This window comes from Xenopus laevis, chromosome 9_10L (assembly GCF_017654675.1).
Source record: "Xenopus laevis strain J_2021 chromosome 9_10L, Xenopus_laevis_v10.1, whole genome shotgun sequence".
Classification (NCBI taxonomy): Eukaryota; Metazoa; Chordata; class Amphibia; order Anura; family Pipidae; genus Xenopus; species Xenopus laevis.
In genome coordinates, this window is record NC_054387.1 from 81,389,501 (window position 1) to 81,461,589 (window position 72,089).

Below are 72,089 nucleotides of genomic sequence, written 5' to 3' on the forward strand. Positions count from 1 at the left end.
TTGATAGGGGCAGCACTGGGGCACTAACTACAGAATGCTTTTCCGTCATAATTAAGTTCATATTGGAGAGCTAGAAGGGCACAAATGGGAGACTTTTTTTGAAGCTTTATAGCCCTCTTAATCTTCTTAATGCAACCATAATTATCAAAAGCTAATTATGCGGGAGGCCGACCTGCCACCTATTAAAAATATTTTTCACATTATAAAACAAAAAATATAACAAAGGAGGTTGTTGAGCAGCTTAAATCCTATATTAGACATACCCCGTCCCAACTTTTTAAAAGCATGTTGCAGTTATCAAATTTAAAATGAGCATATATATTTTCAGAAAACAATGAAATGTCTCAGTTTCAACATTTGATATGTCTTTGTATTATTTACAATAGTTCGCACCTGGTAAGGTTTCCACTTTTCTGAATAATTTTTTCTGACCTGAATTAGGAGGCCCTGCCGAATGATGGAAATGGGTGGGCTGGTGATGTTACAGGCCAGGAAATGGACAGAAATATGACATCAGGGGCAGAAAAATGGGCATATTGTGGATATGTAAGCTGTGGGAGAGAAGGTTTTTAAAAGGGAAGTTTTACCAGCAAATAACTTTAAAGAGGGGAGGAGATGATGGGTAACAACAAATTTACCGGAAGCTTCATTGCCATTAATTTGTAATACTGGCCCTGGCTCTAGCTGATGTCAAATGCCAGTCAAATAACAGCCAGGTGCCAACCTTTTACTGATAAAATATAAGGCTACAGCACACGATGTTTCTCAGCAGGCAGAAATCAGCCAGTAGAAAAGTGTCTAAAACCACCTGTACCTTATGTGTTTGGACAAAAATGCATGGTGAGCCATGGCCTTTAGATTCTATGCATTAAAGACACTAACTTATGAGGCACTAACTGCATTACCATACTAAATCTCTATGGGAAAAGGTAAAAACAGGAGAAGAGTGTTGCCTGATGGGATGACTTTTGCAGGACTTGGTAATTAAGAACTTTTTTTTTTTTTTTAGATCTAGGTCTATATAAAACAAAGGAGTCAGTAGACTTTGTGGAGAATAAGAAAATATGATCAGTCTCAAGCTTTTTATATGCAAGGAATTCCTCCATGGCTTCTAATATACTTAAACATGAAGGCGTAAGGAGAAGAAATAGTTTATTTGTGTATATGGTGTTATTTTGGTTCCAGTCACTAGATGCCATTGTTACAGAGACTATTCTCCTGAGGAGGTTCTAGAACAGGTTCTCCTCTGTGGCACTTGGGATGTTCCTTGAGAGAAAGAAAGAGAGGCTATATATGGGAGAGAACAGTGTGCTGCTTCCCCTTTGGCTGATAAGAAGACAGAAGTGAGTGACGCCAGTTACTGTGGGTGGTGAGAGTCAGGCTAGTGCGGAGTAGTTTAGGATTCAACAAGGAGTAAGGAAGGGACCAGTACTCTGGCAGTATATTGCCCAGACAGGTGCCCAGTGGAAGAGGGACTAGGATAAGTAGAGTCTAGTATTCAACACAAGCTGACCCCGGTGCCTTAAGTCTGTATAGTACAGAGCCCTTGAGCCGTGAACTTGTAACAGGAGGGCAGGCATGGAGGGGGGGGGGACTCAGTGGCCTAGGTATCCCAGTTCTGTTCTAATAAAAGCATTTGTGAAACTTGTACAAGCACCAAGCCACATTGTTCCTTCATTAATCTGCAAATCTGTACAAACCTCCAATTTATTTTCCACTAAGGGTATAATTATTAAAAGTCCTCTCTGTATGAAACAGCTGTGTGACCAGTTAATACTAAAGGTATTTTGGCACAGCATTACAAAGAGATACATTTTCCACTATATCATGCGCAGAATGAAAAATGTACAATGATCCATACTACAAGCAGATCCTCATAAACAGAGAGTTTATTCTTTAGAATGCACAGTTTATAACTTAAAGGAGAACTAAACCCCCCTTTAGGCAAAACTCCCCACTGGCCCCACTCCCTGCCTCCCCCCTGCACAGTGCTACAGCAGATTATTTGTCCCCTCTAGGAATACTGACCCACACATGCAGAAGAGCACAGCGGCGCTCACGGGCACCATCTTCCGGCACTTCGGTAATCTTTCTTACCTTCTGCAATTTCTGTCTCTTTCAGCACATGCGCAGTTGTAACAAATCGGAAGATTGCTCCAACTGCTCATGCGTCGATACGCTGCTCACTTCACGAAGGATACCGAAGCGACGAAGATGTGCCTGGGAGCTCTGTTGCACTCTTCTGCAGGTGCAGAAGTATTCCTAGAGGGTATAAATAAACTGCTGTTGCACTGTGTAGGGGGGAGGCAGGGAGGAAGGCCAGTGGGGACTTTTGCCTAAAGGGGATTTTAGTTCTTCTTTAAAGGAAGAGTTACATGCCTTGCTAAGAGCATTGCTTTAACTGTATGCTTTTGTGTCCACAGCAGCACTGATAGTCCATTTGTTGCTTTGCCACCATGTCCATTTTGCTGCCTGCCACTATAGCAGTTGGCACATTAACAAGGGTTCACTATAAATGGGCACTATAGGGTAATATATCTCCTACTAAAGGGACTCTTGCAGGTCACATCACTATTCTTTGACCTTTATAAAAGCACCATGACTTCAGTGTTGTGATTTTTTATTGTCACAGAACTCCTCGGTGTCTTGGAATAGCCTCTTACATTTTTGTAGGGGATACATTATCCTATATAATCTACAGTTTCTAGTCTACAGTTATTATCCTATATAATCTACAGTTTCTAGTCATTTACTGTACAGTATATATGTCTTTATATATTATACTGTAGATAATTTTGCACCTTGCTTAAATGTGTTTCTCCTTATAGGTTTCATTCCATGTGCTGCAGTACGCTTGCAAGATAAAGATGGCAGCAACTTCTACAAAAAAAATACTTGAAGGCTCTCGATTTAGCCTACTTGCAAGAAAGTATGGACCACCACTGTTTGGGTTTCCACTATTTTTTTCATTTCTGCTGTCTTAGCTTTCTTCCTTATTAAAACTATTGGCACCGAACATACATTTTACCAGCCAAATGGCAACTCTACACAGCAGTGAAGCAAGAATACTGTATGTAGCCAGAGACTGTGTTAATAAACATGCTAGGTATTCATTTCCTAATTTAACACCTTTTATACCTTGCTGTTTTGTGGATTATATGGAACACAGAAACTCTAAACTATAATCTATTGTATGTTTAAATTAAAATATATTTTATTGGAAATGGCAAAGTTTTGAATACAATCATTAAGGGATACTCGATTTATGACCATTTCATAAAAATATACAATATATGTAAAGTGATTGGATTTAAGACTATCTACCAAATATATTAATGGATTTTAAAAGTATGGTACATTTGGATAATTATATATTTCAAATTAAACATAGCCAAGCCCCTTAAAAAACTATTAAAGCATAAGGCAGATTTATTACAGATCACACTGGGAATATAGAACAGTTCCCAGCAGTTCAATCAATTTAGCTATTTATCAACAATTTCCTGAGAGAGAAATAATAATTTTCAATGTCAAACATGATTTCAATAGTTTTGAGCAGTGGAATGCCATTCTGCTCCACAGGGGCGTAACTATGGAGGAGGCAGTCCCTGCGGGGGTGCAGGAACAGGGGGGCCTGACCCTTCCAAACAGTTTTCTGTGGGGCCCAGTGCTCTGCAGTTACTCCCCTGCTGCGCTATAGGTTGGGAGTCTTCAGTGCTGTTGAATCACCTGTCTGAATCTTTGTTACCAGGTGCAATTCGCATGTAGGGTGAAACAGTTTATTCCAGTGTATAAAACAAATTGCTGAATCTCAAAATGTATGTAACGTTTTACTGAGTATGGCCATGCAAAAATAGACACACTAGTTGCCATTCATTAAATATACTTGTGCCTAAACACACTCATTGAGTTTTTAGTTTTTGTAAGGCAGCCCTTCTGTCTGGAATTCCAGCAGTTTTCTGTATGTGAGGGTGCAATTTACACCAGGCAGTGATTTAAAGAGTGACCTAAAGATGAACAGGGGAAGCCCTTATCAGCAATAAGATTGTGATGGTCCAGTTTACCCTAGCAACTAGGCAGTGAGTGAATGAGTGAGTGACAGGAGAAGCCCTGAGCAAAAAGATAAGCACTAAAAATGTACAATAAGACTGTAGCCTCAAGGATGAATACTTTTTTGCTGCTGAAGTCAAGGACTCCCATTTCAAATATGATAAGAGGCAGAGGGATATATATATTTATATACATGTATATATACTGTATATCGGCCACAGTTCTTTTGCATGCTGCTCTCTCCCCTGGTTACAAAAGGCAAGACTAATTAAGTCCTGGTTGATGAGTCATGGTGTATAACATTGTCAAGGAGTTTTAAGACATCTTGTTTACTTGGGTATCTATTAATAGGTCTTTGATTATATTTAGAGAAACGCTATGCTACAGGTTCAGATAATAAGCATTGAGATTTGAATAAAAGCTACATGGCAAGGTCTGGTAATTCATCTCAGAGTATTAGCTCTTCGCACCAGAAAGCTGGTAATTACAATGAATGAAAAAGCTCTCAGATCCCCGCAGTATCCAATGAAGCCTAGATATCAACTTATTAATTTGTCACTTAATGAGTGGGTCTCGTGAAATAACAGAAACCTTGGTAACAAAGATCACTTACAAACACAGTTCAACACGCAGAGTGCCATTTTTAGAAAATGCAATTTCACCCACAATGCAGCATTTTCCCCCAGTTATTCAGTGTAATTGCAGGTATACCCTAAGTTGCATTTGCCACAATATGAGCAAGATGACTCTATGCGGGAGCCTACAAATAACTGATTTATTGTTAACAATCTAGTTTGTTGCTGAACATCTTGTTGTATTTGTTATTGCTACACAGGGTTGGACTGGGCTGCCAGGGAACTGGAAACAGGGTCGGAGAGGGCTGGTGGGCCCAACCCTCATGGGTCCTACTAACCCAGGCCTGCCTCCCGCCAGGACCAGCAGGCACAAGTTTTTAGGAGGACTAGGAGGAAGTTCAAGGTACGAAGGGGCTGGTGGGCGATGAATTGGGGATAGCGCCAAATGTTTTCAGTACAATAGGTAGTTGCGTGGAGATGCACAGTGGAGTTTTCCATGGGGGTAGGAGGAGTGTTCACACATACTTCAGTGGTATCGCTACGGAGCGCCGATCAAAGCAGTTACGGAGTCAGGCGTTTGAATATCAAATTGTTGGCTTTATTAAGCACATTAAAAGTACAGTGGAGGGGGATTACAACTAAGTTAGTTAGTTGTAATCCCCCTCCACTGTACTTTTAATGCGCTTAATAAAGCCAACAATTTGATATTCAAACGCCTGACTCCGTGACTGCTTTGATCGGCGCTCCGTAGCGATACCACTGAAGTATGTGTGAAGCCGGCTAGAAGGAGCCAGATGTATCGCGAGAGCTGCGACTCAACAGGAGCCGGCGTACTACGGGTGAGCTCCGCCATTAGCCGCATCGTCCTTGTGTTTGTTGTGGGGTAGGAGGAGTGTGCCTTGACTGGGAGAAAAATGGGTCGGCCCTGCCGGCCTGTGGGGTGGGGAAGTAACTGCTGGTAATTGCTGACAGCAGTGGTGGGGGGATCTTGGCATGTGTTTTCTGGTGGGCCTGGCTATGCCAGTCTGACACTATTGTCACAGTTTTTGAGGTTGTCACACCGCCAGTTTAAAAAGAGGGACCTTCATTTGGTGCTTTAAACTGGGTAGGGACGGTAGCATTGGCCTTTTCCACAGTAGAAAACTCTTGGTTGTGGTTACTCCCTTCTTATATGCTTAGCCGACATAATGTGACCAGCTGGTTTTCAGTCTTATTAAGACTGTGGCACGCCTAGGACAGTGAAATAGAATTCACCTCTAAATCTCATGTGGGCCCCCAGCTATTGCCTTAGAGGGTCAGCCCTACAGTTTGAGAAACTAGCTTATTGGTGCAATGGTTATCAGTGCTGCCTTGAAGCTCTGAAGCACTGGGTTCGATTCTAGCCAGGGTGCTATCTGCATGGAGTTTGTAGGTTTTTCCTGCACTTACTCTCCAAAAACAGACAGGCAGGTTGCTGATAGAATTGGACTGTGTGCTCCACTGGGGCAGGGAATGATGTATACTCTTTTTGAAAGTGCTGCAGAATATGCTAGTGCTATTTTAATAAAGGATAATAATCGTAATAGCTGGTATACAAATGTCTATGTCCAAAATACATAACTTTATATATACTTACATAAAGCCTTGTATGTACTTTTATACCCAGTATTTCCTTCTGGAAAGATGATGCATGCTAAATGAACTCTTGTTCTACAGAACTGGGTCTCATGAGCACATACTTTTCAAAGTATAGAGGGCTTAATTCATTTTCCCATGAATTCAAAATGTGCAAGTTGTGTATTTTATGCCTAATTACAAAATACACCACCATGTATATTAACAACTTCTACCTGCTAACGTGTTACTGTATATAATGAGCAGGGTATTTTGTAGCAACATTTATAGCAATACAGGCAGGAACAACCTTTACAGCCTTTGCAAGAGACAGGGTTTCAGCTGAAGTCTAACAAACAGTATTCACAGCAGCTGAAACGTTTGTTGATAGTACATTGCTTAAAGGGGCAATATGTCTCCAGCAATGCATTTGTAATTTTAATCAGCCTATTTTCTTGACAAAAAATATATATAAAATATTTGAAATAAACAATGCTGTCAGTTGGAAATGGAACAGAAGTGATATCCTGAACAAATGCCTTGCCATAATATGAATATCTAGGCTATGAATAAGTTGCTTCTGACAACAATTGTCAGATTCATTTAATTGTTTCTTCAACATGTTTGACTACATGGGTGAAACCAACAGTTCAGTGAGGAGATACGGAGTGAACATATAGAACAATATGCTGAAGAACATTTTGTTGGCTATTAATATGGCTAAGAAATAGCTATTCATAGTAATGTAGTAGAATTTGTGACATTATAGCTGGGTTTGAAGAATAGAGTTGACTGGGTATGTTATACCTTAGATATCATGTACTGTATATATTAGATATATGAAATACTCAAGGGAACCTTTTTACTGATTGTTAAAATTTCTGCTTGGATTCAATTCTAAAAATCTGAAGAAGCTAAAATCCATAGTAAAAAATCGTATTTTTCTGCTGTATTGTCCATTTCCATCTCAATAATCAAAGAATCCCATTTCTTAGTTGCTCTAATCTCCTTCTCTTTTATTTCAAGGGTAGACATGTTATTTGACTTATTCAAGCAAAGCGACTGATCATCTTTGGGCACTGTCCTTTAACCAGATGTCTACCCATGTACCAGTTCTGCTCATGATGACTATATTTCTTTGGCTTATGATATTGTTTAATCCCCTGTGGGAAAATAACCAGCAAATGCATTGCCCTTGTCCAATTGTCTACTTCATTCATCACAAAAGTCACATTTCTTTCACATAACCTATGCTTCATATGTAATACGTTCTTATATATATTTTTCCATTATACTATGCTTCAAAGAACGATTTTTCTTCCTCTGTTATTATTTTATCCTATTATATTTTTCTTAATAATGTCTGCTCCCTTATGCTGTTCTAGTTTGTTTTCACTTCTCATTCTCCCATTGTCTTTCTTTACCTCATTGCCTATTCCAACTCTTTATGCTCACTCTCCATTACCCTACCTCTTGACTCATTTCTATATTTCTACTTTCCTTTCCATATGTCATTCTGCTTCCAAACCCTCCCTTTATTTCTTCTCTTATTATGTCTGTCATTTTCACCCCCTTCCCACTAAATTTCATTTTGTCATTTCCCTCTGAGAATCAAAAAATAATTATATAGTTCCAGCACCCTAATAAAATATTCAGATTTATCCTGTAAGTCACAGGGGACTGTTTGATGTACAGCTAGTATAGGGCCTAAGTGTGCAAAGAAGTGGGACCCCCTATGTCCTAATAATATAAGGCTTGATTGTGCTTAGTAGTGCACCCATAGTATGTCAGGCTTTAGTGCACCCTCAGTATGGCTTTCTGTGCCCATTGCACCCCTGGTATGCCAGGCAGTTCCCAATATACCCAGGGAATGTCACACATGTAAGAAATTGCATGTATGTTATTTCTCACAGTCACTAGGGCACTTACTGTATGTTATGCAACTCCCAGCCAATTACAGTGCATAGAACACCCACTATATATCACACAGCGGTGTCTCAGTGCACCCAGTGTAGGTTATACTGTGCCTGGTATTACAGGTATGGGATCCATTATCCAGAAAGCTTCGAATTATGGAAAAGCCATCTTCGATAGACTCCATTATAATTAGATAATCCTACTTTTTAAAAATGATTTTCTTTTTCTCTGTAATAATTAAACCGTATCTTGTACTTGAACTAAGGTATAGTTAATCCTTACTGGAAGAAAAGCCAACCTATTGGGTTTATTTAATGTTTACATGATTTTCTAGTAGAATTAAGGTATGAGAATCCAAATTATGGAAAGATCTGTTATCCGGAAAACCCCAGGTCCCGAGCATTCTGGATAATAGGTCCCATACCTGTACCAGTTTAACCATGTTAACTTCTACAGTATGTCTCATAATGCTGAGTGCTGTCTAAAAGTGTCAAGTGCACCCAAGATATGTGACACAGTACCTAGCATAGCCACAATCTTCCAGCAATACCCATCGACACAATGCACCCAAGCTTTGTCACACAGCATCTAGTAAACCCACAGTATGTGAACAGTATGACATACAGACTCCAGTGCAGCCACTGTATGTTATGGTGTGCAACCCAGCACAGCAACACAATCTCCAGAGCCTAATGAAATTATTTAGATGATATATGAGAGATACACCCATCCGCTGACACACACAGCCATGGCACCCAAAATGACACATAACTCCAGTGATTCATACAGTGCCTCACAACCTGATATGCACCAATACAATGCCACATAGCCCTCAGTACAGATTACCACAATTGTCCAGTTATCTCACAGTGAATCACAGAGCTTATTTTGCAACCATTGCATCTCACACCTTTTTAACATTTGTCTATCTGCATCCAATCTTTCTGAGTTAGTCTCTTGGCTAGTTTCCTGCCCATCTTCTATAGTTTTGCCTTCTATGAACTCTTTTTGCCCCCAATAGTGTGTGTCACCTTCATTTTTACATCATTTTTTTCTTCCACATTCTACCATTTCTTTTTAAAGGCACATAATCTTTCATCTGTGGCTTTTGTTTCTCATGTTCTTCCTTCAATCACTTTTTTTTCTTTACAGTTACATCCCCCTCTTCCTCCTAATACAAACACTGAATAGCTACCAATGTCTTAGCTTGTTATGACTTGTTGATAATGCTATGGCCAGTTTCCTCTTCATATGTTAGATATTACTCTAGAATTCTCACTGACCATGTTCTGCACATGCCCCTGGGTGAAGGGGACATTTGCATTAGACAAACACTGAACTTAAATGTGGTTGAAAAAGTTGCTACAAATAAAAACACTGCATATGGCACCCATTTTAATCTCTATAAAATTACAGACTGAAATAACAGAATTCCTAAAGAATGAATCCATTTAAAGTAAGTGTAGGGCTCACTGGATCAGCATTCATGGATCGGTGGCACAGTGCTCTTCAAGAAAGTACCCCAGGTTGGTTGTGATGTTTATGGAAGACATACACTTGACCCAATATATTGGCACTCCTCATTTTTATTTAGCAGATTTTATTTATGCCAGGCTACTAAAGGAATTTATTACTTTGACTGCCAAACCACAGGGCTGTGAATTTTAGCAGATGCTACTGCAACTTACTTGTTATTCACCATATATATATATATTGGATAGATAACCAAATAACACAATTCAGATAGTGGGGATAATAAATGGAACTTGGGTACACTGATATTTGTGTCCTGCCCTTACATAATTGACATGAATTTTCCTTTGAAAGTGCTGTCTCTGTTGTTGGTTCAACATTAATTAATACAGTTATAAATCTGGGCAAACCCCAAATACATAGTACAGGTACTTATACACTGAGTATATAATCATAAACAGGAGAAATGTGGAGTAATTAAAAGCCAAAGTTGCAACTAGTGTTGCCTAATGCTTTAACCCTTTCAATGCCAGCTGATTCTCATACTTTATTTGCCTTCAGTGCCAGCTGTTATTTGAACAATTTCTGGATCTGGAGCATCAACACTAAGATGCCAATTTGCTGACCTGAATTTATGCTGCATGGAAGCATCTGTATCACCTAAAGGAGAGGTACTTTGGGAAAGGTAGTGTTACCTGCTATTTGTGGTAACTGGTACTGGTCTGTTTTATTTAGTAGCCTAGGTTTTGCTATCAGTCATATACACCCACATATGTTACATAGTATTATCTTCATAAAATCTACTCTTATTGCTACCTGTTCTGCCTCACTTTCTAAGCAAACTAATGGGAGAATTAAAACTCTTATTTTTGTTATCTAGGCATTGCTGTGTGTGTGGCACGAGAAAGGTTAGTACCTTCTGATTTCAGAAGGCTTCACTTTGCTTTCTAAGCAATGAAAGTGTGATCTCTTTAACTTATCAAGTAGTCTTGAGAAAGCAATAACTTACAACCTCAGGAATGTCAGTTGACTCAATCAGAATGGCACCTTGAAGATCGTTGGGAAGTTTATTGCAAAACTGTGAGGATCTTGACAACATCCAGATAGATAAAAAAAGATTATAAAATGATCCACTCTAGCAATATACTGCACATGCAGTTAAAAATGGAGCCCAACATATACTACTGGACAAGTGGGGTAAACCAACAGACAGAGCTCAGAGGGGACAACAGAAGGGGAAATGGGACAAAACAAGGGTGCATGTGTAACATGACACTACCACTATATGTTACTATTTTTATTTACATTTGGTGTATCCCTTGGAGGCCATTAGGTGGAGGCTCTCCGCAACAATATACCAGGTTTCCTATGCTCTACCACCAGTGCCAAGGATGGTTCCCAGTTTGACTGATTGCCAGCAGGCAAATGATCACTGTATGCTGCAGTATAATCCTGCCATAGAAGAAATCACCAGCCATTTCTAATGCAACATTTTTTATATAAAGCCAAATGTATCACTTATATCTTCCCCTAATTTGTAGAATAGGGTCTGTGCTATCTGATGATAGTGCTGCCGCATGCCACTCAGGCTGCCGCATGCCACTCAGACTCAAGCTAGCTGGATAGTGACAGTTTATTTTAACTGACTTTGTGCCAGTTAGGAGCAGGGTGTCCAGGAGTTTTCCCTTGGAGATTTTGTGACTAAATTGTGGATTAGAGAGTCAGAGCGACATTTTTTTGCAGGAATAAAGTTTTTTATTACAGAAGAAGAGAAGAAGAAGAAGAAAATCTGCAGAAAAGGAATTCAAATGGATAAAAAAAAGAAGACGAGAAGCAGAAGCCCAGAGGAGACCCCAACTGGTAAGCACAGAAAACATAAGCCATATTGCTAATTATTTAATCATTCATTCTGGCATTGGGTAGTCCCAAAAAGTTATCAAAAATAATTGCTGATAGGTTACTGTTGGTAAATGTACTGTTGCTATATAGCATATGTTATGAAGTTGTGCTATAGTACTTATGTTACTGAATCAGCTCCATAGTGTCCCAAATGTACACATGTACAAAGTGCCTTAGTGTGTGTGTGCATATATATATATATATATATATATATATATATATATATATATAGTCAAATACAAGAGTCCTCTGCACTCAACCCATTATCAATATATTTAAGACAGAGACATTTTGTGCATACTGCTACTAAAAAATGCCTTACCCTTTAAACAAAACAGGGATTGTTTGTCCATATATTGCAATATATTTAAGATGGCCAACTACGTCAAAGTCATCCCATATCTGGCCAGTCCTATGCTCAATTTTATCTGATTCATTAAGAATTCTATTGCTTCATTATACATTTTACAAAGGGACTAGGTATTACCTGCAACTTAACTTGCTGCTTTCAAAGTAAACCTCCATACTTGGCTGCCCTTTTATTAGACACCAGTGGGATCACCTGACTATAGCTGGGAAGGGTGGGAGCTACAACATGGAGCTGGTCACTGCTCCTGTATAACTATAACACACAAGGGAAAGTTGTGCTCACCACTAATTTTTTAAACCATTAGGTGGGGTGCAATGAGGGTGTGACCACAAAATACATATAGACAAATACAAGAGGTCCTCTGTACTCAACTCCTCTGGCCAGCTTAAATATATTGCAATATATGGACAAACAATTCCTGTTTTGTTTAAAGGGCAAGGCATTTTTCAGTAGCAGTATGCACAAAATGTCGCTGTCTTAAATATATTGATAATGGGTTCAGTGCAGAGGACTCTTTTATTTGTCTACATGTATTTTGTGGTCACACCCTCATTGCACCCCGGCCTATAAGGGCCTATTTAGAAACTTTCTAATTACTATTTTTTGACAAATTGGAACCACAAAAATCATTAATATAAAACTTTGGCAAGTAAAAGCAGTTGACGTTCTTGACAAGTCAATAGGAGCTGCACTGATCTTAGTGAACCTTTTTTTAGCCATTCAGCGTTTTAGAGGTGTTTGGATTTTTTTTGCTAGTAATTGTCAAGAAAATGCAAATTTTTTGAGATTTTCAAGGTTTTCTAAATTTATAGAGCATTATTCAGCATTTTTGTTTGTGCTTTTTATATGTGGATATTTTAATAAATTACAAGGCAATAATGATTAATTTAGAGCAATGGAGTTTAACTGCTAAAATGGAAACGTTGATAAATACGCTTCTAGAGATTCCATAGGAATGAATAGAAAATAGGTGAGTTTTCTGTTTAAGCTCTAATATCACACTTTGATAAATCTACCCCTTAGAGGCACATTTATCAAGGGTCGATTTTCAAATTCATGCAAGTTTTTTCAAAACTTCCATAAACTCCCATGAACTCGAAATTTATTATCAAAATCTAATTTTCTAAACTTGGTTGAATGGGATTGACCCAAAAACTCGAATCGAATTTAATTTGAATTTTAAAAACTCGATTCGAGTTTTTTCTCCGAAAAAAAACTTGATTGTCAGGAAGGCTGCAAACATCACCAAATTGATCCTTGGGCCTCTCCCATTGACTTATAAATCAATTTGGCAGGTTTCAGGTGGCGAACAGTCAAATTTGAGTTCTTAAAGGATCAGAGTATGATAAATCTCGAAAATTTAATTTGAATATTTAAAAAAGCTTGAATCCAATTTGGATAACTCCCTAGTCGAATTTGACAGTTTTGGCCTTAAAAAAACTCGAATTCGAAATTACACCCTTGTTAAATCTTCCCCCTAATGTATATCTATGGAATACAATTTAAATCCGATATTTTTTATTCCTCTAGACACAAGAGCACAGAAGAGGTATCGAGTGGACGCCACAACTCCGCCGCCCTTCAATATCAACAACTATCAGCTCATAAAAAAGCTGGGGAAGGGCTCCTTTGGCAAGGTAAGTGAATAATCAGCTTCTTAAAGGGATACTGTCATGGGAAAAAAAAAAATTCTCGAAATGAATCAGTTAATAGTGCTGCTCCAGCAGAATTCTGCACTGAAATCCATTTCTCAAAAGAGCAAACAGATTTTTTTTTATTAAATTTTGAAATCTGACATGGGGCTAGACATTTTGTCAATTTCCCAGCTGCCCCAAGTCATGTGACTTGTGCTCTGATAAACTTCAATAACTCTTTACTGCTGTACTGCAAGTTGGAGTGATATCACCCCCTCCCTTTTCCCCCCCAGCAGCCAAACAAAAGAACAATGGGAAGGTAACCAGATAACAGCTCCCTAACACAAGATAACAGCTGCCTGGTAGATCTAAGAACAGCACTCAATAGTAAAAACCCATGTCTCACTGAGACACATTCAGTTACATTGAGAAGGAAAAATAGCAGCCTGCCAGAAAGTATTTCTCTCCTAACGTGCAGGCACAAGTCACATTACTGGGGGCAGCTGGGAAATTGACAAAATGTCTAGCCCCATGTCAGATTTCAAAATTGAATATAAAAAAATCTGTTTGCTCTTTTGAGAAATGGATTTCAGTGCAGAATTCTGCTGGAGTAGCACTATTAACTGATGCGTTTTAAAAAAAACATGTTTTCTGATGACAGGATCCCTTTAAGGCAGAAAATCTATTTTACCCTATATCTTGACCATCATATCCCTATATCCTGACTTGCACAGCTTTATGTGAATTTTTTGAAAGATGTTCTCTTTAGGGTTCAGAATGTTTATACTTTCAGACATCATCTCTATGAGTTGTCCATTTTTGTCCATTTAACACATCAATAATATCAGATTTGTTTGTGTCCTTACAAGGGACTCAATAACAATTACTCCCTTAATGCTCCTTTTGTAGGTGATGTTGGCTTCTTATACCATCAAGAGCCAGCTCGTCGCTGTGAAGATAATAAAGAAGAAAAAGAAGACAGACTACAATGATATCGAGATGGAGGCTACAATACTGCGGTTAGGTCGCACATGTCCATTTCTTAGTCGGGCATATGCAATCTTCCAAACTGAGGTATTACTATTATTACTACTACAGTACAGTGAGTTTACTAAGGGCTTGTCTTCCACTTCTTACAAATACTTACACCACTAACAAAAGTATTTCATTTAATATATTTGCAATTTCGCAAAGCCCTGTTACCTCAAGCAAATCTGAGCAGTACTCAGGATGGGCGCTGGTAGTATGTTGAGGGTGGGATCCATTAAATATGAGTTTTATAAGTGTTTTTATTTTTTGTAACAATAAATGGACACCAGCAACATAAATTGACACGTAAACATGCTTCTCTGCTCCGTTGAATTGCTCTGTTTGACAGGAGCATATATAGGTATCTGAAATTATATCTCTTTGTCTGTGGTAATGATATTCCTCTGTTCTGCTCTATCCAATTCTATTTTTGTACCTATTGTTTTATAACCAGTCACTCGTGTTGTTCATCTTGGAGTATGCCAGAGGTGGAACGCTGCACAAGCTTATCAAACGTCACAGATATCTGAACAGCCAGGAAGCACAGTAAGTGACAAATTTCTTTGGACGTGGTGGTAGCTCCAGGTTTCCTTTGCGCCAGTAGACGCACTAGCACCGAATTCCCCATAAGAGGCAGGATATATATATTTAATCTAATGATTTTTAATTTTTTTCTTTAAAAGGTTTTATTCGGCGGAACTTGTCCTGGGTTTGAGGTACCTGCATAAGTATGGGATTATTCATCGGTAAGAACATTGCTCAAATTCCTCTCTTTTGATTTCATTTTATTCCTGGGCCTATTTTCTACACCCTTAAAATGTCTTATCCTGCTCATTTCAGCTCCCATCTTGCAAACTCCATTGTGAATAAAAACCTGTCAATATACAGATCATCCTACATGTACAGTTGCTTAAATTAGTCAAATAAATTATTGGTACTTTATGATAAGGCAAAGTGTAACTTGCTGGTGCCATCTGCCATCTAAATAGATGATGATAACACAATTGCACAGGCATATACACTTTATCTTGGCTCCTGTAGCCTCATTTTGCTTTATTGTGTCTATTCCTGTATTCTTAGTTATGTCTTACCCATGTTACTTTTTTATGTCTTGTTTTTCATACTCAATCACAATCTTTCTGTTCTCCTTCAATTTCTGTTCTTATATTTCATGTTCTGTTTTCCATCATGTTCAGTTAATGGATTAGGATCCCTTGTCATTTCTCCTATCATTCCCAGTTGACTTTCTCTGACTTCCTATATTTAATACTAAACTCATATGTGTTTTACAGCGACCTCGAGCCAAGAAACATCTTACTGGATGAAGAGGGACACGTGCAGATCGCCGATTTTGGCTTTGCCTGTGCTAGCAAGTTTTACGCAAAGGCTTGTTTTGGTACTGAAGGAGCATCAGGCTATATGGCACCTGAGGTATGAAATATAGTTTTTAAAGGGATATTGGCATGACCTGTTTTTTTATTATACAGGTATGGGACCTGTTATCCAGAATGCTCGGGACCTGGGGTTTTCCGGATAACGGATCTTTCCGTAATTTGGGTCTTCATGCCTTAAGTCTACTAGAAATTCATTTAGACATTAAATAACCCCAATAGGCTGTTTTTGCTTCCAATAAGGATTAATTATATCTTAGTTGGGATCAAGTACAAGCTACTGTTTTATTATTACAGAGAAAAAGGAAATCATTTTTAAAAATTTGGATTATTTGGCTAAAATGGAGTCCATGGGAGACAGCCATTCCGTAATTCGGAGCTTTCTGGATATCGGGTTTCCGGATAAGGGATCCTATACCTGTAATATAATTTACTCACCGTTTTATATTATTTTTTTATTCCCATAGCTGCTGTATGCATTTCGCTCATATGCTGGGTTGGGGGAGGGTGTATACCATAGTGGTATTACTTTAGTTTATGAGCATCCCGTAATCCTAGTTATAACTGATAACATGTTTATTTAAATATCATGTAAGAACAGGGAGAAGTGATTCACAGGCCACAGACTGGACAAAGTAGTAATGGCACCCAATGCAAATACTACTTTGCACAGTTGCATGCTTCTTGACACCCACGCTTATCACTCTCCCCCACTCCACAGCTCAGACTGCACACAAAATACCTCAAACTACTGCTTGGTTCACCCACCACCCACACAGCTCAGCACTCACTATTCAATTGCCCCCCCCCACTGCATTTCCTAGCTAAGAAGCTATGACTTTTAGGTCTCTAGCTATCTGTATAAATCAGTCCTTAAATTGTCTGTACTCATTATTTCAGGAAAAAAACTTGGATGGCAATGTTAGAAAACCCATTATTAAGGAGTAGGAGGCAGGAATAATATGAAGAATTCTTTGAGTATTTCTTGTTGTTTGATGAATAATCCCTTCTTTTCAAGGTTTTGGAGGACGTTCCATACAACTCATCAGTGGACTGGTGGTCGTTCGGTGTTGTCGTCTATGAAATGGCCACTGGCAAGCTGCCCTTTTCACCAAATGGAACCTTTAAAGAACAGCTGGACAACATCACTAACACGGAGCCATATTATCCAAAAACGCTTACACCTGAATTTCGTGACTTCATACAACAGGTTAGTAAAGAGTCACGGAAATTTTAATTGAACATTTAGTAAAAGAAAAGCTGTTGTATTTGCTGAATTGATTTTTTAACCAAAAAACTATTTATTTTTAACAAAGTATAATGGTTTCAAGGTACCTTTAATTTGCAGGAACAGTTGTGACCGCTAATATAGATAGTTCTCCAGAAGAGGTGGTCAGAGGCTCGATAATGCAGAAACAGTCTTAAATGGGTGTGTTGTATCTAACAGCAAAGTCTTCTTCCCATTATAGCTGTTTTTTTATAGCTGTACTATGCATTGTTCTGGAGATTTCTCTGCTGAATGATGACTGTTGCTTTTCAGTATATTGGCATGTCTGGTGTCTCATCTCGGCCTCTGTCTTCTGTGTATGTTGGTCTCTTTTCTACTTATGTCATGCCTCCATATTTTGTGTTACATGCACTCCTTTCTTTTTCTGACACTTCCTCTCTGCCTTTTCCCTTCTAGTCTTCTCAATAATCTGCTGCTCCCAGGCCCAGACAGACAATCTGTGTATTCTTGCTAATGCTGTGGGGCTGCTGTAAGATGCCAGAGACAGTCACTGTTTAGTGGGTTTGTGGGGTCTTCTTGAGCCTCAGTGTACTTAAAATACTAGGACCTATTTTGAATCCTATTCCTGACATGGTTGCTGCCATTAAAGTAAACCTTTTGCTTGTGTCAAATGAGCCATTTTCCTTTTGACTTTATTTGGTTGTAAACCTCCCACAGTGTTTATATTAAACATTCCATTATGATTGCACAGCTATAGTAGTATTATAATCTAGAGGGTTCTCTTTTGAGGTGTTACATGATTTTAAGCACTGGATGCTGGCAGTTACTAAAGATGAGTTTGTGGGTATGAAATGATGATCTTTAATTAATATAAAAATGAAAATAATGTTTAACCTTTAAAATGCATTTCAACAGATCTGTATCTGCAGTGTTGATCAAATATCCAACACACTGATCATCTGGATGCCTGGAAAGGCCATTCATAGCATTAGCTATGAATTATTTAATTTTTCTTATGTAAGTATTTAATTTGCAATTTCTTAAACAACTATTTATTTTATGTTCTAGCTCTTGAAGACGAAGGTAGAACATCGCCTTGGAGTCTACGCCAATGCCCAGGACCACCCATTTTTTTCATCAGTTAATTGGGAGACAGTAAAAGAACGAAGCATGGTGCCCCCTCTAAAACCAAGAATTGTAAGTGCATAACTGATTCCAGCAATTTAATAGCATTGAGCACTCCCCCGCGGAACATACACAGCACTCAGAGTCAACTTGATTAGTAGCATTTCTGCCTATCCTTTCAAGCAATTCCTATCTTGTTCTGATCCTTTCTGAAATGGATTTAATTTTCTGTGTGAGACATTTAATAGACAGTCAAAAAACATCAATGGTCAGGGGCAGTACACATGTTTTTTTATATGGACTGCAGGTGGTTTAAAATAAATAGTGCAGAGGTACAGTTCCCCTTACACAGTGGGGGTGACATGCAGGTGACCTGAAATCTGGTGACGTATGTGCAGGTGTCCTGTCAATGGTACACTTATTTAGTCTGCATGTGCCCCAGCATGGCCATCCATGCAGGGAGTAGGCACTTGGTGAACACTGTCAGAGCAAACATGGTGAGGCACATTATATCATTATTGTTTCCCCCATTTGGAGTTTGGGCTGTAACATTATCCCTTGTCCTCAGATTTCATTAAATACCCCTTACCCCGGGTGCCATCTTTGGGCTCATCCCTTGCCTTAGTTACAACTTGGTAATGATGCTATTAGTATGTTTCCTATCACTTTGGCAAAATGTAATAATTACTGTATAACTGTGTTGTTTTATCATTTCTTATAGAAACCAATTGATATGCTCAGCAACATTCCCTTCCCAGAATACAAAAGCAGAAAGACCAGCATGAACAAGGAATTCACCTACATAGATCCAAGTTGGCTAGACAAGTAATTGTGCCATCACCAAGGTAAAGGTTTGACTTAGGCTAACATTTTATTTCTACAATTAATAGTTTAGTTAAGAATATTAATTTTAAGAATTAATTGTAGAAAATATTCCTGTGCTAAAACACAATTCTTTTGAGCTCTATTGACTGCCTCCCTGTATTTCCCACTGAGCAATCACTGCTATCAGTAGACTCTCTTGTGTTCTGTGGTATCACCACAGGGGAGGGGGTAGGCATAGCTAATGAACTCTGATTGGTCATTTATATATATATATATATATATATATATATATATATATATATATATATATATATATATATATATATATATATATTCCATATAAAATATAGTCTGAAATATACTCATGATACTTAATGGTGTTAATGGTGGAAGAAATCTTGTTGTCTGAATCACTCTGCTACTTCATTTTACATTCTTCATACCTGTGGGGGAATGTAATAAAAGTCACAAAGCGCAAAACAATTAGCAGAAATAAGAATAAAAAGTCTAATTTCCAATTTACTACTCTTCCTTAAACTGTTATTACATTGCGAATTTTAATTGCGCATTGCAAATTTTATTTGCGCATTGTCCACTTTGAAGAAGTGCTTGAAGGTGTCGTTATCTTTTGGAGCAAACATAACAACTTTTTCAGTAAGAAGTTTTATTACATTCACTGCGCACTGGCCCTAACTATAAAATTCGCAAAACTTCTTCCACTCTCGGAAGTGTTCGGGTTCTCAAAAACGATATTAAATTCGCACAAAGGTAAATTTATTCACAGAGTAAACTGACAAAAGAGCAATTTATTTTCCCTAGCAGATTTGAGAGAGGGGGATACTAGAAACGGCCTCAACTGGGTTTCCCAATTCAGATACCTAGGCATAGAGATTACCAGAGATACATCCAAGTTTTGCGAGATCAATCTAGACCCCATCGTTGCCAAATTTAAGAATGATGCTATGCACTGGATGAAGCTCCCGTTAATGGTTTGGGGCAGAATCAACTTATTTAAAATGATTTACCTCCCGAAATTCCTTTACCCACTCCAAAATGCTCTGATAATGTTGACAAACCGCTTCTTTACTAAACTTAATAGTGAAATAAGATCATTTGTCTGGGCAAATAAATCCCCTCGAGTCGGATGGGACACTCTAACAGTCTCGTATCAAACGGGTGGGCTGGCTTTACCTAATATGCAACACTATTATTTTGCGGGACAATTAACATATGTGCGTAATTGGTTCAACCCAGACCCTGATAATCCTCTAACAGCCTTACACGGAAATATTATGGGATCACTAGAGGCCCTACGTAACGCGCCATATAGGTCCATGAAAGACATGCCAGTTTTACCGGAGGTACTTAGCACCCCTATCAAAGTATGGGATATAGTAATGAAACAGAAGTCAAGGGTCAGTAATACTACCTTCCCGCATATGCCCATTTGGAGGAACTCTAATCTCCAGCAGTTCCTTGATCTTCCTGACTTCTATAACTGGTCCCAGATAGGAGTAAAATGATTATCTGATCTAACAGCAGATGGAATTTTCCCCCAATTTGAAGTGCTGAAAAAAAAATAGGAAACCATAGTTTACAGTTTTTTTAGGTTTCTGCAGTTACGCCATGCCTTTCAGTCACAATTTTGTTCCCTCAAACTGGAAATGGGCACAACCATATGGGAGGATAGGCTCTGGGAGCCCAAGACTGAAAAGTTGCTCTCTCAGCTATATAAATTGCTGCCTCCAACTACACCTACCCCCTTTGCCAAAGCAAAACTTAAATGGATTAAGGTGGTTCCTGCGCTTGGGGAGGAACAATGGGAAGAAGTGACTGATCATATATATGATTTTCTAATTGCCACTAGGGATAGATCCATACAATTTAAATTCTTCCACCAAGTGTATATTACTCCACTTAAGCTGAAAATTATGGGGAGATCGTCCAATGCTGAGTGCCCAAAATGTCAAGCTGAAAACGCGGGCTTTGAGCATATGGTGTGGTAATGTCTGCACATCAGCAGATACTGGTCTGAGCAGTTGGCTTTGCCAAGGGTTAAGTCTCCAGAAGTGTGTCTCCTGGGAGTAGTTGAGGATCTCCTTCCCCGGTCTAATTCAAGGAAACTAATGAGAGCAATCCTGTTTTATGCGAAAAAAATAATTGCCATTAAATGCATGAGTTCTGAGTCACCGAAATTGTTAGACTGGATAACACTGGTGAAGAAAACCTTACCACTTATAAAACTAACATATGTAGCTCGAGGCTCTCCTACAAAATTCGATAATATTTGGGCCTCATGGTTAGATGCCAACCCAACACTTGAGCTCGCAGAGGTACCCCCTGCCTAGATATTCCCAGTGCAAAGACCATTAATCAGGGATACAGACTGTTTTTTTTTTTACTGTATATGTATTGTGATTGCTCAAGATATATTTGTAATGCCTATGCTGAACTGTATATAGTCTGTGAATGTCTGTGACAAAATTGCATAGAGAATATGATTAAGACCAGAATATAATTTTTTTTCAGTTCCTATCAAGTGACCACCATAAGCTATGCAGCCATTCCTCCATGATATCTGCTAAAAGCTGGCTTTTCCCACCTATTCTCCATCCAGTGATATTGGGTAAGTATGTCATTCCTCCAACAACCAATGGGAGTTGTTACTATTTATGGACATTTGTCTATGAGTGACTTTTGTAATTGTTACTTTGCATTACCACTCTGGTTGCCAGCCAAGATGTGGCACTCCATAAATAAACTTAGAATCTACTAGTTCATGCACACTGGTACTTGTGTATCAGAGGCTTAGATTCTACACGCCTTGGAAAAAGGAATAATAACTGTAGTTGAACCCAATCCTGGCCACCCATCTCGACTATTCATTGCAGGCAATAAAGATAATAGCTATAGATTTTTCTATTATCTATATAACATCTGATGTAAATTATAAAAACCTGAACCTCAACTCCTTTCTTTTCCACAGCTGGCTTCTCAACACACATACCAACTGACTAATTTGGTGCAGGTTTGTAGCACTGTGGATAAGGTAAGTAAGACCAAGGTAGCCGGGGGCTATTTTTTTATTTTGTTTTAGGTTTAAAAAAAGAAAAAAAAAAACCTTTTCCTCCTTTTCCCAGTTATGGTTTTATCTCTACTATCCAATGTAGCCTCTGTACTTTCTCTAATAGTTTGGTTAGTTACCAAACTCTTAAATAAGACAAAATGGGATTTATAAGTGTAAAACAAGCCCCTGATAATAATAGGAAGCTTATTAACTTGCCCAACTAGACCAATAATAAATTAAATTAAAACAGTGAAGGCACTGTATGTAATTTAACATAGATACAGAATCAATATTTATTAAGGTTGTTTTCTTAATATAGTAAAATATTTAAAAAAGCACAAAAATAGAAAAAGTATATAAGGCTAAAAGTATAATGCACACAGTCCTGGTGCTTATACCCCACAATTTAAGCAAACCAGAATATACAAAAAACAGGGGTATTCATTCAAATGGATCCACTCAGGCCAGTAAGCAAACAGAAAACTTATAAAGCATCTTCAAAGAAGCCAGGGGAAGCAAAAAGTCACTCCTGGTAACTTTAAGAGCTGAAATTGCTGGATTGATTCCCAGCATTTCCTTTAACTAGGTCTGTGATCTCTAATGGTTTGGTTAGACCCCCTTGTTAACAAAATCTTTAAGAAGACAAAATGAGATTTATAACTGCAAAAAAAGCCCCTGATAATAATAATTATAATAATAGGAAGCTTGCTAACTTGCACAAATAGATCCATAATAAATTAAATTGAAACAGGGAAGTCACACTATGTAGTTTAACATAGATACAGAATAGGTATTTATTAAGGTATTTTTCTTAATATAGCAATATATTTAAAAAAAAACACAAAAATAGAAAAAGTATATAAGGCTTACAGTATAATGCACAGAGTCCTGCTGTTTATACCCCACACTTTAAGCAAGCCAAAATATACTAAAAACAGGGGTATTCATTCAAATGGATCCACTCAGGCCAGTAAGCAAACAGAAAACTTATAAAGCATCTTCAAAGAAGCCAGGGGAAGCAAAAAGTCACTCCTGGTAACTTTAAGAGCTGAAATTGCTGGATTGATTCCCAGCATTTCCTTAAATAAGGTCTGTGATCTCACTAGAGGGAAGGGATGGGGGTGGGCATCGCTAGTGGGTTGTGAGTGGTCATTTATCAATTTTTGGCCAATCACAATGCACTAGTGGCGTCCCTCTATTGATACCACAAACCGCAACCAAGTTTTAAAGTAACTTCCCAAACAGTTAACTTTTAAGCTAAAAGTAATTTAATCAGATATTCAGCTAGACCCTTAATTAGCACCATAATGCAGCATTAAAGGTATAGAAAAAAACTTTTAATACTGCTTTGATAAAAATTGGCTTCTCGAGTCCCATTTTTAATGTAGCTTTAATCCTATATTCATCACCAACAGAAAGACCTAGCCAAATTTTCCAATCTAAATTTCTTCCTTTGCAATGTCTCTGTGCTTTCTCTAATGGTTTGGTTAGACCCCCTTGTTAACAAAATCTTTAAGAAGACAAAATAGGATTTATAACTGCAAAACAAGCCCCTGATAATAATAATAATAGGAAGCTTATTAACTTGCACAACTATACCCATAATAAAAGTAAATTGAAACGGTGAAGTCACACTATGTAGTTTAACATAGATACAGAATAGGTATTTATTAAGGTATTTTTCTTAATATAGTAATATATTTAAAAAAACATAAAATAGAAAAAAGTATATAAGGCTAACAGTATAAAGCACAGAGTCCTGCTGTTTATACCCCACACTTTAAGCAAGCCAGAATATACTAAAAACAGGGGTATTTATTCAAATGGATCCACTCAGGCCAGTAAGCAAACAGAAAACTTATAAAGCATCCTCAAAGTAGCCGAGGGAAGCAAAAAGTCACTCCTGGTAACTTTAAGAGCTGAAATTGCTGGATTGATTCCCAGCATTTCCTTAAATAAGGTCTGTGATCTCACTAGAGGGAAGGGATGGGGTGGGCATCGCTAGTGGGTTGTGAGTGGTCATTTATCAATTTTTGGCCAATCACAATGCACTAGTGGCGTCCCTCTATTGATACCACAAACCGCAACCAAGTTTTAAAGTAACTTCCCAAACAGTTAACTTTTAAGCTAAAAGTAATCTTATCAGATATTCAGCTAGACCCTTAATTAGCACCATAATACAGCATTACAGGTATAGAAAAAAACTTTTAATACTGCTTTGATAAAAATTTGCTTCTCGAGTAGCTTTAATCCTATATTCATCACCAACAGAAATACCTAGCCAAATTTTCCAATCTAAATTTCTTCCTTTGCAATGTCTCTGTGCTTTCTCTAATGGTTTGGTTAGACCCCCTTGTTAACAAAATCTTTAAGAAGACAAAATAGGATTTATAACTGCAAAACAAGCCCCTGATGATAATAATAATAATAATAATAATAGGAAGCTTATTAACTTGCACAACTAGGCCCATAATAAAAGTAAATTGAAACGGTGAAGTCACACTATGTAGTTTAACATAGATACAGAATAGGTATTTATTAAGGTATTTTTCTTACTATAGTAATATATTTAAAAAAACATAATAATAGAAAAAAAGTATATAAGGCTAACAGTATAAAGCACAGAGTCCTGCTGTTTATACCCCACACTTTAAGCAAGCCAGAATATACTAAAAACAGGGGTATTTATTCAAATGGATCCACTCAGGCCAGTAAGCAAACAGAAAACTTATAAAGCATCCTCAAAGTAGCCGAGGGAAGCAAAAAGTCACTCCTGGTAACTTTAAGAGCTGAAATTGCTGGATTGATTCCCAGCATTTCCTTAAATAAGGTCTGTGATCTCACTAGAGGGAAGGGATGGGGGTGGGCATCGCTAGTGGGTTGTGAGTGGTCATTTATCAATTTTTGGCCAATCACAATGCACTAGTGGCGTCCCTCTATTGATACCACAAACCGCAACCAAGTTTTAACGTAACTTCCCAAACAGTTAACTTTTAAGCTAAAAGTAATCTTATCAGATACTCAGCTAGACCCTTAATTAGCACCATACTACAGCTTTAGAGGTAAAGAAAACAAACACTGCCTTGATAAAAATTGGCTTCTCGAGTCCCATTTTAATGGACCTAGCTAAATTTTCCATTTTAAATTTCTCCATAGAATAAGGGCAGAGAGAGGGGTATATATCTCAATGAATTAAAAAGTAGTTGGTGACTTGTCCCTTTTAAACATAAAACATATCACTTATTTTTAAACATAAAACTTATTTCACATCTAGAAAATATGGCCATAGGAACAAATAAAAATGCATCACTGCAGGCAGTTTCCCAGTGTTTCCTGCAAATCTGTAGCCACTGTGCATACTTTATTGTGGTCTGTGATATCACCAGAGGGGAGGGCTGGGGGCAGGCATAGCTACTGGTCTGTGACGGGTCAATTTATTTTTAAATCTATGGCCAATCACAAGCCACCAGTGGCACCCCTCTAGTGATATCTCAAACAACAACATTACATTTTATTCTTATGAAAAACTTATGATTTATCAGGTAGAATTCTTAACTTCCAGACATGCTCCTGATATTAAAAATATTGAGTCAATCAGGTTGTTGAGGAGCCAACCAGACCAAATGCTATACTGGATCTAGTGATCTCTAATGACCCAGAACATAAAGCAAATGTGTAAGTAATTGAACCCCTGGGTAATAGTGACCATAATGTCTCATTTAATGTCTGGTGCAAAAAAACAAATATACACTGGGACAACGAAAACCCTGAATTTCAGAAAAGCTAATTGTAGTGCCTTGCAGAGCATAGATTGGGGCATAGTTTTCTGCTAAAAACACAGAACAACAATGGTTGGCATTCAAAATTATATTAAATAGTTACTATTCTCAATTTATTCCCTTAAGAAGTAAATGTAGAAACACCAAGAAACACCCTATGTGGCTTAATATAGAAAAGAAGTTAATAGGAATAAAGAGAAATAATGTTTCTTAAACGATTAGGCCTTGCCATTGAAATTGATCTAAAAAGAAAAAAAACAACGGACATTTCCCCACAACCTGTGACAAAAAAGTATGGGTGCCCATCACCCTGCCATTGGCCCAGAAAACGAGATCAAAATCAGCCATACAAATGAGCAGTTGTGAAATGAAAATAATTTTTTGCAGCACTTTAACTTGTTCACTATATCATAATCTGTGATATCACTAGAGAGGAGGGATGGGGGTGGACTTAGCTAGTGGGCTGTGATTGGACATTTGTCAGTTTTTGGCCAATCACAGTTAACTGTTGGCACCTCTCTAGTAACATCACAAACTATAATATTTAACTAAACTTCTCTTTCTTGCAAAAGATTTTATCATTGATCAAGTAGGATTTCTACCTTTCTATCTAAAATCAATCTTAACACGTACTCAGCTAGACACATAAATTAGCACCATTTCATATATTCATGTCTAAGCCCTTTATTTCCACCAATAATCTAGAAAATATGGCCTTAGGAACAAATAAAAATGCAGCACTGTGGGCAGTTTCCCAGTGTTTCCTGCAAATCTGTAGCCACTGTGCAGACTTTATTATAGTCTGTGATATCACTAGAGGGGAGGGCTGGGGGTGGGCATAGCTAGTGGCCTGTGACTGGTCAATTTTTTTAAATCTTTGGCCAAACACAAGCCATTAGCGGCACCCCTCTAGTGATATCACAATTTTTAACTTCCAGATATGCTCCTTATAAGGTACACGTAACATTTGTAGAATACAGTTAGTGTTTCTTAGACACTAGTCAAGCCATGGGGTTGAAATTGATCCAGCAGTAAGAAGAAAAATAAAACATTGGTGCAACATGGGGAATAAACTTTTATATTGCTTGCTGGAGTTGCTCCCAGTCACACGTGTAAAAATGAAATAAGTGCATTATTAGCTATACATATATAGACCGCTTCACTTCCGCTGTATGCATCTCACTCCATATTACCCCCACCTATTACCCATTACATGCCCTTCCACCCCATGTGACTCCTCTCCAACCAAGGAACTCAATCCATTATCAATATATTAAGGACATTGAAAATGTTGTGCCTTAAGCTACTAAAAATGCCTTACCCTTTAAACAAAGCAGGGATTGTTTGTCCATATATTGCAATATATTTAAGCTGGCCGACTACGTCAAAGTCAACCCTGGTGTAGCCAGTCCCTAAACTCAACTTGCATCTGATTCATTAAGAATTTTATTGCTTCATTATACATTTTATAAAGTTTTACCTTACTTGCTGATTTCAAAGTAAAACCCCCTAAACTTGGTTGCCCTTTTATTGACCACCAGTGGGATCACCTGACTATAGCTGGAAAGGGTGGGAGCTACAACATGGGGCTGGCTTCTTCTTCTGTATAATTAGTGGGGAGCACAACTTTCCCTTGTTTGTTATTTTATATATATATATATATATATATATATATATATATATATATATATATATATATATATATATATATATATATATATATATACACACATACAATTATCTATAAGCAGCTGCATTTGTATTTTTTTAATCAATAAAAATAAACTTTCTATTGCACCTCAAAATGGTTTGTTTGTGTTTTTTTTTATTATGTTTCACAATATACAATGCTTGGGACCTGAAGTTTGCCAGAGAAGGATAAAAAAATGTAAGCATACAATGAACACAATATGATTGTTTTCCCATCAGTATGAATGTAAACAGCTTAGTTACCATCAAAATGAAGGCATTGTTATTGGAGTTTCCTATGGTGGCCATGCTCAGGAGCCCATCAAGTTGTGAATGAACAGAAAATTCAGTTTTTCGATGCAGTGGTCTAACGTAGGGCTAAAAACCCATGGTTCTGAATTAAAGGGGTTGTTCACTTTTGAGTTAACTTTTAGTACGCAATAGAAAATAATATTCTGAGACAATTTGCTTTTGAATTAAATGTTTTATAATTTGTGTTTTTTGAGTTATGTAGCTTTTTATTCAGCAGCTCTCCGGTTTGCAATTTCAGCAATCCAGTTGCTAGGGATGAAATTTGAATGAGAGTCTGGAATATGAATAGGAAGGGACCTGAACAGAAAGAGTAGTAAATAAAAGGTAGCAAAAGTAATACGTTCATAGCTTTACAGAGCATTTGTTTTTGATGGGGTCAGTGACCTCCATTTGAAAGCTGGAAAGAGTCAGAAGAAGAAGGCAAATAATTAAAAAAACTATAAAAAAATAATAATAATAATAATGAAGACCAATTGAAAAGTTGCTTAGAATTGGCCTTTCTATAACTCACTGAAAGGTGAATCACATCTTTAAGCTTTTAAGTCAGCTTGCTGAACAGACTATTGCCTACCAAGAGGCTATAACTCTCTAAAGTTTTTATACAACAGTAAAATACCCATTTTTAGTGAAAGTTTTAGGCTGAATATTTTCTATACTCAAGGTATTATTTCCACATAACTTATAATCAAATCATGCAGCAGCTTTTATTCAATTGCAATATATGACCAAGAATCTTTCAAAATGTGTCATCTACAGAGCAACATAAAATCATTATGCTTGTCAGTAATTTGAGAACTTGCTGCCTGGGTCTCTACATTTGAGTAGCGGAAATAACCAGATTTAAGAATAACTGTCTCCCTTTAATTTAGTTGAAATGAATAGCCAGATTTTGGGACACGATGGACTTGCAGTATAATTTTTTATTTTGGAATTTGCTGACTCTGGTCTATCAGCAACTGATGTATTCAGTCTGGAACAGACAAGAGACACAATTCATATAAAGTGTGCTGAGTTAACTTGGAATGAAGAGAGCGCTACTGATTGGAAATGACCCAAAAGAATATCAGAATTATGTTCTATCTGAAAAATTGCCTTCCAAGGTATTTTACATTCACTCTGTACTTCTTCCAGTGTTTTAAATATGGGAAAAACACGCAGAGGCCCATTTTTACACTGACACTGACATGTCCCTCTGGCAAATCCATATAGCATATGGTGACTTTCCTTTTTAAAGCGGTTGTTCCCCTTTAAAGGAGAATTCAACCCTAAACTTTAAAAAACCCTACCCCCTTACCCTACATAGACCCCCTCCCTCCTCCCCCAGCCTGTGTTACCCTGGGCAAATGCCCCAAAAGATGGAGTCCGTGAACTCAGATGCCTGCATCTGCACCAAGGGGTAAGTAAAATGTTAGGAGCATTTGCCCAGGGTAAAACTTAGGCTGGCAGGAGGGGGTCTATGTAGGGTGGGGGGGTAGGGTTTTTTAAGTTTAGGGTTGAATTCTCCTTTGAATGGACTTTTAGTAAAGTGTAGAAAATTATATCCTGAGACAATTTGCAAATGGTTTTCATTTTCTGTTAATTTGGCTTTTGGAGTCATTTAGCTTTTTATTCAACAGCTCTCTAGTTTGCAATATCAGCAATCCGCTTGCTAGGGCCCAAATTACCCAATCAACCATGCATTGATTTGAATAAGAGTCTGGAATATGAATAGGAGAGGGCCTGAATAGAAAGACGAGTAATAAAAAGTAGCAACAAGAATCAAAGAGGATTTTTTTTTTAGGTGGAGCAAATGACCCCTATCTTAAAAGAGTCAGAAGAAGAAGGCAAATAATTCAGAAACTGAAAAAAATGAAGACCAATTGAAAAGTTGCTTAGAATTAGCCTTTCTAGAACATACTAAAAGTTAACTTTAAGGTGAACCAGCTCTTTAAAGACTAAACATGATATACCTTGTCATACAAACATACTGGCCTTACATACCTGAGAAATGCCCGGGAACACTTTGGAAAGGGAAACAATTCCTCTCCCAAATGTGAGACAGTCCCAGCCCGTGGCGACCTAAACCCCTATGGGGGCTGCCTGAAGTGAAGTGAGTAAAACCCTTACCCTCTTATATAGAAGTGATATATAAAGGGAAGGGAAATGTGCTCAAAGTAAGATCAATGCCTAAGGGTGCCAAACTCATTTGGCATGACTGTTTTTTTTTGTAAGTTCTTTCATGTATACCCCGAAATGTTCTGTCTTTTCTCGGATATTTACATAAATATAGACATAGTCCAAGGAAAACACTGTTAAATATAAAAGTCACACCTTTGGAATCTCATTTCTCGGTGCAGTTAATGAAATATTCTCATGTGTGTATACTGCTAACGCAGCTTGGAAATTTGAATATCTGGCAGCAATGGAAAATAGCAACAGTCTTGTTCATCAAGGGTGATAGAATGGAACTGGCATTTGCTTTTCCAATTTAATTAGTATGCTTATTGTACTATAGGTAACTGCTTGTGACAACATTGCCTTTTTAATTAAAATGGGAAATTAGAAAAGGAACTATCATAATTAAACTTCAAAAGTAGCAAAGAGCAATATATTAGGAGTTGCAATGGGTAATCTCCTTTGTCTATCAGCTGCTTTGGATTGCAACACCTAATATGTATCATCAGCTATTGCCCACAGGTATATACAACATACTGTAGGACCTAAAATCTGTTGGTTTAGATAGCAGCAATGTTCCATGTTTTTTACAGTTTAATGTAATGGACTGAAGTCACAAAAGTGGCTATTTATTTATAGGACAATGTTTCTGAAACTTAGAGTCTGAGCAGAGGTAGAGTCCTGCACTTTGTTTGGTACCCACTCAATACTCAATGGTCAGATTTTGGGCAGAAAAGGATCACAGTGCAAGCCTCTATTTTTAGAAAAGCAAGAAAAAAATATCAACCTGGCTGATCTGCCTTCAAGGTTATAGGTCAACTGGTATAGGACATGAACAGGTCTTACTAGACCACTCAAGCCCACAGATGCTCCCTCTTTTCCATCATACTTAGCCTATAATGATCATTTCTTGACATGAGCTAACTGCTAGTACTTTTCACAATTTGCTACTTTTATCAAAGGTCAAGTTTGAGGTTTGTTTTATACAGGTATGGGACCTGTTATACAGAATGCTCGGGACCTGGGGTTTTCCGGAAAATGGATCTTTCCATAGTTTGGATCTTCGTACCTTAAATCTACTAGAAAATCACGTAAATAATGTAGACTGGGTTTGCTGTTAATAAGGAATAATTACAGTATGTCTTAGTTTGGATCAAGTACAAGGTCCTGTTTTATTAATATAGAGAAAAAGGAAATCATTTTTAAAAATTTGGATTATTTGGATAAAATGGATTCTATTGGAGATGGCCTTTCCGAAATTTGGAGCTTTCTGCATAACAGGTTTCAGGATAACTGATCCCTTACCCATACCTTGAATGAACTCACAACTCGAATGTTTTCTGATTTAAGAAAAAACTCAAATGTAAAAACTCGAACCAGTGAATTCGGGGTGAAGAACCCAAAAACATTTAGTTTTAGGAGGAAAAAAACTCTGAGTTGCTTGAATTAATCAAGTTTTCAAACAAAACCCACCAAAGAAAAACCCGAACATCATGAAGGCTACAAACATTTTCAAATGGTTAAAGCAACATCTGCCATTGACTTCTACGTGATCTCCACAGGTTTTAGCTGGAGTATTTTCAGATTCGGTGTATAACAAATCTTGAAGAAAAATTTTTTTTTTTTAAATTCAAGTTTTTTTAACCTGAAAATTCATGTTTTCACCGAAAAAGTCTTGAAAACTCGGGTAAAAATCAGCTTGACTGGAAGCCCCTAGGTCTGGGAATGGAAAAACATTGAGGTTAAATTTTTATGTAAATTCTGAAGAGCATTCTTTTTTCCTTTGTGAATCCTTGGATGCTCTATGGCAGTGCTGTCCAACTGGCGGCCCGTCCAGGCCCGGATTTGTGGCGGGCCCGGGCCTAGGGCGGCATGCCGCCCGGCCGCATCCGGAGAAACACTGGGGACTCAAAGCTCCCCAGTGCTCCACCACTGAAGAGCGCGCTCGCACTTGCACGGGAGGCGTCGCTTCCTGAAGGGTCTGGCGCTAAGTCCATGCAAGCACGGGGTGGGGGGCGTGTGCAGTGTCCGGCGCTGTGACATGTTGCCTCGGGCACCCTTCTTAAAATCCGGCCGTGGGCCCGCTGGCCAGATGCAAGGTTTCCCTGTCTCCTGCTCTATTCTGCCTTCTCTGTGCTCCCTGTGTGTGCCATACTCTGCCTGTCCTACGCTCCCTGTGTGTTAGGCTTTTAATGTAGTACTGCGGTGAACCCTGTATTGAAGCAGCAAAGGTATATACCTGGGGACTGAAATAGTCAGATCCTCAGGTACTCGTAATGGAGGACTCGTTGGGGATTTCAGGAAAGGCTGTTCCATACACTGAACGAGGACAGGCAGGAGCTTCCAGGAAAGTATAGCTGTAGCGGGAAATGCGTCCAATGGAGTTAAATGGTCTTAATGATGACCTCTTCCTTCAGTTACTCGAGGGAATGGACTCTGCGCTGGGCAACCCTCCTTAGGGGAAGAGATGGTGAAACTTCTCACTGAGGTAAGTAATCCTGGAGAGTTGCAGTTCAGGTAGGTATTCCGTCCTAGATTTAGTAGCCAGTTACTGGTACAAGCCCCCTTTTTCTGGAAGATGTCTATCCAGAAACATGCGATATAAGCCAAGCCAGGCAACACGTGTAAGCAGGGGTTAATCAGCACAGTCTTTAGCAAAAAATCATTGCTTTCAAGAAAACATAAGAAGAGTCCAGCTGGCAAGGGTTAACATCACCGTTGTGACTAAGCTGGAAACAGTCTTAATAGGAAAAACAGTAAGTACGCTTTGTTTCAGCTTGAAAGGGTTAACCAGTGTTTAGAAATTCTCAGGCAATGTTGCAAGTCCAGGCAGAAAATAGTAAGTGTTGAGTAACTTTTAACTCACTTAGGAACAGGAGGAGGGAGTGCAGATCAGTTGCAAGGGAGCACCCTCTGGGAGACGGAGCCAACAGAGAAGAAGAACTTCCAGTGCCAGAGCGCGCCAAGGAGAACCGAGATCAGGATCAGAAGAACTTTGGCAAGAATCCGACACGAGAAACTGGAACACGGAGACGCTGACCTAGATGTAAGTATAACTGCACAGCGTCACTGCGCATGCGCTAAACTTTAAATAGCCCGAGGGGAAGGCAGCCGTAAGCTCCATCACAGAGCTGCGGTGCCTGACACTGTGTATGTCATACTCTGCCTGTCCTATGCTCCCTGTGTGTGCTATACTCTGCCTGCCCTATGCTTCCTGTGTGTGCCATACTCTGCCTGTTTATGCTCCCTGTGTGTGCCATACTCTGTCTGCCCTGTGCTCCCTGTGTGTGCCATACTCTGTTTGCCCTGTGCTCCCTGTGTGTGCCATACTCTGCCTGCCCTGTGCTCCCTGTGTGTGCGCCATACTCTGCCTGTCCTGTGCTCCCTGTGTGTGCCATACTCTGCCTGCCCTGTGCTCCCTGTGTGTGCCATACTCTGCCTGCCCTATGCTCCCTGTGTGTGCCATACTCTGCCTGCCCTATGCTCCCTGTGTGTGCCATACTCTGCCTGTTTATGCTCCCTGTGTGTGCCATACTCTGCCTGCCCTATGCTCCCTGTGTGTGCGCCATACTCTGCCTGCCCTATGCTCCCTATGTGTGCCATACTCTGCCTGCCCTATGCTCCCTGTGTGTGTCATACTTTGCCTTGCCCTATGCTCCTTGTGTGTCATACTCTGCATGTCCTATGCTCCCTGCATGTGTCAAACTCTGCCTGCCCTATGCTCCCTGTGTGTATGCCATACTCTGCCTGCCCTATGCTCCCTGTGTGCCATTCTCTGCCTGCTCTATGCTCCCTGTGTGTACTATACTCTGTCTGCCCTACTCTGTCTGTGTGCCTTACTCTGTCTGTGAGATGTGAGTCTGGTGGGGGTTTGTTAGCATTTGGAAATACTTGTTAGGGGGACCCCAAGGTGTTTAATCATTTGCTGGGGGTGCTGTGTTATTCACAGGGGAGGAGGAGGCATATGGATTTAAGGGTATGTTTTAATATGACATAATAAACTTACAGATATGAGTGATATCCCTGCAATGAGCACCAACAATTTGGCTTTTTGGTGTGCTACCACCATTAATGTGGTTTAAAGAAGTTGTGATTTGAAAACAGGGAGTGGTAAACACTGGCTTCCATCATCACTTTCCACCACATAGGCCAGAAAAATTCCACACCTTGGTACAACAGAAGTTGGACAGCACTGATCTATGGCATCAGTTGATACATATATGTTTCACTTTAACAATACGGATGATGTTAGTTATTATTTACTTGTCAGTAATAGCGTGAACCTTATCATATACATCTGTAAATGAATCCCTTGGTTCTAACAATCATAGCTACTGTCTTGAAAATCAAGGGAATAACAGTGATGCCACCAAAGTAGCCTTTATAATGGGTTATTTATTTTATTATATACGGTATTGTTTGAGAGTTACATTTTTCAATTAGGGAAAATTCTTTAGGTATATTATCTATGACAATCCCTTTCAGTGATAACAACAAATATGGAAATGAGTTCTGAGTTTACAATTAGCGCCATTTGAATAATTATACTGTAATCAAGTAAAATTATTGATGTCTTTATTTGAGTGTGAATGCTGTTGGAAAGAACGTACGTGATTTACATTTGAATCAGTTCCGTATGTACTCTAAAAAACATATGGTTATTTCCATTTCTTCTGGTAAAATACTGACACAAAAAGAGCAGCTTTTTAGTCTTTAGATTTAAATTCCATGTTTTAGAGTGGCAATAACCTGACACGCACAAGCACTTTCAGATGACTACCGCAACAGACCATACGGTGTGATTTAGAGCAATTTCGAGCCATCCTCAAGCTAAAAAAGTTATGATCCATTTTATATTAAAGCAGCAACTTACTAGCATCACTAGGATATAGGGCGAGGTTTGATATGAACACTTATTTGCTGCCCTATATGTTATTGGAACTATGGCCCAGTAGTTAATATAGCTATGCTTTCATGTTTCAAGCTTGTTATTAACCAAACAATGTAGAAACTTAAAAGATGATGTGAACTGAATAAGATTGGGTAATGTATGCTGCCATACACATTGTAAGATTGGTTACATAGTTACATAGTTAAATTCCATTGAAAAAAAGACAAAGTTCAACCCCTCCAAATGAAAACCCAGCATCCATACACACACCCCTCCCTACTTTCACACAAATTCTATATATCCATATCTATACTAACTATAGAGCTTAGTATCACAATAGCCTTTGTTATTATGTCTGTCCAAAAATTCATCCAAGCCATTCTTAAAGGCATTAACTGAATCAGCCATCACAACATCACCCGGCAGTGCATTCCACAACCTCACTGTCCTGACTGTGAAGAACCCCCTACGTTGCTTCAAATGAAAGTTCTTTTCTTCTAGTCTAAAGGGGTGACCTCTGGTACGGTGATCCTCTTTATGGGTAAAAAGGTCCCCTGCTATTTGTCTATAATGTCCTCTAAATTACTTGGAAAGTGTAATCATGTCCCCTCACAAGCTCCTTTTTTCCAGAGAAAACAACCCCAACCTTGACAGTCTACCCTCATAATTTAAATCTTCCGTCCCTCTAACCAATTTAGTTGCACTTAGTCTCTGCACTCTCTCCAGCTCATTTATATCCCTCTTAAAGGAAAAACAAACCTTTAATAAAAACCCTACCCTACATAGACCGCCCTCCCTCCTCCCCCCAGCCTAACTGCACCCCTGGCAAATGCCCCTAATTCTTTACTTACCCCTCTGTGTAGATTCTGTCCAGTGGAGTTTACTGGCGCCATCTTCTTCTCTTCAGTAATCTTTGGAATGAGACTGGCAAAGCATCGCATGCTCAGTTGGAACATTTTTCTGTTTCTTGACAACTGCGCATGTGCAGAAACTCACGGAAACTGCCCAAGCGCCGGTCTCATTCTGAAGATTACCGAAGCAGCTTAAGATGGCGCCTGTGAACTTCACTGGACAGAGTCTGCATAGAGGGGTAAGTAAAGAGTTAGGGGCATTTGCCCTGGGGAGGCATCTAGGCTGGGGGGAAGAGGGAGGGGGGTCTATGTAGGGTAAGCACTTCATAACTCTGCCCCACCCTACATCTCTGAACTCATCTCTATATACTCACCCAATCGCTTACTACGCTCCTCTACTGACCTGCTACTCAACTCTTCTCTCATTACCTCCTCACATGCTCGCATTCAATACTTTGCAAGGGCTGCACCCCTCCTCTGGAACTCTCTCCCACGGTCTGTCCGACTTTCTCCCAACCTTTCTGATTTCAAGAAATCTCTGAAAACGCACTTCTTTCGAGAAGCCTACCCTCACTCTGCTTAACAACGAAACGCAACACCACATACAGTACCACATTTCTCACCCACTTAATTTGATCTTGTCCACTCCCACACCTTGGGGCCCATTCACTAAGTTCGAGTGAAGGAATAGAATAAAAAATACTTCAAATTTTTTTTGGCTACTTCGACCATCGAATTGGCTACTTTAACCTTCGACTACGAATCGAACGATTCAAACTAAAAATCGTTTGACTATTCGATAGTCGAAGTACTGTCTCTTTAAGAAAAAACTTCGACCCCCTAGTTCGCCACCTAAAAGCTACCAAAGTCAATGTTAGCCTATGGGGAAGGTCCCCATAGACTTTCCAAGTTTTTTCTGATCGAAGGATAATCCTTCGATCGATGGATTAAAATCCTTAGAATCGTTCATTAACGAAGGATTTAATCGTTTAATTCGAACGAATTGCTCAAAATCCTTTGACTTCGATATTCGAAGTCGAAGGATTTTAATTCGCCAGTCGAATATCGAGGGTTAATTAACCCTCGATATTCGACCCTTAATACATCTGCCCCCTTGTGTATTACTCCCTTCCCTTTAGCGTGTAAGCTCTTTCTGCATAGGGCCTTCCTTACCTTTTCGTACCGGTATTGATTGTAATGTATGTAACTCCATATGTTCTATGTATATAATTCATGTGATTTAGTTGTATAATCACATTTACTTTACAGCGCTACGCAATATGTTGGTGCTATATAAATACATGTTAATAATAATAAAAGGGGGTAGGGTTTTTTTTATTAATTTTTTTTTCTCTTTTAATGACTGGATCCCAAAACTGCACTGTATACTCCAGGTGTGGCCTTACCAGGGACCTATAAAGAGTTGTGATGGGAGAATTTCTCCCGTTTCGCTGAAAATTTCGCAAAACGAAAATTTCGACACTGGTGTCAAAATATTTTTGACGCCAGCGACAAATTAGCCGCTGGCGACAATTCTGACGCCCATTAAAGTCAATGGGAGCCTAGAATTGTCGTTGCCGTTGAAATTGTCACTGGCTTCAGAATTGTCACCAGCTTCAATTCGCCGCAAATTTGTGCATAGCGAATATATTCGGCCATCACTGATAAAGAGGCAAATTATGTTTTTATCCCTTGAGTTAATGCCCTTTTTTATGCAAGACAGAACTTTATTTGCTTTAGTAGCCACAGAATGACACTGCCCAGAATTAGACAACGTGTTATCTACAAAGACCCCTAGATCCTTCTCATTTAAGGAAACTCCCAACACATTGCCATTTAGTGTATAACTTGCATTTATATTATTTTTGTCAAAGTGCATAACCTTGCATTTATCAACATTGAACCTCATTTTCCAGTTTGCTGCCCAGTTTCCCAACTTAGACAAATCCCTCTGCAAAGTGGCAGCATCCTGCATGGAACCTATAGTTCTGCACAATTTAGTATCATCTGCAAAAATAGAAACAGTACTTTCAATGCCCACCTCCAGGTCATTAATAAACAAGTTGAAAAGCAAGGGACCTAGTACAGAGCCTTGCGGTACTCCACTAACAACACTGGTCCAATTAGAAAACGTTCCATTTACCACCACTCTTTGTAGTCTATCTTTTAGCCAGTTCTCTATCCAGTTACCTTCTGTGTGGCACTGTATCAAATGCTTTAGCAAAGTTTAAGTAGGTCGCATCCACTGCCATCCCAGAATCAAGGTCCCTACTTACGTTCTCATAAAAAAAATTGTATAGTTATGTCTCCATGTCATCTCCACAAAAAATGTTTCACTCTACTGTACTCAGATCAAAATCAGCAATAGTGCACAACGTGTACATGAAGTATACATGTAGGGGGCCCTCCGAGCATTAAAAGGGCACACTACACCAAAGAATAAAAACACTTGAAAGTTTTTATTGAAGATATTTCTCAAAATCAGATTACCAACAAAATGTTCAAAATGTTTCTTTACAGATGTACAGGTATTCAGAATTCCCCACAGACATCAGACTTGTGAACCCAGCCTCTTGGCCTTTTCTTGCACCACCTACCGATCAGGCAGTCCGCCGTAGGCCCTCAAGCCCTCCACCTTGCCACCTCCCTCCTTCAGCGCCCCCAGCCTTTCCGGGTAGGAATGTCCACCTTTGGCCTGGGTTGTCCACACTACCCTGCCTATCTCTCTTTTCCCTTTCTGTGGCCAAGCCACGGCCACTAGGCCTCTTACTCCTTGGTGGGGTGCTAGCTACCCTTTCTAGCGTGCCCTTACTGGCTATGGCACCTAGTGCCCCATTTACAATTTACCTGTCTATCTTTCCAACTCGACTGACCACACCCTGGGTGGAACCACCCCTTTTATACCCTTTTTACCCTATCTCACTACATCCCTCTAGTGGCTGGGGCAGGAACTACACTTTACATAACACCCTTATATAACCCGTTTCCAACTCATGGGGAAGCACTGCCACCTAGTGGACAACCCCTATAATTACACCCTTTTAACACTTCAACTTTCCAACACTAACATTACACATACACAGAACAATCATCCTCTCACATTGACATCATCATACACTACATTTTTGAACAACAACATTTTCAATCACCTTACATTCATGCACATATAGTTTGTTATGTTAACAGAGTAGTGCTTTACTCACTTTAAGAGATTCCAGTCGTGAGCCTCAAGTCCTTTCACAGAGAGCACTTTTTTTAGTTGAAGAACCCACTGTTGCAAAATGTATTTGTGTAAATCTAAAATGCCTTTCTTGTTTTTCATGGTTCATGAAAAGCAATTAGCTACGCTTTGATAAATCCAAAGATTGATGAATACTCAGATTGCAGTTTCTTATGTTATAAATAGTGGACACAAAAACTGGCAGTTGCAGTGAAGTGTGAAACCACTCGATAGCTTGATATCTAATTTCTCTTAAACTTTCTAAATAAGAAATGAATATTCTCAGGCAGTGTGCGTACACTTTGTGCAAGCTTTACATAGTAGTAGTAACAGATGACAAGCAGTACAGGTATGGGATCCGAAACTCATTATACAGAAAGCTCTGAATTATGGAAAGACCATCACCCATAAACTCTATTGTAATCAAATAATTATTTTTGAAGATTTCTTTGTAATAATAAAGCAGTACCTTGTACTTGATCCCAACTAAGATATAAATAATCCTTTTTGGAGGCAAAACCAGCCTATTGGGTTTAATTAATTTTTCAATGATTTTTCAGTAGGCTTAAGGAATGAAGATCCAAATTACAGAAAGATCCTTTATCTGGAAGACCCTAGGTCTTGAGCATTCTGGATAACACGTCTTATACCTGTAGATTTTCTTATATACCTCTTACATAGGGAAGCAAATCTCAAGTCTCTTTCCTTTCTCCCATGACACAGCAGTTCTGTAAGGCTTTATGGTTGAGATTCTAGTTATCTTTACACCATAGTGGTAATAGCCACTGTCTGCATATCGCTGCAGTATGTGAACACTTTCCAGGAATATTTAGAAGAGCACAGAAATTTGCCATGGATGGATTTGCAGCAAGAGGTTCGAGTTTACCTGTGGCAATTTTTTTTTTGCAAATTAAGGGGATAAATTTGAGGATAATACACGTGCATAAACGTTTTGGTGTCGAGATCCACCTATCATCGCTCAATTTATGCATTAGACAGTATTATAGAACAGTGACAGGTGGAGAAAGGCATTTTGATCACTGCTCGTCTTTGCTGAAGACCATTGGTGGTCAAAACATCCATGTACCATTAGCCAAAGTGCATTCTCCTGATGATCAGCAGATCAGATGACTTCATGTAAGTAAATACATTTAGAGAAATATATTTACTTTATGTGCCAGACATTTAAATAAATACACCCACAATGTCTGACACCAACAAATCACCATAGCAACCCTTTGAAGCAAAAACAGTGGTACGAATGGCATAATATAATAAACTGTTACAGAAGTTCTGACACAAACACAGGAAAATAAACAGGGAAATATTTAATGTTATGAAGCATGTATTGGTTATTGTATTTATATAGTGACAGACTGGGTTTCCTAGGTGCCCTCCAGAGAACCTGGCATGCAGGGCCCACTCTCAAAACAATTAGATGTGGTAATTGTTAAATGTGGAGAACTGCAGGTGTATATACCCAAAATGTCTAATAATTATTGCACAATATAATATACTTTTGTACTTTTGTACTTTTGCCCAAAGCAAATGCTTTTTGTGATTTACCTTTGATCATAGACCCTTGTTTTTACTTAAAACCTGAGCCACTGTTTTTACCCAAGCCATTTGTTGCATTCTTTCCTAGCTCCTGGGATTTTACTTGCTTCAGTGCAGGACAGGGGGAGACGGGGAAATATACATCCTGCACTACATCATAGGGGAAAATTAAAAATGAAAACTAATCTTGTGTGCTGGCCACAACAATTAACCTGAAAAATAAATAAATATAGTGAGGAGGCAATTCAAATCTCTGGTAGCCCACCGTTTCAATTGCACTAATTACAAGAAGAACATCTTTACTCTCATCCTCCTGGATTTATCCCCTAAAGTTGGTACTGCTGACCATATTCTCCATTGCCTACATATCCACTATCAAGCCACATACTGGTTCTAAATGATGGGCTGTGATTGGATATTCACCTATGACTAAGTGCCGGAGGGTACGAAACGCTTAAGGTGGGCCATGTGGGGTCAGTATGTATCATATTTTTTAATGCAAATATAAATAAATACTTTTTTTTACTAATGAAAAGCCTTGGGACGTATATCTTTTGATATAACTTTTTTGCATGTTGACTGCCTGTGGAACTGGGGCAAGTCCCTCTGGCTTGATTGAGGATACACAGAAATCAGACGTGGATTCCCGACTAAATAATGATTTACTGTGATTGGATATTGGCAGCCTCTCTGTGGACTGGCAGCCTGCCCGAGGCTCTATTTGCCAGTACACTTGGATTTTATGAAACTAAAACTTGTCTTCAAGCCTGGAATTCAAATATAAGCACCTGCTTTGAGGCCACTGGGAGCAACATCCAATGGGTGTGTGAGCAACATGTTGTTTATGAGCCACTGGTTGGGGACCATTTCTGTAGACATTGTTTTAGCCCCCTGGTGGGAGGGCAGCCATAAAGATTGGAACCTCTGCTTTATAGCTTTATGTCTCATTGTGTACCCCGTATTTGTACACCAGACAGCCTTTATATATATATATATATATATATATATATATATATATATATATATATATATATATATATATGTGATGAAGGGATCAGCACACTTTTGTGAAGTTGAATCAAGTGTTTTGTGTTTTCATTAGTAACACAGCATTTTGTGTTACTAATAAAAACACTTGGTTCAAATTTACAAGAGTGTGCTGATCCCTTCATCACTTATATTATTCAAATTGATTGTGCACCTCATCTTCAAAGGAGGCAGAGTGTGGACACCCCAAGTATCTTTATATATTTATACTGCAATAAAATTGAATTTTCCTGTTGTTCTGCGCAAACCTTTAAATAAGGATTCCAAAATCGTTCTGCCATTTTTGCATTAATAACTCACGTTATTTTAGCTTGAATGTGCTCACATGCTTGGGGAAGAGGTGAGTTTGCCAGTGATTGGATCACTTTCCTATTGGAAGAGAGAGACTGATATGTTTGAGGAGAGTTTTTTTCTCGAATTCTCTTCACATCCCCATTACCTGGCTGATTGATGCGACACATGTACTGCAGTAATTGCCGACTAAAATTTCTGTCAACACACAAAAATAAGCCATTATTTAAAGATATCATTTGACAGTGACAGCCCTTATATTTAACATGTCAGTTTCTCATCTGCAGAAGATTAAAGTCAAAGACTTTGAGCTTTATGGATAGTTTTAAACTGAATGAAACAATTATCAAATACATGACCATGTACAATAATGGTAAAAGGACTGATATTTTTTTTATGCACATACGGACAATTCTTCTTACTGCCTAAAATGTCTGCTTATCTGTAAAATATTTACACCTTGAAGATATTTCAATATATGTGTGTGTGCAATAAAATAACTATGGCGGCCTATTTATCAAAGGCCGGATTTTAGTGGTTTTAGAAACCACTACTAAACTCACAAACTGTAAAATGTCGTGAGGTTTATTAAAAAATTTGAATAAAAGAGTACGAATGGAAAATTACGCTGAACAATGCTCTAAAAGATACAAATACCTCGAAAAAAAAAAGTACAAAAACGTCAAAATAGATGTAGAGTGGTTCATCAGGATCAGCGCAGCTCCCATTGACTTCTATGGGCCCTAGACAACTTTAATTTGGCGAATGGCCATACTCTCAAGTGATAAATGCCTTGCAAGATAGACATCAATAACCAAATGAATGTACTGCCTCTAGACCTGTCCGGTGATCACGCGCATTAAATTATATCAGGAAAACACAACAGTTTTATAGCAGATGCCTTTGGGGAGTAGATCTCCACTACTCAGATGCCGCCAGGACCTAAAGGAGAACTAAACCCCCCTTTAGCCAAAAGTCCCCACTGGCCTGCCTCCCCCCCTGAACAGTCTTACCCCTGAATTGTGTCCCCTCTAGAAATACTGACCTCACATGCAGAGTCAGCACAACGGAGGTCACGGAAGCCATCTTTGGCACTTCATAACGTGAGCGTCGTCTTGGCGCATGCGCAGTTGGAATCAAGTATAGTTACCAGCTTGCACACCCTGGCACTCCAAGTCGTATATTGCCTGGTGACCGGCCGATAAGGCTTCGGAAACCTCCAGATTTGAGAGTAAATAAATTCCCCTTTTTCAAGCATGCTTGACAAAGGGGATCACCCGAAACGTTGCATCACACAAATAAAACATAGCAAGGGTTGTCCCTGCTTGCAACTAAGACCTGTGTGCAGGTGGAATTTATTTACTCAGCATGCGCAGTTGGAGCAATCTTCGGGTTCGCAACAACTGCATGCGCTGAAAGTAGCGGAAATTGTCGAAGGGACGCGAAGAATACTGAAGCAATGGAAGATAGCGCCTGTGAGCTCTGCTACACTGACTCTGCATGTGCGGAAGTATTTCTAGAGGGGACACAATTCAGGGGTAAGACTGTGCAAGGAGGAGGCAGGGAGGGGGGGACCAGCATTGGGGGGGGGGGCAAAGGGGACTTTTAGCTTAAGGGGGGGTTTAGTTCTCTTTTAACATAAGAGGACCAAGGGGGATGCTCTGGGCAGGGTCAATACCAGTTGGACAGTGCAGTACAGGATTAGGAGCCAGGTAATTACACAGCGCAGGAACACTAGGTTCCCGGTTCAACTCCAGGCAGGTTATCACAAATGGCTCTCCACAACAACACCAGCTATAAAGAGAAAGCTACATTACATATTTAACATGGACTGGCTGGAAACCGTTAACCATACAAACTTTCATACACACCATATGGTTCGACACAGAAAAGCTGTGAGCCTACAAGATGATCATAGAATCAAACCAAATAGAACCTGGTTTTTGAGAAAACCCCTAGGAAGCCTCTCCTTACATGGAGAATCACATGAGAGATGGCATCTAGGTGAGAGCTACCTACGAGAACTAGAACAAACAAAATAGCAAACCATTACCTAATAACCATTATCTGCATTTTTTGGTTATGGTTAAATAGTCAAAGAATTTGAAGCATAAAGCCCCACGTTCTGTTTGGTTTAATACCGGACAACAAAATTGCAAGACCCACCTCAAAAATGTAATGGCAAAACAATAGGAAAAAGGAGCTATGGCTTTATCAACCATTTATTTAGATGTTCTCTATCTGTATTTCATGCATTTATAGGTATTTCCCTGTGGGGCGACAATCTAACCATGTTTTTGTTTTAAACCTGTAAATCTTGTTCAAATAAATGAGCTGAGTTTGAGGTTAAAATTCTCATTAATTCAACTGTGTAAGGCACAAATTGGCATACATCTAATGTACCTATTTATACAGAAATAAAGAAGCGCACCTACTCCTCAAAGACAGTCGAAATATACCCCATTGTGTAGTTTAGATACTAGAAAATTGCACGGCTGGATGCATTCGGAAAGTATATCTATTTTTTTTATGTCAACATTGTGTTTAATGAGTCTGCTTTTGATAGTGCAGCTGCATGATACGACCTCATTCTGCTGACTGATTGAAATGTATATAATTAAACGTTAGTTTTCTCTTGCTGGATGTTGTCTTATTTTATCCCTAGATGTTGTTAGGATGAATGAAATATGCAAAAAAAAAAAACAACCTATAAACGCTAGATTGGAAAGATTCCTTTTATTACTGCAATTTATGAAAGAGGCCTATTCTATTAAAATCTTTAATCATCTGACTTTGAATGAGCAAAAGCAGCATCTGGACATGAAAGACAAAAATGTGGACACTTTGCAAGTAAATAAAGGTTTGTTTGAAGTTAATTTATCATACCTGGGGGTGTCTTTATTGTTTTATGTGCAGTAAATCTAGGAAAACAAAAAGAAAATTAATAAATGCTGACTTTTATTTCTCTCCCCAGCTGAACCATTTAAATTTAGGACAAGTTACAATTTATTCTTTACCTCTAAGAATAATATATAATGTTATGTTTATGTGATTTTTGAACGTCTTGTGCTTGAGTCTGTTTTTACCAAAGACCAATAGCAGCAATCATAGTCGTTCACATTTTCCTAGACAGAATGGGTCGTTCAAAATTGTCTGCGAATTAGGATGTAAATTTGACCATGTGCCGTAAACCATAGAAATGAGTCATTTGCTTTCATTGTTCTAACTGCACTGAATGAATCAAAGCCAATTTCTGATTGGTTGCTTTGGATTACAACACTTTCTTTTCCCTCTGGGCCTCTTATGCAGTGAGAAAGGCATTGACTTGATATGGAGAACCTGCAATCCTCTTAATAAATAGGTGTTTCTTAAACCGCAAAATTTTCTTGTCGAGTTTTTAATGGGGAAACTCAAATTTTTAGAGGAAAAAGCAAGCCTCACATTTTTTGAGAGATTTACTATACCCCAAAGCGGTTAAAAATCGAAAAAATACTCCACTACGTGGAGTGTCAATTCGAAAAAGTCGCGCAATATAAATTGACACCTGGTTTTGTCGCAACTTTTTTGAGCAGATTTTTTGATAAATTAGTTTCATGTTCATGGGGGCAGATTTACTAAAGGGTGAATTGTCAGCAGCGATACCGCGCAGGGACATTGGCAATTTACTAACATGCGCAGGCGCCAATTCTCTAGCGAAAGAGATAGGCGATACCGCTCACTCTATCTCCAGGCGACAATTCTCTCTGGTGAATGGATGTTACTCCGTAAATTCACTAAAATGTAGATTTTACTGAACGTCACCTCTTGCTTTCGCCGGCTCAGACCAGTCGAAGTGCACTGGAGTGGATAGATCTTCATCAATCTTCTGTTACTTACATCATATTTTTAGTGAAAACATCAAAGTTCAAGATGTTTTTTTTTTCAGAGTGATATCCTGCAAAAGTCCTAAAAATTTTTTTTTCAGGCAACCGGTTTCCCCCATACATTTTCTAACATATGGAACATTAACTATACATTGGCTGGCTCAAGTGTAGGGCATTATAACAACTCTATTTTCTTTATTCAGGTTCCCTGGACATGTGTAAATAACAGTGGAAATGTAATGTATTTGCTGCAACATATAACATAAAGACGTCCATTCAACTTTAAATTTCCCACCGTATGCAAATTAACCTGAGCGACAAGACCTCTAGCGAAATTGAACTAGGCAGAAATGAACGCCAGCGCATCTTCGCCTTGAATTGCTTGCATTGCTGAAGTGACGCTAGTGAAAAGTTGTCAGCGTTCAGTGCCCATGGTGAAACTCTGCATTTTACCGTGTATGTAATATGAAATGCATCTGTTAACTTCCTGACATGACAGGGCTGTCAGAAACAAATGCAGCATTTACATACAAGCTAAAGTCAGAATGTTGGGTTTACACAAGAATAGTCACAAGAAAGTATCGAATTTTATCTCATGAACTTTTACATTACAGCATGTACAATGAATTTTTGTTGCACCCATACAAATACTTGCGCTTCTGCAGCTAGCTATAAAATTCAAGTTTAGCCCCAGACAAAATCTGTCATTTTAAATCTGAACTTTATATGCTGTGATGTACAAATAGCTGTGCATACAGTAAGGGGCACATTTACTAAGGGCCGAAGTGAATTCGAAGTGAATTTTCGAATTCAAAAACTTTGAATTTCAAAGTAATTTTTGGGTACTTCGACCATCGAATAGGCCAAAATTCGATTTGAATTGAAAAAACTTTGAATATTCGACCATTCGAAAATCGAAGTACTGTCTCTTCAAAAAACTTCGAATTGGACACTTCGCCACCTTAAACCTGCCGAATTGCTATGTTAGCCTAGGGGGACCTCCTAGAACCTATAGCCAACATTTGGCTAAGTTTTTAGAAGTCGAAGTTTTTTTTTTTTGAAAATCGTTCGATCAATCAATTAAATCGTTCAAATCGTTCGATCGAACGATTTTAATTTGATCGAAAACAGCTAAATTCAAACAAAACAAAAAAACTTCAACTATCTATTTTTTTCAATTCGATGGTCGAATTTCAAAGTTTTAGCACTTCGAAATTCGACCCTTAGTAAATGTGTCCCTAAGTGTTTCTTTAGTGTTTTTGCCCTTCCCCCCAAAAAAAGTAATGTATGTCTCAAAGATTCCTTTAAAAAAAAAAAAAACAGAAAAAAGAAATAATCATTTTGCCATTACGATGAGTGCTTTTAGACAACCAGTCTTTTCCATGTTGTCTCACAAAGACACATATTGATCTGTGTTATCTGAAAAAAATGTTTCTGCGTTTTACTGAGCATATTGCTAAAAAAAGAAATGGTATAGTGTTTGGGTTTGGTGCCTGACTATCTCTTCTACAGAGAAATGATCTTTGTGTGCCTGATGTGTGTGTCATAGAAAATCTCTATATATTTTGTTCTCACTTATCTCTTCAAGTTCAATTCCTGTTGTAAGCAGCTGAGTCTGTGGGCGCTCCTGCTACCTGCCCATAACATGGCTGCACCTAATACTATTGTACAAGTGCTATCCAGCTATTATCTTCTTGTGCCAGGAATAAACACACAATCATATTGACTACACTCTATGTGCTGTCAATTTCATTTAGAACAGATTAAGAGGCAGATTTACTAAAGGACGAAGTGGCTAATGCTAGCGACTTTTCGCCAGCATTGCCACCCGCAGGAACATCGCCAATTCTCTAACAGGCGCAGGCGCCAATTCGCTAGCGAACGGGTCCATCACTAGCGTTCATTCACACTCTACCGCCAGGCGACTTTTCGTTCTGGCGAACAGTCGTTACGCCACAAACTTTTTGGGTAATTGTTTTCTCCAGACATTTCCTAACATATGGAACATCATTTTACAGTGGGCTCATGTGTAGGGCATTATATTAACTCTCTTGTCTTTATTAAGGTTCCCTGGACATTTGCAAGAAAAAGTGGTAAATTCAAGCATTTGCACCAACATTTATAATAATGAAGTCCATACAACTTTTAATAACCCACTGTATGCAAACTGACCTTGCTAGGAACAAATGAACACTAGCATACCTTCGCTATGAACTGCTCACACAGCCGAAGTAACGCTAGCGAAAAGTCGCCAGCGTTCGTAGCGCGGGACGAAACCGCATTTTAGTTAATTAGTGTATTTATAGCGCATTTGCACCTGGCAAAGTGGTGCGAGGGGTGTGAAGCGGATGCTGGCGAAAATTCAGCCGTTAGTGAATCTGCCTCTGTGTCTGTAGTACGTAAACATGACGCCTTTGCTCCTTAACAGTATTAAAAGGAACAAATTACTGTCAATATCTTCATGTTCTCATATGCTTTTGTATTATCTTTCAGTCAACAAAAAAATTAGTTTTGATGCATGCCACACCGTTAATTCTTATCCATTACTATGGTGTGCATTGCTCTGGGTTTTTTTTAAGCCACTGCTGTTTTCCTTGATAGCTCATTAGTTCCTTGGAGTGTCTGACTAGCACCATCTGGTTGCAGGACCTGAGATGCCTAATGTGATAATCAGAGAAGAACTGGGTTCAGACAGTTTCAGAAGGAATCATAATGTCACTTCCAGAGGGGTGGTGAACCAAGCCAATTCCATGTCCCTTCCTACCATCATGTTCAGCATTCAATAAAATTATATATAGGAAAACTGTCATGGAAAAACATGTTTTTTTTCAAAACGCATACGTTAATAGTGCTGCTCCAGCAGATTTCTGCACTGAAATCCAGTTCTCAAAAGAGTAAACAGATTTTTTATATTCAATTTTGAAATCTGACATGGGGCTAGACATATTGTCAGTTTCCCAGCTGCCCCCAGTCATGTGACTTGTGCCTGCACTTTAGGATGGAACTACTTTCTGGCAGGCTGTTATTTCTCAAACTTAATGTAACTGAATCAGTCTCAGTGGGACCTGGATTTTACCAGTAACGTAACTAGAGTGGGGCAGGCTCTGGCGCGGGACGTGCAGCCGGGCCCCCCAGCCCCCCTCTGTACACCCAGAACTCCATAGAAGACAGTGGCGCACAAGCTGCCGGGGGGCCCTGCTCCCCCGGTAGTTATGCACTGCTCCCCCGGTAGATACCCACTTGATTTTACTATTGAGTGCTGTTCCTTGATCTACCAGACAGCTGTTATCTTGTGTTAGGGAGCTGCTATCTGGTTACCTTCCTGTTCTGGTGTTAGGCTGCTGGGGGGGAAAGGGAGGGGGTGATATCACTCCAACTTGCAGTACAGCAGTAAAGAATGACAAGTCACATGACTGGGGGCAGCTGGGAAACTGACAATATGTCTAGCCCTATGTCAAATTTCAAAACTGAATATAAGAAAATCTGTTTGCTCTTTTGAAAAATGAATTTCAGTTCAGAATTCTGCTGGAGCAGCACTATTAACTGATTCGTTTTGAAAAAAACATGTTTTCCCATGACAGTATCCCTATAAACAAAATTTCAAATCAACACTAATTCTCACACCATTGCTGTAGTTTCTTTAGCTGCCATGAGCCGCCATCTTGGACCGGCTCCTTTACAAATGACAATTGACTTTATGATAAAGGTGGGTATTAACATGATATTTTATCTAATCAACACATCCATTTGTGTCTCTCTTATTATACAACAGCTTGAAAAAAAAATATACTCCAGCTAAAACCTGCCATGGTAATGTATACTTTAATGGAAGAGATCTTTTGTTTTTTTTACGGTGGTTTTCGCTCAAAAGCTCGATCAATTTGAGGTATTCAACGTTTAATAACCCCCAATATGTTGTAGTGTGTTAATAAACTACAGGCATAGGATCTGATAGCCAGAAACCTGTAATCCAGAAAGCTCTGAATTACAGGAGGGTCATCTCCCTTAATTAAATAATTCAAAATTTTAAAACCTATTTTCTTTTTCTCTGTAATAACAAAACTGTACCATGTACTTGATCACAATTTAAATATAAGTAATTCTTATCGGTGGAAAAACGTATTGGGTTTATTTTTTGTTTAAGGGTAAGGCCACACTGGGTGTTTTGGGGAGATTTGGTCGCCTGGCGACTAATCACTCTGCGCCGGGTAAAATGAAAAAACACCGGTGCTAATCACACGCGGCTGTTCGTTTTCTGAAGTCGCCTGAAGTTGCAGGAAACTTCGGGCGACTTCGGAAAACGAATCACTGCATGTGATTAGCGCCTGCGTTTTTTTCATTGTAGCCGGCGCAGAGTGAGGGAAGTCGTTTGGGGAGATTGGTCAAAGATGAGGCGATTAGTCACCAGGCGACCAAATCTCCCCAAAACGCCCAGTGTGGCCTTCCTTACCCTTAATGATTCTTAGCAGACTTAAGGTATGCAGTTTCAAATTACACAAAGATCCCTCATCCAGAAAATCCCAGGTCCTGGGCATTCTGGATAACAAGTCCCATACCTCGATTAGAAAGTGGCATAATAGAAGGAAGAGAAAAGGAAGAGACATGTCCAAGGGCCACCCTAGTACTAACTCATGGCTTCAATCAAATGGCTACACAATACAATAGTATAAAGACTAACATATTGAAATTGTGTTATTGTTTAACCTATTTAAGCAGTTTGCCTTATGTTTCAGGCTTTACTGAGTGCTGTTTATTCCAAAATGATGCTTCATTATTTTGCCACTTAGTGCCCAGCCCTTTTCTGTACTCCAGGTATCCTAATCTAGCTAAAGGTGCAGACAGGCTACTTCTCTGCAACACATTCCTGACTCACAGATCTGCTCATGTTACATAGGTAGACTAGTGTGACCATTCGTTTTGTTGCTTTTCCAAGCCCTGCTGATTTCATGGAGTTCAGAACTCGGCATTAGATAATGCCTATATACACTGAGTATATTGCAAGTCACATTCCAGAAGAGCTGTATAAAGATGCTTTCTGATGCCTCAATGATTGATTTTACTTTTTTCTAAAGTGCCTCAAAAATAAATGTCTGGGTGCACTATGTCTGTTCATGCCCAACGTAAACATGCAGGTCATACAGATGTTTTGTAAGTTTTAAGGAGAATGATGCCTGTGTGATGCCTAATTATAATAATAATAACAATAATAAGAATTAAGGTAATTTATGGGTAATATCTAGCAATAGTTGTAGGCTGTAAGTTCTCATGGCCATACCTACTTAAATCAATTCAAAGGAAAACATTGCATTGACCATGAATTATTTGGATGGCTTTACTCCAAGTGAGATATTCAATTAGGGCAGGCTTTAGGATAATGGAAATATGGCATTGCCCTTGTTCCACAACAATAAGTTAAAAAGTAGATATATTTAAAGAGAACATGTTATATTATATATCAACTGTTAGAAAATGATGTAGGCAGAATATTTAACACAAATAGTAACAAGTAAAATATTCCATTAAGTGATATTGTCACATTGATTATGCAAGTCCTCACTGTGATCTGACATTTTTCATGTTACTCCTCCATTACTAGACAAAGGCATTCTAGGAACGGCAGCTTAAGAGTTATGGCACATGTGGTGCATTGATTGTCACTTCTAAGCCTGGAATCATTGAAGGTCTCTCTCCATTGAAAGTGATGAAAAGTACCATAAATAGCTCATTCTCCTGGAACACAGCATTATCAGATTCTATGGGTAAAAACGTACTCAAGCAACATGAATTTAGGAGGGCTGTAATAATTGGAAATCTAATTTAAATTCAGCCCTGCTGTGTGTGTTTTTAATTACACCACACACCTTTCTAACATCCCCATCTAAATAAAGACATGTCATTCTGGATAACAAATCCCATACCTCTTATCTACTATTTCCCTGAAAAAGTTCTGTGCTATAAAAATCAGGTCCAATAGTTACAATATGTGGCAATTTATGAAAATGTGTGTTTAGAGCTTAATATAGTGATGGACCAATCTGACCTGTTTCACTTTGCTGAAAATTTGCAAAACGCCAAAAATTTTCCAAATAATTGAAGTCAATGGGCAACTCATCCGTTGGTGTCTATCGGTGTAGCGAAATCTGGCGAAAAAAAATTCACTCATCACTATTAGATAAAAACTCACCCACGTTCTGTTCATTCCTATTGGATTTCTAGAACCATATTTATCAAATAGTGAGTTCAAACTTTCACCCATTGATAAATACAATTCTAAAAATCCCATAGGAATGAATAGAAAGTGGGTGAGTTTTTATTTAAGCTAAACTCACATTTTCATAAATGCCCCTATTGGTCTACTAGTGGCCTGTGCAGCCCCATCCTCTTCACCCCATCCTCCATGTCTAATCGGGAACCATTTGTGTACCCTCTATTGGTTAACTACAACTTTTGGGTCTGCTGTATCTGTTTCCTATCTGATACCTGTTCAAAACCATGGAAGAGAAGAACGCACCATATCAATGCTAAGAGCTTGGTGAGAGCACATTATAAAATTATACACTGAGATTTCATAGAATATCTTAACATTTTGAAAAGATAGGAACTAGCTTAAACAGCTATACTTACAACAAAAAAAAAATCTCAGCAAAACATCAACATAAAAGAGATAAATTACATAGTGCCGCAACCGCACGGCGCCTCATATACGGTACATTTTTAAATGAGGATGATTACATGTCATGGGGAATGTGTTTCATACCGGTATTTTAACTGTACAATTTCCTATCCATGGCAATCTACTGCCTTTCATCCAAAAGGAAGCACTGAAACTATTGCTTGACAATAATTATAATAACACTTCTCTAAAGCAACTGTAGGGTTTCACAAATAAAATAAGCTAAACAAATTGAGGTAATTACCCTGCGGCGTGAAATGAAGCATTGAACATTTCTGGATCGCACTTTGCTGTTAAAGTTATTATGATATGGTACTGCCTTTTCTGTAACGGTATGATGATACTTTAGATTTTCATAAGAGTATCCTTCATTAACCATAATCTTTTCTGCTGTATAATTGTTCCCCTAAAACTTGTTTTTAACTTAAGTGGAAACAAGAATGAAATGAACATTGTTTTCTGCAAAAAAGGGGGCCTGAGTCTATTTCTTGAGGAATATGTTCCACATGATTTAGCTCTTGCCATAGTCCATGATGAAATCTAGAACTGAACTGTATCTGGCCAATTAATGCCTATAAAATGTATGAACCATTGGATCAGCCTAATATAACCTACAACTTTGTAATTTCTGTGTACAGAGACATAGAATGGAACCAGTTGAGATCTCTGGAATGCACTGCAGTCATAACTGTAAATACCTAATGGCGTGTTTCATAGGAAAATGTAATTTAGTTATTTCAGCCAATGGGACATGTAATGTCGAAGGAGAAATTTGCCATATCCATTTGTACAGCCTGTAACAGGCATTTTCCTTTCATCTAAAGACAGATGGCACAGAGCAATATCTGGCATTAGCCTACTGATCTTTATAAAATCTGTGTGTCAGGCTTGGCCACAGGTGAGTGGCTTACAGGTAAGAGCCTAGGTGCTGTGTAACATGGAAACAGCGGGTATTTGAAGTGCTGATACACAGGAAACATGTGTAGGGTGGAAAGATTTATTAAAGTTAAGTGCAGGCAACACAACTGGTTATTTGCAAGAAAAACAGAAGTCTTATTACCGGGTCAGTGGTCAGAGGCAGGCTGCAGGCAAGAGTGATCCAAAGAATAGGCAAAAGGTCAGAACTGGCGGCAAACTGGGAGAGTCCGGTAATCTGGCTGAGGTCAGGGGCAGGAAGAAGGCAGAGAATGGTCGAAGAGACAGGAGATCCAATAGTTAATGGAAGCAGGGAGCGGAGAACCAGGCAGGACAAGGACAGGAACAGGGAACAAGGCAGGAATCAGGCACAGGAGTCACAGGATCAAAGATTCACAGGATCAAGGAGTCACAGGAACAAGGAGTCACAGGAACAAGGAGTCACAGGAACAAGGAGTCACAGGAACAAGGAGTCACAGGAACAAGGAGTCACAGGAACAAGGAGTATGCTGGATCTAGCTTGGGAGCTTCAATGATCAAGCACTGGGGTATCATTAGCAACAGGCCCCTTAATTAACAAATTACCAACACCTGGTGAGCAAACGTATAAGGTAGAAAGTTTTTAATCATACCAGTAGAATCAGCTTCCAAAGGTCTCCAGTGGCTCAATGAAATAATGCAAGAGCTTGTGAGTGTATAGTTCAGAGTTCGATCCCAGGTAGCTCCTGACACTGTGACCTCTTACAATCCCTCTCCAAAACAGTATATTAAATGGAAGAAAAAATGCAGGGTCAGATCTAGGGGTAGATGATGCACGTGCATCTGATTCCTTGGGAGCAGATAATATATAGAGAGTGGCAGGCACTGATAGACAGTGAAGAGCAGCGACAAGTGGAACAAAGTAGTGGAAGTGCACATTGAGTGGGGGTGTAGGGGTTTAGGCATTGGGTAGCTGCTGGAATGACCAAGCGCATGGGGGAAGTACAGTGTTGGCAGGGGTCTGTGCTTTGAGCATCATTACTTCTTGGCCTGGTTCTAAAGAAATCAGAATTTTCAGACTTGCAGGAGATTCTTTTAAATATAATATTCCATGAATCTGTTAATTATGTGACAAAATTAATTATCAATGGCTTATGTCTGGACACAGTACAGAGCAGACACAGAACAATACAGAACAACCCTTTAACTCAACCTTCAGTCGTGTCAAAGCTAGCGTTGTTTCCAGTTGCTGGTCATATACCTCCTTGTCACTTCATTTTGAGCCCTCCTACTCATATTAAAATCCCCTACAAGAAGCCAGCAGGGATTAATTAGCCTAATTAATGTGTCTTTTTAATGCATTGTAAGCCTTCATCAGTATATACTCTAATAACCCTGCTTATTTAAATAAGCTGAGTGCTTTTATTGAAATAACATGCTTTTCATTTATTACCCAGTGAGATATTTACCTGGATTCTTTTTCTAGCCCCCTTCTTATTTTTCAAATATAATTAAAGTAAATTCCACATATAACGAGCTATGGATAGAGTTTCACCTTTCTGATATCAGGGGTGAGAAATCACAAAAGAAGGATGTTAGATTAACTGGTGTCATTAACTGTCAAGATCATGATGAGCAATATCTGTGTTGTGAATTTAACTGCACTGCTGCCCCTTTGGCATTCTAAATATATAATAGGGTGTTAATGACTCTGCATAGTATTTTTTAGTTACAGTTACAAATATCAAAACTCAGGACTTTTGGAACCTTGGTAATTTACAAGTGGAAGGGGTGGCAGGGCAGAAGAGGAGCAGCGCACTGATTATGTTGCAACTGCAGTAAAATAGCTTGGTGGGGGCAGCAGAACAGCTAAGGGTCTGTTAGTGGGGTTATTGTATTGTGCAGACAGAGTGAAAGGGTGGGTTTATTAGATTATTTTCAGTTATTTTACACACCATTTTTTTCCTCTTGTTACAAAGCATTATGCCATGTATTGTGTATTATGTGTACTGTTAAGGAAACTGTCAGAAAGGGAAATTCTCGGCATATAAACTCTTGCACTAATCCAATCACAAGGGCACATTGTAACTCTACAAAGAGGTGACATCTGAAGAAATTCACAGAGGTGTTGATTCTGTGTAGTTACTGTGATAGGATTATCCAATGTGTCATGCCACTCCTAGAAAGAGGTGTTACTTGTGAGAGTTACATGAATGGATGTGTAAAGTGTTCTGAAACCGCCGGGGTACAGATGTTAGAACAGCATTGTATGTAGCAGACAGGTGGTGTTGAAGGCCCCCGCCTCTGTTCAGGGATGGTTTCTCCACCTTGACATGAATCGCCTCTTTCACGCCTCGTTCAAACCAGCGGTCTTCTTTATCCAAGATTTGGACCTTGCTATATTCAAAGGAAGGTCCTTTGTCTTTTAGGTGTAGAAAGACAGCTGAGTTTTGCCCTGTAGAGTTCTTTTGGTGTTGGATCCTTTGGGTGTAGCAGTTTTTGTCTCAGTGTGTTGCTAGGTTTGAAAAACACAGGGACGTGGTGTTTTTTGAAAATCCTCCTGAGTTTCTCTGACACTCCAGCTACATATGGGATGACTATGTTTCGCCTACTATGTGTCTCCGGGAGGTTATTTCTATTGGTGTTCCTGTTGGGCTTGGTTTCTGCTGTTTTGACAAAGGCCCATTCTGGGTAGCCACATGCTTTCAAAGCTCCTCTGAGATGTTTTTGCTCTTTGTCTTTGGACTCTGTATCAGTTGCCACACATTCCGCCCGGTGGTGCAGGGTTTGAATGACACCCAGTTTGTGTTCCAGTGGATGGTGGGAATCAAACAACAGATATTGATCCGTATGAGTGGGTTTCCTGTATACTTCCATCTTCAAGTTACCCCCCTCTTGGATACATATCAAACAGTCCAAAAAAGCAAGTTTGTTCTCGTGGACATCTTCCCTTGTGAACTTGATGTTATTGTCCACTGAGTTAATGTGTTCTGTCTTGGAGTGCAGTTGTTTTGTTTCCCCAATGTATAGATCTGTGCACTCCTCACTACACTGGACTCCGTATACCACATTGCTTTGTTTTTCTTTTGGTGTTGGATCCTTTGGGTGTAGCAGTTTTTGTCTCAGTGTGTTGCTAGGTTTGAAAAACACAGGGATGTGGTGTTTTTTGAAAATCCTCCTGAGTTTCTCTGACACTCCAGCTACATATGGGATGACTATGTTTCGCCTACTATGTGTATCTGGGCGGTTATTTCTTTTGGTGTTCCTGTTGGGCTTGGTTGCTGCTGTTTTGACAAAGGCCCAGTCTGGGTAGCCACACGCTTTCAAAGCTCCTCTGAGATGTTTTTGCTCTTTGTCTTAGGACTCTGTATCAGTTGCCACACATTCTGCCCGGTGGTGCAGAGATCGAATGACACCCAGTTTGTGTTACAGCGGATGGTGGGAATCAAACAACAGATATTGATCCTGATGAGTGGGTTTCCTGTATACTTCTAGGAGTTGCATGACACATTGGAGAATCCTATCACAGTAACTACACAGAATCAACACCTCTGTGAATTTCTTCAGATCTCACCTCTTTGTAGAGTTACAATGTGCCATTGTGATTGGATTAGTGGAAGAGTTTATATGATGAGAAGTTCCCACACCAGTCAGACATGAAGAAGCTGCTCGGATGAGTAGTGAAACGTCTTCATTGATTACTCAGCAAGTCCAGTTGTTTTTAGATTTACCTATACTAGATATACCATGACCTGGATGAATGAAAATCTTCATAGTCATTGTCAGAAAGGGGTTGGCCCTACTACTTTTTAGTTGAAACTACAGACCAGGCACAGATTTAACAAATATTAGGCTGTGATTTTTTTCATTTTGACATATATTAAAAATAAATACATATGTACAAACACTTGCTATTGTGCTTTATTTGCCTTGGGGAATCTATTCATAACAAATAAATCTTTGCCCTTTAAACTCATATATTTCATATAAACTCATAAATCTCTATTAACACACCCACTGTGGGAACCTTGAATTACCACTATGTTTAGTAACTCTAGAGTTCCTCAGCAGCGATAGGCACACATACATGATTCAGCAGGACGGACGCAATATTGCTTGGTGGAACTATACGGTGTCCATTTTTGTGAAACCACACTTATATCTGCATCAGTAAACAAACCTTGAACAAACCTTGATAAGTAATAAGAATAATGAAATTCTGGGCAGAATCTGGGGCAGAACAATGATTCTGCGCCCTAATGTATAGAGATGTACAGTGTTTCTATGGCCCCCCCCGTTTAAAATGTCAACGAGAAGTAAGAGAAGGATATGATGAATTTGCTTATTATAGCGAGCATTATGAGTAATAGATATAAAGGTAGAATTATATTAAAAGGCCGGTTGAAATAGCACCAGATTTTATTTTATTTCAAGAAAAATATCTAGGTGTGATTTTTCTTTGAATCAGCCAATCTGTTAATAGAGTTTATAACCTGTTATTAATATAATTGTACCACAGTGCTAAATGTGAAGCTGGCATTGCAGAATTCAAACCACACCACACAAAATGTAGAAGTAGGTGTGCATGTGTAATCATGCACCATCTGCTTGAATGTTAAAAGACAACATCAATGTCATTTTTAGAGGGAAACCGAGTACAGTTAAATGTGTCTGTACATATATTTTGGCTATACCTACCTTGATGTCTATATGTCAGGGAGCTATCTTGCCTTCTCTGAATTGGAATGCCAATAGGTAGTGCTACAAGTAGAATCACAACTCATTTGGGATCTATTACACTTTTACACTAATGAAAACTCATTGCCTCTTTTTAGTATATTGATTTTATTACCATATCATTCATCAAACAGATATTAGAGATCATTTTTATCTTGTCCTACTGAATATTGATGTTGCTTAATACAAAACTAAATTAAAGTTGTCAGTCTTTTAGCAACACTCCATATGACCATGGCTGCTGTAAAAGCATCTTTATTTGTCTGTATGCATGCATATGACCATAGTCAAGTTCCGTGAGTTTGCTGTAGAAGAGTAGCTGATGGCATATGCATTCTTGTCAATTAGTGTGACAGTGTTTCCTGTACATATGTGGACAGACCCACTTAAGCTGAAACTTTAATAGATGGCTGCAAAAAAGCTCCCATAAATAGCACACTGTGTCAGTATAAGCAGCAGGATTAGTCGGAATAACCTATTGCAGGCCAACTGGGGGTTGTCTAACATTTTAGCTAGGGAACTGAAAATCTTTATAGATTAAATAATGCTACAATAACTTGAGAATAAAAGTTGCAATATATGCAAACAGGTAAAGCTCCTCCATTAATCACATAATTTGCATCTGATGGTGCCTAGAGTTAGAAACAAAACTAGTTTGATTATCACAACAAAATAAAAATATATATAGGTTGTAATAGCCTTAGAACTAAAAGCATGGGCTACATTACAGTCAGACAGTTGGGTTTGTGGAGGTAACGTACAGTTTGCTTGATTAATTCTACTTCTGGTTTTAATGTTACTCCTGGGCCTGTCTTCTGCTCAGCCTGTTTAATTTACATCTGATATAAAATATGAGATGTTAAAGAACTCAATGACATTAGAGAACCTTTCTAGGTCAAACCATTCTTTTGAAACAGGATTGTCACACATGGTGCAAATTGAGTTATGGAGAATTGCAGAGAGCACAGTTCAGAGAAGACAAAACAGAATCAGCAAGGAATCCCAGTAATGACAATATATTTGCTAGGAAGACTCTGCACCAAAAACAAAACTATATTGCCTTCTCTTTATAGTTCCCAAAATATTTGTGAACCATTTAAAATTGTGCTAACGCTGGAAACTAAACGTAAATAATGACTTGCCATCTTTAGATTTATTTTGTTACAAAGGAAGGCAGTTTATAGAAAAGAAGTGACAGATGATCCAGTCAAAGCCATGCTTTTTAGAATAAAATACTTTCTTGTTTCTGGGCAATTTTTTACTTAGTGGTACTTTATCCTGCTCATTACCCAGTTTTAAAAAATTGTTCTATAAAACAAGGCGATTTACTCATTTAAGATTCACGTCTTGACTGTTTCCAGGGATTGCCGGATTTATTAGGTTATATTACAATATGTTATAGGAAACAAAAAGCTATTGCCTCAAATGCCACTTACGCGCAACAAGAGCATTTGTCTGCTGCAAGGTTTCATCTATTCTAATGACTGTTATCGCTGTGTAATTACATTTGTACCTTGCAACATTCTGTCATTCATTTATTTCCTCATAATATGCAACATTTGTATTCATAGAGGTTATCTTGCTATATCAGTGAAATATTTGTCCTTCGTGCAGAAGTTCGGCAAATGGGAAGCAAAGCACCAGAATGTCTTCCTAGTTATTACAATCTGAACTTAAGTGCAGTCTGCTGTAAGAAGTGGCATTATGTAAAAGAATATCACAGGATTAAGAAAGATATCACAGGATCATGAAAACTTGGTCATTTAGATTCATAGCCCTAAATATTATGTTAAAAAAGAACACTGTATAGAGGGAAGAACAGTGGTGCTTATCTGGCAGAACTTCATTTTTAAAATGTCCCATTTGACAACCTATTCATAAAATGCGCAGGGAAGGCACTTATCCCTACTTACTAAGCAATTTTGGATCAATTTAGGAGAGCAGAACAGAAGACGCACAAATTGCAGGACTCAAAACAACAAGGAGAGTAAAAACACATTTTGTTCATAATGACAGAAGCAGAGCCCAATATTTAGAACTTAAAAACTTAATTTTTGCATTATTTTCAGTGAAAGAAGCTGTCGCTAAGTAGGCAAAGTGGTCCATCAGTAGGCAAAGGGGTCATCCATTGAATCCAGTGAATACGATTGCAAGCTCTACAGACAAGAATACTGTTTTTTTAAAATCTTCATAAACTCTCTGCATATTGAAGATATTTAATATTATGTGACAGATATCAAAAGTAATTATAACGTACTAAAATGTGCCTGAAGCATAACTATATGTATTATATGAAGCATAACATACCCAATATTGAAGGAAATGTGCACAGGTACCAAATAAACATGACTTGAAAGGTAAATCTGTTCTGCCTAATTTCTTACAAAGCACTAATGTATCATTGTTTTCTTGCTACCCTTACTACCTCTTGGAATACAGAGTTAAGCTGACCATGTGGTTCACAAACGAGCAGATTTGGTGACCAACTCACAGGGTCAAATCAGGAATATCCTATTGTTGACATTGGTGCCAATGGAGCCCTGAAAGATTAGGACCACATCAACTATCCAATGCGCTCCTTGTTCAACAAGGACCTGCTCAATTAACATCTGCCTCTTAATATATTTTTTCTTTTTCATATCAACATCCTTGACCTCAAAACCTTATCCTCTAAGTCTAACTCATTAGGTCAAAAGAGGAGTTAAGTGTTAGGAAATGTATGGTTTGAGTAATGAATCCTTTAGAGAAGCAGGTAAGTATAACACTTGTAACTCTCTTAGTTAATCAGAGGTAAGTGATGGATTACCTTAATAAATGAAGGAAATGTCTCCTTTACAGGAACACAAGGGTTATGGAGAAACAGTCTTGGTGAAGGGGAAGTACCTTGCAGAGTTCTTAAGGAGAGTATAACTGTAGCGGGAAGATAGTTAATTGGAAAAGACTGATCTAATGAATCAATTTACTTTTTCCAGGTACACAAGACACAGATATCTTACAACATCGGAATAATTATGGAGGCAACATCGTATGGAGAATCAATTGAGGAAAAGGGTAAGTTGGCAAACAATTGAAGCCAAAGAAATTAATCAGCACACAATCAGCCAAATATAGAAAGGGACATTATCAAAAGCAGTGCAACTCAAATCTTGGGCAGGGAGACAGCCAGTAAGTACTTAAACACAGACTTTTGCAGGGAGGCAGCCAGTAAATGGTTACACATGATCTTTTGTAGGGAGGCAGTCAGTAAGTAGTTTAAACCAAAATCTTTGCAGAGAAAAAGCCAGCAAATAGTAGAAAAGTAGTAACAGTTCAAATCTTAACAGGGAGAAAGGGGCAATTTAACTCAACCCAGAGGGAAGCCAGTTGTAACCAAGAAGTCAGTCAGTTAAATGATTGGTATAGAGAGGGGTAAATGATTGGTATAGAGAGGGGTATAGAAGAATTGATCCAGGAACCAGCCAAGTCGTAGCCTAAAATCCGTCCAAAGAAGCTAGGTGCAGAAAGGAGAAACTGAAGACGGAAAACCAAGAACTTGCCGAAGTCAGGACCAGAAACAGAAAGAAGCTGAACGTGGTATCTTCCAGGGAATACAACAATAACCGTGTGTGGAAGTGGGCATGCACGTTCCGGATAACCAGTAGAGGCAATCAAACTCCGGAGCAGCTGCGCCTCACATAACGTTAACTATACATGGGGCGTGGTTAAAAGGATGTAATTGGATTTGATCATCTACCACCTCCTTCTATAATTCCTATAAAAAAACAAAAAGGCTACTTTCAATGTCACTGTTTTACACTGTTCGGGGCAAGACACAACATAAGGCACAATGAATGCCCAGCACATGGTAAATACAGGTGCTCATTGTCCTTTTTAGTGTTTATTCACTCAATTCCATGCAATTTGTTTTTTGTTTTACATGAGGTTTTGTTTGAAAATAATCCAAGCATAGACAACAGATGCTATAGTTTACTGTATATATATATATATATATATATATATATATATATATATATATATATATATATATATATATATATATATATATATATATATATATATGGGACATTTTTCTGATCAGTGATTAATAGATTCAATAAAGTATTTGAGAAGCAAATTATAATACAAAATCATATTTTAATGAAACCATAAAATGTGCCTGTACTTTATAGTTAAAAGCCATAAATGCAGCCAATACTGTTAACTGCCATTTATTTTGTGTACAGAGGAAACCATTTTCCTTCCTCATTAGCAGAATTAGCCCAGGTATCTCCGGCCAATTCCATAATGAACTAATCATTCTCAGTTTCGTTCCAGAGGAGTTGAAAAGCAGTCCAAGTTTCAGTGGTAGTTCTTGGCTACTTGGGGTAAACTAAAAGTACTTTTGAAAATTAAAGGGAAAATACACACCTAAACCAGCACAAGCTAAATGTAAAGGAACTCTAATTATTTTGTTAATTATGAAACAAATATGTTTTTATTTGTTAACATAAACAGTGCAGAACAGAGCACAAAGAAAGAATTGTTTCATTTTAGACTTCATTCCACTTTGATAGATTTGCAGATCGTTTATGGAGGCTTCTATATAACATTTAATCTCGCACACCAGCTCTCCAAACTAGATGGCCCAGGTATACTTACACACACACACTAGTAATAAAAATAAATCAAAGGAATGCGCTCCATATCAAGTAGGTGCTGCATGCGGAGTATTTTCCTCTAAAAGCCCCCCTCAAAGCTGCCCCCAGCCCTGCAAACCTTCGTGAAGCTGACCCTCTGAAACTGCTAACGGATCTTCTGCATTGTTTCAGTGACACTGGGCTGGGGACCGAGCAATCCTTCCATAGCCTGAAGTCCTGTTTTCATTTGTAATTAGCCTTTGGAAGGATTGCTCGCCCCCAGCCCAGCATCACTGAAACAACACAGAAGATCCATTAGCAGTGTTGGAGAGTCGTCTTAACAAAGGTTCACGGGACTGGGGCGGCATTAGGAGGAAAATATTCGGCTGGCAGCACCTCCATCTATCTATCTATCTATCTATCTATCTATCTATCTATCTATCTATCTATCTATCTATCATCTATCTATCTATCTATCTATCTATCTATCTATCTATCTATCTATCTATCTATCTATAGATCATCTATATAAGAACTGTATCTATCTGCCCAATTTTACCTGCTAAAGATAAACAATCCCACAGCATAGCAGGCCATATCTTTCCACCTACCTTCCTATACACAAGCAAGTGCAGCATGCCATGCTTCTTGAATGATAAGAGCAGAGCAACTGACATTCAAGCTGCATAAATTAACCAGAATGTTTTAGATACTTTCAACCACGCATCTGAATGTGTATGAAACCTTAAGACTGTGACACTTTTCTTCCTATAATAGCCAATAAGAATGGCAGCATTTAAGTGAGATTATTGAGTGAAAACATGATTCGTGGGGACACCAAATACGATTTTTCCTAGCAAATTATTTTCCACAGTTATTGTCTTTTTGTTTTACAAATGAATCTAGGGGGCACATTTACAAAGCTCGAGTGAAGGATTCGAATTAAAAAAACTTCGAATTTCGAAGTGTTTTTTGGGCTACTTCGACCATCGAATGGGCTACTTCGACCTTCGACTACTACTTCGACTTCGAATCGAACGATTCGAACTAAAAATCGTTCGACTATTCGACCATTCAATAGTCGAAGTACTGTCTCTTTAAGAAAAACTTCGACCCCCTAGTTCGGCAGCTAAAAGCTACCGAACTCAATGTTAGCCTATGGGGAAGGTCCCCATAGGCTTGCCTATGTTTTTTTTGATCGAAGGATATTCCTTCGATCGTTGGATTAAAATCCTTCGAATCGTTCGATATTCGAAGTCGAACGATTTTAGTTCCTAGTCGAATATCGAGGGTTAATTAACCCTCGATATTCGACCCTTAGTAAATCTGCCCCTATGTGTTAGCTTCTTATACAATGATACAAACAGGCATTTAGATTAGAGACTAGGACCCCATAATAAAATATCCACTCATTTTTATACCTATCAAGCTAAACGTTTACTCTCTTTGTTCTCTCCAAAACCTGCTCTGTTATTGGGATGTTGAATAATTTCTTATAGCAAAATTAGAGCAAAATACATCCAAACGTAACTTATGAAACAAAATATATGCTGAGGTCCCTGAAATGGTAATGAAATGGTGAGATAACAAATTTGGATATAGGATCTTTTCTCCAGTTATCTATAGAGTTATCCATGAATTCCATTTAAACTTTAAAATCATTGATCATGATTAATTAATGTATATTGGAAAGGTGCTTAGAATTACATATTCTTTCTTTATGCAGAAATAGTTTTGGGGTGGGGCTTCCCTTTAGTGACTGCTAGTGAAAGCACAATGTGCGTAACTGATTAGCAAACCAATACCTGTTGTGTTTCCTTCCCAGACGGTTTATTGCACAACAATGTGATCACTCAAAGCTTTTATTGAGATGTAATGTGCAACTGCTGGTGTCTCTTATACTGTAAATGCAAACTCAAGAACCTGTATACAATAACAGAGGGTGGGGCACAAGTGGGGCAGGTATATAAGGGGCACCCAGATAGAGTACTGTCTTCCTACAGACTTGGTGCATCTGGTTCTAGTAACAGATTTAACTGCAGTGAGCGTGCTGTTACAGGAATGGTCATTCTCTCAGAGCAGGTAAGGACATAACTCCCACAATCTGACTTATTGCACAGGCTCCTTTTTATTTATTGAGAATGTACATGTATAAGAAACTTTACAATAAGAGTTACAGTTTTTTACAATCATATTATGGCAAAAAATATAAACTACAGATAAACTACAGCAATAGATGCCATTTTTATATAAACACTAGCTTAGCAAAACATGCCTGTTTTTTTACTGCTTCTGGCATTTTACTTTAACAGAGATAGACTGGGCAGATTTGCTACATATCCAGATGCACTAGATCATTGCCATTTTGCTTTTATGTTAGAGTGTTGTGTCATGACACTTTTGGCGTTTTCTTTCAGAATTAAAAATAGGTGAATAATCCCATGGTTTTAGATTTTTAACCCATTTCCCAGATGGAAGCCACTTTAATTAATCATTTATTGAAAAAAACAAGAGTAAAACAATATAAACAATATCATTCTGGTTTGGAAAGGTGTGAGCAGCATGGAAGCTAGCTAGGGTGTGATTTTGATGGTACATCTACTAATGCAACCTCAACTCTATCACAGATTGCAGTTAGCCATTTGTTATCCAATGATGTGAATATTAAGATTTGAAGTGTTCCTACTAATGCTGCTGAAAGCTAGTGGATGGATGGAATTCACCAATTTATTTTCTCTTTTCCTAGGTGCCAGATGATGACTCATTCTGCAAACCATCTTTACCTCTAGGATCATCAGGTGAACTCCACATCAACCCACAATGTACAAGGCTGGATACACATATCTGCTCACTAAGTTCTTACAGTGAAAGGTTGTCTTATATACCTAATTCATATTTCCTTTGCAAAGAACAAGATTTGGAACAAGCTCTCCCAATTAGTTATAACAGTTACAGTCTGGGAGTAGAAGGACAATGGATATGTAGCACAGATCTACTGCAGGATTCGTCATATAAAAGAAGGCCAAGGCTGCTTCCACATAGCATCAAAATGTACACGTTTATTCCTCATGACACAAATGGCTTGCACGAAACATCAGTACCAGCACTTCCTGGAGATCCATTTCATTCCCCTCAAAAAAAGAACATTAAGAGGCATTTCATGCTGAGATATCTGCATCCCAAGAAGCGTGCTCTTCAGGCATATTTATGGAAGCACAAAAGTTCCAATTCCTTTACTTTCTAATGTTTTGGGATTTTTTTCAACTGTGATTTTATCTTAACTGAATATGGACTTTCAGAGGGGAAGAGATGACATTGACTGTCTTTAATAGAAAATAGTTTACTTTGATGAAATGGCTTATTATTCATGTTGTTACAATGGATTCATTTGATCAAACAGCACATCATTAGGATTTATTTCTTCAAAATATATAGTTCTTTTAATTAGTCATTTTTATTTGATGATTAAGTATACAATTGGTACATACATATAACAATAAACCATTTTCTGTGCTCATTTGTTTAGAGTGCCATTATTTCTTAGGAAATAGGAAGATTGGGGAAAGTAATGGACTAGGACTTGGAAACATAGGGTGGTAGCGTTAAGGGCAGGAAAAAATGAAATGGAAACCAACTATACAGGCATCCATTACCCAGAAACCCATTATCTAAAAAACTCTTAATTACAGCAAGGCCATCTCCCTCAGGGGCAAATTCACTAAGCGCTTACGCTAGTGTGAATTTGCTAGCGTTGGGCATTTTCGTTACTTTGCGAATTCACTAATGGACGATGGCGTAACTTCGCTAGTGTTACTTCGCACCCTTACGCCTGGCGAATTTGCGCAACGGACGTAACTACGCAAATTCACTAACGCGCGCATTGTTCTGAATGCTACCTTCTACGCCAGACTTCCTTCGCCACCTCAGACCAGGCGAAGCGCAATAGAGTAGATAGGGATTGCTTCAAAAAAAGTTAAACGCTGGCGTTTTTTCTATATTATGGGTGATAGGCTGAAAAGATCGAAAAAATTTTTGGGGCTCCCCTCCTTCCCCCCTACATTTCCTAACTCATGGCAACTTAACTACACAGTGGGCACATGTGTATGGCAAAATAAAATTTTATTTGATGCTTTGAAGGTTTCCCAGGCTTGTGTAGTGCTGCTAAGAATACTTCCATTGAAATTTGAATTTGGCGCCGTATGCAAATTAACCATCGCTAGCGTAACTTCGCTTTGCTTGGCGAATCAACGCTAGCGCAACTTCGCAACCTTACGCTACCCCTGAGTGCAACTTCGGATTTTTGTGAATTTGCGGAGCGCTGGCGAAAATAAGCCTGGGAAGTGCAGCGAAGCGCAGCGAAGCGCAGCGAAGCGGACGCCAGCGCAACTACGATTCATAGTGAATGTCCTACTCAGACTTTATTTCAGGTGTGCCCATACTTCACTAATGCAAGGTCTACTTTTATTAATGATGTCCAATTATGATTTATATCCATAAAAGCATTGTTAGCATTCTGTCGCATGGAAAATATTATTTTAATACTGATTAATGGGAAAATGTATATTGCTGTATTTAACTAACATCTATTTCCTATAGGACCTTAACATAATAAATATCTGAATGATATTATTATTTATATCTGAAAAACATGAAACAGGAGGGTGAATTAGACAAGCTGTTTGTTGACTTAAGAGCTACTGATCAGCAGCTAAAGGTCTACTGGTAGATCCTGATCTACCTTTTGGGTACCCCTGCTCTATTTCATTAAAATGATTCATATTAAATAAAATGATTCCCCTTTTCTCTCTAAAACAGTACCTTGTACTTAATTCAAACTAGTCTGCATTAATCCATATTGGTGGCACCCAATAATTAATGTAAGAAAAAAGACAAGATTTGGAGTTCCAAATTACAAAAAAACCCTAATCTGGAAAACTCCAGTTATCCTTTCTGTATAACAGGTCCCATACCTGTATATTGTGGCAAAAGAGAAGGCTGTGATAGAAACAGGTTTTTTGCTGTGAAATAGTCTCATAAATTCTGCTCCAAAACTAATAGGAATTCAGATTTCTTCATGGAACTGAAAAAGACCAAATTTTAGTAAAGATACTGGCAACCAGAGAGTCCTGCTTTTGGCAGTATTTATTCAAGCATCTTACTTTTTCTTTAGTTCATTATGCAACAAAAATGCCACAGCAGCAAGTGACCTCCTCCCATTATCACACAATTTCAATTCTTTGCACTGAAATTACATAATAGTCTGTTAAATGTTAATTTTGTTGATGTTTTACTAAATCACAAGTCCCAGCTTCTACACTGTAAAATACAATATGATTTTGTCCTGGTTCTAATACCCTAAGGTTGAGAGTTTTTTTGTTTAGAACAGTAACTTCCTTTCCTAGAATGTGCAAATAAAAATGGCTGCGTTACAATCTGTAGGCACCAGCCCAAACCCTAGAGGCTAATGGTGAACAAATCTAAGTTTTTATCAGTGCTGTAGTAGAGACGCGGTGTGCTACCTAAGCGCGCCCCCTCGCTCATGAAATGCGCATGCGCGTGACGTCATGCCCCGCTGCGCGTACCATTGCTTCCCACTGTGCATGACATAACTTCCGCCCAGATACGTGGCTAAACGCAAAATGCCACAGTCACTTATTACGCAAACTACATGCCCTGTACAAACCCATGGGCAGAGGACTGTAGTTGACTATTGGCATTACTGCTGACAACTCGACATTAGCCCAAATCACCTACCTCTTGGGTGTCTAAAAGGGGCAAAGATCCGTAAAGCGAGTGCTGGCAATAGTTGTGATATAGATTGAGAAGCAGGGGTTTGATCAGTGCCTCAAGAAGTGGCAAATTGAAAAGCTTTCTGTGCTATACTCCTTAATGGGATATTGAAAAAAAATGTTCACAGGAGGTTACCTGGCCTCCTTTCTAAAGTATTATGCTGCTATAGGACTAACAGCTGGCAATACAATGCTGCAGCGAGCAAAGTTAATTTATGTGCTGCATCAATGGACAATGGACATTTTCATAGCTGGAAATACAACCGCAAAAGGAATAAAATTGTCAGTGTGCTTTAAAGGAATACTATACCCCCAAAATGAATACTTAAGCAACAGATAGTTTATATCAAATTGAATGACATATTAAAGAATCTTACCAAACTGGAATATATATTTACATAAATATTGCCCTTTTACATCTCTTGCCTTGAACCACCATTTCGTGACTCTATCTGTGCTGCTTCAGAGATCACCTGACCAGAAATACTCCAACACTAACTGTAACAGGAAGAAGTGAGGAAGCAAAGGCAGATCTCTGTCTGTTAATTGGCTCATGTGACCTTACATGTGGTTTGTATGTGTGCACAGTGAATCTTACGATCTCAGGGGGCGGCCCTTATTTTTTAAAATGGCAATTTTCTATTTGTGATTACCCAATGGCACATACTACTAAAAAAGTATATTATTATGATAATGGTTCATTTACATGAAGCAGGGTTTTACACATGAGCTGTTTTACTCAGTATCTTTTAATAGAGACCTACATTGTTTGGGGGGTATAGTTTTCCTTTAAGATGAAACTGTTTGTGTATTATTGAGGTCTGAACATGAAATGATCAAGGCATCGATCCAGAGATGCTTCTAAGGCCCTTGGTAGTACTCGATGTCAGCACATTGCCTTTAGCCACAATACTCATGTCATATATCTATACAAGTCTGGGATACCTTCTGGAGAATAAACAAACGCTACTCCTGTCTGTATTCTCATAGGACTTAATTAAAATTAGGGAATAGTCAACTGACTTTTGTTTATTTAATTGAACAATTATATTTCCTTTTGTTTTTATGGTCGGCTCAACATATCTAAAGGTTAAAAGAAGTCCATCAATGTATCCATTGAGGTGATTAAACTAATTGCTCAAACCAATCCATCTAAAGATTTGTATCCCAGACGTTCTGACAAGAATTGCTAACAAGTCCCAACATATTGCTCTGCTTTGAAATTAGATGATACATTTTACAGATAACAGATATTTATCATATGCAGTCAATGCTAGTGTATCCTTTTGTTAGGGCAGGTGTTTGCTATGCAGTTTTCTTAGTGACCCGACCAACCAGTTACTCTCTATAGCAGGCTATGAAAACTATAGCAACCCATTTTTAACTTCTGCATTACTTTCCCTGAATCCATTTTTCTTCAATATATCAAATCCTGCCATAGTAGAGATATACCAATAATATTGTATAGAATACGATGTTACAGTATATATTTTATAATAGCATTAATATTGACTTTATTTTATTTTTTTTATAAATATTCACAATATACTCTTGGAATGGGTTTTCATTGGCTGTACCAGTGGTAGTTATACCAACTAAAGCTGGTCATGCACAAAAATATCTGCTCATTGGACCAAATCACTGAATCAGCAAATCTTTTGTCATTTTACCCTGTGCTGTGAAATTAAATAACATGGGAGTCTTTTGTAATGCAGACAGCCATGGATCATATGAATGGAAAAACGCAACTGCATATTCCTGTCTACTTGTGTGCTTCACAGAACCAGCAGAACTTGTACATTTTATGGATCCAACAGATTCTACAAGAACTAGTTGTTCATTTTCTTCCTTCTTTACATGAGACATAATATACAATGGGAAATGTCTGTTGAATTTTTTTATGATCATCATCAATTAAAGCAATGTCAGTCATTTAATGCAACCGTACAGTGTCAAAAGATCCCAAATAACCAACCATTATTTTCTTTTTCTACTTGTATAACATTTGTATTATTTCTTGGGTTTTTAAAGTAGCACTTTCAAAAAAAACAAATGACAGCTAGATATTGATTGGTGTCATATATATCTTAATGTGGCTCTCTGTATAATAAAGGGATTCTGTGTACTAGGGACACTGTATACATTGTAAATAATTTGTTCTGCCATTTAACCACTAAATGTTTTTTTTTAAATATTTTTATTTTGTATAAAAACAAACACAGTTCAGGGACTGCAAGTACTGGACAACCCCCAGGTTGCAGAAATGTTAAGGCACAGAGTTAGATAAATCAAATGTCCTGAACCAAATAAAACATAACAAAAACCAAATACAACGAAAAGCATTGTGGGTACTGTCGTTTATAACCGCAATATGATATGGGCTGAATGTTGTGTCAGAGTGGGATTAGATTGTTTGGTTTCATGATTGCAATAGTTAATGCTAATAGAATGATCTAATAATCCATTACTACCTGTTATACCACTATAAAAAACAAAGGCAAACTTTCACACGTGTTCCTCTTTGACCCACTGAATTTGAATGCCATATAGGACTAAATTTGCTCCCATCCCTATTGTTCTGACCCATTGTTGGCCATATAGGTAAAACCTGATTTATTTTTTACTTCTCAACAGGACTACAATAACTCTTTTAGTTATTTAAAATCCCACTAACTAGTCATTAGTGTGGCCCACACTCCTCTATTGTCATTCCAAATTGATGGCATTGTGTTGATACATACTAAACAAATGCACTGGGTGTCATGGACTGTAGAGTTTTTGTTTCAGGAGAATGAAACAAGGTGATTGTTAATGGGGAGCATAACGTTGCCCTTTCCTGTGCTTTATACAGGAGCAGCGACTGTCTCTTTGTTGTATCTCCCATCATTACAAACTTCTGTTAGGACAAAGGTGATCTCTATGGTGTCCAATGAAAAGTGTATCAATTTGGCATTTCTAACCATGGAAAAGGCATTTACACATACATAATTACTATTAAAAACAAGATGCTGTGATTCTAAATGAATCTGATGAAAGTGTAGGAATTACAAGACCATGGATGACTTTAATGTAGTTGGCTGTCTTAGATATAATGCAATATATAGACAAACATTCCCTGTTTTGCTGAAACTTGGGGCTCATCGTCTTACATATGTATCTTTTGAACAAAATGTGCTAAAAAAACGGGAAGTTCACCTTTAAAATTTTATTGCAGATGCTGCTAACCATTATCCTTTCATATATATGACTCTTTCCAAGTTACAAATTACAAAAAACACTGTTTGTTGAGGTCAATGACCCTTGCAACCAGAAATTAAATTAACTGTGTTACTGAAACGTAATATGTGTTACTGCTTACGTTTCAACTCAGGCCCTCTTGTATTAGTCTTCCGCTCCGACTTATTACTGCTTACTGCTGGTTATTCTATAGTTAACTAGTATTTTATATTTCAATCATTTTTATTTGTATTTCACAAACAAGAAAAAATACATAGGCAGCCATCAACAATCAACGAAGACAGTATAGTTAAAGTTATACATTCCTAGTATA

At 38.5% G+C, this 72,089-nt stretch overlaps 2 protein-coding genes and 1 long non-coding RNA gene across 3 annotated transcripts; all 3 read left to right on the plus strand.

Moving 5' to 3' along the window:
* Positions 1-8,590: 8,590 nt before the first annotated feature.
* Positions 8,591-16,879, plus strand: LOC121397965 (putative protein kinase C delta type homolog). Its single transcript, XM_041576286.1, has 7 exons — positions 8,591-11,468; positions 13,408-13,514; positions 14,421-14,585; positions 14,995-15,086; positions 15,224-15,286; positions 15,833-15,971; positions 16,832-16,879. Exons 1-7 carry the CDS (start codon positions 11,417-11,419, stop codon positions 16,877-16,879), a joined length of 666 nt encoding a protein of 221 aa, XP_041432220.1. The 5' UTR covers positions 8,591-11,416.
* A 74-nt stretch (positions 16,880-16,953) lies between these two features.
* LOC121398181 lies at positions 16,954-23,722 on the plus strand. Its single transcript, XR_005964157.1, has 5 exons — positions 16,954-17,141; positions 18,228-18,356; positions 19,006-19,129; positions 21,639-21,735; positions 22,096-23,722. It is a non-coding gene; the product is annotated as an uncharacterized LOC121398181 (long non-coding RNA).
* Positions 23,723-64,678: 40,956 nt separating this feature from the next.
* Positions 64,679-66,263, plus strand: LOC108701852. The gene is made up of 2 exons (XM_018236866.2): positions 64,679-64,832; positions 65,497-66,263. The coding sequence occupies exons 1-2, from the start codon at positions 64,812-64,814 to the stop codon at positions 65,992-65,994; spliced, it is 519 nt and encodes a 172-aa protein (XP_018092355.2). The 5' UTR covers positions 64,679-64,811; the 3' UTR covers positions 65,995-66,263.
* Positions 66,264-72,089: the final 5,826 nt, after the last annotated feature.

Excerpts from the sequence above, each read along its gene's own strand:
- LOC121397965 (XM_041576286.1), top strand. The coding sequence starts at position 11,417 with ATGGATAAAAAAAAGAAGACGAGAAGCAGAAGCCCAGAGGAGACCCCA. Across the intron at positions 15,287-15,832 it reads AAGTATGGGATTATTCATCG|CGACCTCGAGCCAAGAAACA; the intron begins GTAAGAACATTG and ends TGTGTTTTACAG. Across the intron at positions 15,972-16,831 it reads CAGGCTATATGGCACCTGAG|GAAAAAAACTTGGATGGCAA; the intron begins GTATGAAATATA and ends TCATTATTTCAG.
- LOC108701852 (XM_018236866.2), top strand. The coding sequence starts at position 64,812 with ATGGTCATTCTCTCAGAGCAG. Across the intron at positions 64,833-65,496 it reads TGGTCATTCTCTCAGAGCAG|GTGCCAGATGATGACTCATT; the intron begins GTAAGGACATAA and ends CTCTTTTCCTAG.